Below are 68,816 nucleotides of genomic sequence, written 5' to 3' on the forward strand. Positions count from 1 at the left end.
CTGACTTATTTCCCTTAGCATTACACCTTCCAGTTCCAGCCACCTTGTCGCAGATGGCAAGATTCCATTCTTTCTCATTGCCAAGTAGTATCAGGAGACAGTCTTGACCTTCATTACTCCAGCTTGCAGGCAATGTATCCCGGCCCCTCTACCGTCTCACGCTGTTCCTTACAACTACCTACCCAGCGAGCTAGGGCTGTATCGCCATTTTACAGATTTTTAATCTCAGGCTGGCAAAGGGAGTCTCCGTAGGCCAAGGTGGCTCGGCCCCGTTCACACCCAGCGGGCGCGGGAGGGAGGCCCGCGAGGCCAGGAAATAAGCCCTCAGCCATTCCAGGCCCTGGAAATCCCCGCCTTCTTTCTTGCATCTCAGCCCCGCCGCTCTGCAGCCCAAGACGCTCCAGCCTTCGGCTGCTGCCATGGCAACCAGCGCGCCGTTTCCGCTGCTATACGTCATTTCCGGCGCGCCGTCCGAGGGCGCATCCGGGTTCCGGCTGCTGTAGTGGCGCGCAGCTCGCCCAGAGCCGGTATCTGGTTTTGGTCGGCGGGATCCGGGAGAGGTGAGTGGGGCCGGGGCGAGGGAAGGGACGGGGAGCGGAGGGGGGGTGGGGGGTCCCCCGCCAGTGGGAGTGTGCGCGAGGGACCCACTGAGCAGGTTAGGGACCGAGCCCCGCCGGAAGCCTGGCTTCAAGCCCACCTGCTTTGGAGCCTGCCAGCGTAGAACCTGGGGCAAGTTGTCCGACGTCCCCGCGTCTCCTTTCTCTTATCGGAAGGGTGGGGACGCCAACAGTACGTGGTGACTTGATTGCTTACGTTAGATTATCGGCTCGAAGCGTCCGGCAAGTACTTGGTACCTGCCAAAGGCTCTGTAACTCCTAACAGTCCTTTGCTTCTTGCCCCGGGAAGCAGCGATATTACTGACTCCCGTGTGTCTGGGACTCCCTGCCTCCCCTGACAACATTTCCCTTCTTTGCACTGCTGGCTGAGGTTGGGACCAGCTGCACCCAAGCAGTGTGCCAGTGAGTAGAGTAAGCAGGTAGAACTTTGTGGTTGTTTTTTTTTTTTTAATCTTTGAATGTTTATTTTTGAGAGAGAGAGCGGGGGAAGGGCAGAGAGAGATGGAGACACAAAACCCCAAGCAAGCTCTAGGCTCCCAGCTGTCAGCACAGAGCCCGACCCGGGGCTCGAACCCATGAACGGTGAGATCATGATCTGAGCCAAAGTCGGAGGCTTAACCGACTGAGCCACCCAGGCACCCCAAGCAGGGAGAACCTGTCACAGAAGCGACCGGAAGTAGTGAACTCCTTGTCCCTGAGGGCTGCTTGCAGCAAGCAACTGGTTGGTAAGAATCCCAGTTGCTGTCACAGATTGAATGTATACCATGCAGCGCACCACGCTTGGCACTTCGTGTGTGTTTGATACTCACACACTCACTGAGTACCTGGCAGAGCTGGGATTTGAACTCAGGCTGTGATTTTAGCAGTTTGTTAGGTTCCTTCCCTAATCCCGTAATAGTAATGATGACGAAGCTAATCATGGAGCTACTGTCACAGCTATTGTTCCTTGAGCGTTTTTTATTCTGAGCTAAGTGTTTTTTAAGCACCATCTTGTTTAATCTGCCTTACAAGGCATTGTAAAGCTTGGTGCAGCAGTAATTAATCCATTTAAAGAAGAGATGTGGGGCGCCTGGGTGGCTCAGTCGACTAAGGGTCCTGAGGGGTAAGGGTCCTAAGGGTCCGGCTCTTGAGTTCAGCTCAGATATTGACCTCACAGTTTCTGAGTTTGAACACCACTTCCGGAGTTGCGAGCCCCGCGACAGGTTCTGCAGGGAGAGCTCAGAGCCTGCTTGGGATTCTCACTCTCTCCCTGTCTCTGTGTGCCCCTCCCTCCCCTCTCAGAATAAATAAATAAACTCCAAAGAAAATAATTTTATGAGAAAGAGACAGCTGAATCTCATCATCCAGCTCTCAGGAGTTGAATTCTCTGTTGCAGTACACAGATGTCTGTTAAGGTAGTGTTTATAATTACTGCTGCCTTCAGAAGAGGTTCATGTTTTGGGAGGAAATCTAAGTTTTAGGGTCTCACCAAGTAATATAGTTCAGAAAGCATGTTCTAAAAACAATCACTCCTGGGACCGCCAAGGGTCCAGATACAACTTTCCTCAACAGCAGCAACAACAAAATAATCTGGGATCCCGGAAGATGTCCACCCAGGTTCTGAGGCAATAATAAATAGAGTAACATACGTAGGTATTTTTATGTGGTTTCTATATATATGAGTATATGTGTGATGTTTTATGACATTGACTAGGACAGAGAAATAGATGCTTAAGAATCACATACATCGTTGGGACTGGTCTTTGAGAAGCCTTTTGTCCCGCCTGTTTAAATACGGATCATTTCCTAAAATATGTTTTTAATGTCTGCTTTATTGAATTGTAGCGACGATTTTAACAAGCTTTGTGTTTGGAGGACGTTCAAAGGGAGCAAGGAGCGGGGACTCAGGGAAGCCTGCTGCCGCTTCCAGAACTCACCACAAACTCCGCGTGCCTTTCTTATCCCTTCCTTCAGTGACCGGCCATGTCGCTGTCCCACTTGTACCGGGACGGTGAAGGCCACATGGATGATGACGAGGACGAGCGGGAGAACTTTGAGATCACCGACTGGGATCTCCAGAATGAATTCAACCCCAACCGGCAGCGCCACTGGCAGACCAAGGAAGAGGCCACGTACGGAGTGTGGGCAGAGCGAGACTCAGATGAAGAGAGGCCCAGCTTTGGAGGCAAACGGTACTGGGCGCGTGGGGCTGCTTTCCGTTGCTTTAGGGAAGTGGGGGGTGATGGAGAGGGAGTTGGGGGGATAACCACTAAACATACTTCTCTCCTGGCCTTCCTGAGTCCTGGAGCTGCAGCATCAGCCGGGGAGGCCCAGCTTCCTCTTTGGGCTGGAGGGCGGCTCTCTGCTGACTGAACCATCGGCAGGTGTTCAGTGAGCAATTATATGTAGCGGGTCTTGGGCCGCAGGTCCATTCCTTGCCTTCTGAGAGCTCAGACACCAGAGCATGGAGACAGGCTGTGACTGACGACTCACACAGTGCAAGTTTGTGATTGACTTCGGACCTGAGAGAGAGTACGTTTGAGAGGACGTTTGACGTGTTCTGGGAGTCGAGGGAAGAGGTCCCTAGAGAGGCGATCCTTGAGCATATATGACCACAGAGGGTGACGGCATGAGGATACAGAGGTTGTTGAGGGGAAGCACCAGGTATCCACGAGGTATCCGGGTCTGAGAGAGCGAGTGGCTGACGTGGGCGCGCTTATGTTTGGAGGAGACCTTTTGGTGTGCAAAGTTGGCCCGGGGCCCCGGTGGAAGAGGGAGATGTGTGGGGCCGAGACTGGGTCCCTGCAGGCGTGGTGGCGGGGAGATGAGGACTCAGGCTGACAGTCTTCCGCCTCATCGTGAAGTCACGTGGGCACTGGCCACGAGTCGCCTGACCGGCGTGTGTAGCCAGTATGGGTTTGTCTCTTTGGCCTCGACTGTGGCCTGTAGGCTCCGGCCCTTTGAGACTGTGCCTGTTTCACACGGTCTGGGGAGCCTGGGGGGAAAGAGTATGGAGATCGGTACAGCCCCTTCTCACGTGGCAAGAAATCTAAAAGTGGATGACAGATGGCTCAGAGGTCAAGGATTACTTAACCATAAGATGATCGTAGCCAAATAGCCAACATCTGTTGGCGCTTTACTTGTTCTGTGCTTTTTACATGGTTGGTATCATTTACCTGTGAGAAGGGTCCCGTTGTTACCATCCCATTTTCCACATTAAGAAACTGAGGCCGTGATCGCACAGCCAGGCTTCGGGAATCTGGGCCTCCCTCCTGAGTTTGGGCTCTTACCTGACTGCATCTTCTAGAAAAGAATCCTCTCAGTTCTGTTACTGCCACGGGGTTGTGCAGTGACTAGACTGGTCATCTTATAAAGGGAGCTGACGTTTATGACACTGTAAGTACTGTCCTTGTGACCGTCGTGGTCGGCATCGATACTCGCCATCTCACGGAGTTCGTTTCTTCGTTATTACTTTAGTTTTCACATACAAATGAATGTAATGAACGCGAACTTCTTCTCAGAGTTTGATATAATTGTTAATATACTTTCCATTCATAGAATTTCTTTTACTGTGATGATTTTTTACTAGAATTTTTCTCGTTTGGTTTTTGTATTTGAAATAGCCTCCAAGACACATGGTTTTTAAAATAGCTTAATTTTTAAAAATGTAAAAGGAGGGGCGCCTGGGGGCACAGTCGGTTAAGCTTCCGACTCGCGACCTCGGCTCAGGTCACGATCTCACAGTTCATGAGTTCGGGCCCTGCATCAGGTTCTGTGCTGACAGAGAGGAGCCTGCTTGAGATTCTCTCTCTCACTCTCTCTCTCAAAAATAAGCATTTTAAAAAAATGTAGAAGAAAGTTGGGTTATATCATATTTTGCATTTTTTCCTTTCACTTTTACGAAGACGTAACTGATACACATACTGTATAAGATGACACTTTGCATTTTTAATCACCCTGACACTGACATCGATAACTGCAGCCGCAGAGTTGACTTGAACCCAGCAGGTAACAATGTTATTGTGATTACAGGATCTGGGGCCCTTTGGGTATAAGTGAATGTATTGCTCTTTTAAAACGATCCCTGGAGGTCCACCCTAAGGGGTTCCCTGGCCAGCACAGTTTCTACAAGGGATGGCTACGGAAGGTTCTTGACAGCCCCCTGGGGGCCTTGTGTTTGCTCGCAGGGCCCGAGACTACTCCGCACCAGTCAACTTCATCAGCGCCGGCCTCAAGAAAGGGGCAGCAGAGGAGGCGGAGCTGGAAGATTCCGACGACGAGGAGAAGCCTGTTAAGCAGGATGACTTTCCTAAGGATTTTGGACCCAAGAAGTTAAAGACGGTAGCATCTTTGCTTCAGGCTTGTGACCTTAGTAACGTCCTCGGAAGGTCATGCGGCCAGGCATCTGCGGGCGGGGGGCTTGTGTGGGTTTCTCCTCATGGCGGCAGGTTTCTGCGAGGTGTGACGTGGGCAGCGCGGGCTCTTTGCTCTCCTGACGCACGTCACAGAGCTGGTTTTGGTTTGTGTGACACTTTTTATAATGCTCTGACTGCCAGGCCATTTCCCCATCGTCCGAGTAAGCTTTCTTAGATTTTTCTTTTTTTTTCCCTGTCAACTAAGCTTTGGTTTTGTTTTTTTTTTTCCTCCTCAGGGTGGCAATTTTAAACCCAGCCAGAAAGGCTTTGCAGGAGGAACCAAGTCTTTCATGGATTTTGGCAGCTGGGAAAGACACACCAAGGGAATTGGACAGAAGCTTCTGCAGAAGATGGGCTACGTCCCTGGAAGGGGGCTCGGGAAGAATGCACAAGGTAGGGCGCGGGCACCCTGTAGTCTTGAGGGACGGAGGCAAGGCTTGCTTTTTCTCCTCTCCGAGTCCGTGGAGTCTGCGGCCTGGCCCGCTGGCACCTAACGGCTGTGCTCCTTGGCTGTCTGCTTTCTCAGACCCAAACGGAAGCTTGTCTGAGCAGGAGGAAGAGGCTCAGGCTGCAGACGAGAGGCTTCTTTAAGACTGAGCCTGTTGCCAGCATTTACAAATAAGATAATTTTACCTGACATTTTTGACTTTGTCTGGCAGGAATTGGTTTTAGCTGCCACAGACAGTGCTCGTGGCCTCGGGGAAGCAGTCTCTACCCCCTGTGGTCTTTGGTCCCGATACCCCTTACTTTATGTCAGCTTTCCTGGGCCCTGGAGGCATAGGAGTTTGTAGTTCAGGAATATCCATGAAACATTGTGTGTAGCTTTTTTTTTTTTTTTTTTTTTTTTTTTTTAAGATAAAGAGTTTAGAGCATTGGGTTGTAGGCCCCAACTTTTTTGCTATTTTAAAGTTTATTTATTTTGAGAGCACGTGAGTGAGGGAGGGGCGGAGAGAGAGGGAGAGAGAATCCCAAGCAGGCACTGCACTATCAGCGCAGAGCCTGATGCAGGGCTTGAGCTCACGAACCATGAGATCATGACCTGAACCAAAATCAAGAGTCAGACACTTAACCAGCTGAGCCACCCAGGTGCCCTTTCGTGTAGCTTTTTTATGTGCCCTTGTGTGGCCGTAAACTTGGCTGAGCAAATCCCACGTGGGGCCCTCTGTCTGCGCTCAGCAGCCCTGCCTCCTGTCCCCAGGCCCCAGCCCCGTCCAGACAGCTCCTCTCACATGTCCCTGTCTCCTTGACATCAAAGCCGCACAAGCCAAGCACTTGGGTTCTTCCTGCAGGAACCTGCTTTCTCTCTCCTTGTCCTGTTTCCCGTGAGCAGGCAGCAAGTGGATGGAAACAGTAATAGTCTGTAAGAGTCCAGGCTCCACTCCTACGTAGTTGTTCAGGTTACACCCAGCGTTAGCTGGAGGAAAAGTCATGAATCTCACGGAGCTGGCAGTGGTGACCCGGAAGGAGAACGAGGTCTGACTTGAGATTTCAGCAGTACTAGCTGAAGGGGAGGCTGGGCAGTTTTCACTGAAGTGTGGTAGTCCTGTCTGTTGACTCTTAGAGGAAAATACTTATTTCCAAGGCTTACGCGTGCTATAAAGCAAGCAAAGTCCAGGAGACAGGAGCTACCCAGGAAAACCGACGGGGTCTCCTACTGAACTGCTGCTTCACCTCGCCTCATTCAGTCAGTATATTCTGCGAATAATTCACTCTCCTTACCGGAACCTTCTTCCAAGGAAAGTGTAGAATTTAGTACTCCAGAGTTCCCAGTTACATGTGAATAGTTCTTTTTTCTCCCAGTATCTCAAAAAGACAAATCCAAAGCAGATACGAAAATCTGTATTTAGGACATCGATACGCTGATGTCTGCATCCTCTTGTACCATAAATGCTTAGAAATTTCACATCACAGGGGACTCAGACAGGGTTCCAGGGGCAGAGAAGAGCCCTCCCTCCTGGGCTGTGTTATTCTGTGTCAGGACTGAGGAAGGGTGGTTTCACTGAGTGCCTTGTTCGAATACAGGAATCGCTGTGACCATCTGAAATCTTTTTACCTTTTGCTGAAATCTGTCAGGTATCATTAACCCAATCGAAGCCAGACAGAGAAAGGGCAAAGGTGCCGTGGGTGCTTATGGCTCTGAGCGTACCACTCAGTCCCTGCAAGACTTCCCCGTGGTTGACTCAGAAGAAGAAGCGGAAGAGGTAAGCAGAAGTCAGGGGTCACGGGCGGGGGGTGTCTGTGCTGTTTCCCACCGTCGCTCGCTCGCTCATTCAGTCTGTCGGCCTTCAGAGGTCTGTTGCACACGTGACGTGTCACGCTGTGCTGGAGGCCGGAGGTTCCTCCACGAGGAACGGCTTAGAGCCTGGTGCCCAGACACAGTCAACAAGCAGCTGTGGTGTGGTTGCTGAGAGCGGTAGGTGCTGAGAAGGGTCAGAGTAGGTGGGGAGTGGGGGGCTGTGGAGGGGTGACATACTTAGGTAGGGCGGTCAGGGAAGGCCTGTCAGGGAGGAGACGCTTCAGTGGATTCCCGGCAGGAGAAGGCAGCGAGCGTGGGGCCAGTCGTGAGGCCAGAGGCCACCGAGCGCGCGTCTCCGAGCCTGGTGGCGGAGAGGCCGCGGAGGGGGCTGTGGTGGGAAGGCAGCACACGGAGCAGGGAGGGGACGAGGCGCATCGACCGGGCGGGTCACGGCACCGGCCTCGAAGGCCACTTGTAGGTGCCGGGCTTTCGTCTCCAGTGTCGCGGGGAGCCAGCTGTGAGCTGGGGGTCGCTCTGCTCTGGCCCCCGAGGGGCCGGCTGTCTCGACACCGTTTTTCCCCTTTGCGCTTATGAGGGACAGCGGGATGCTGCAGAGCCTCGTATTGTCACTGCTCGTCGCCGACCCTCTCCTTTTGCTGAGGCGGGAGACGTTGGATAGTGTGGGACGGCAGGTAGCAGGTGTGCAGCAGAAGCGAGTAGGCGAGCCGGGCGTGAGGCGGACGGGCCAGGGCCTCGCTGTCTAAAGAGGTAGATGCTACTCAGGTCCGGGCGGTTGTTGCCATCGACCTGGCCCAGTAGTGCCTGATCTTTGGTTTTCCTAGAGTAGAAGTCCAGACATTTTTGGAAAAAACGAGTACAAGTTTTAAACCAGTGTAAGAAACAAAGAAGGACATGCACAAAACCCACTTCGGTGGGCTGGACTCTACTCTCCCCGACCGCGCTTCCTTCTCTACCTACCGTAGGCCTTCCTGTGGAAGAGGCTTGCAGACCTTGCTTACAGAAGGTGTCTTGGCCTTAATACTTAGGGACCTGTTTATTTGCCTTCATCTTAGATTAGAACCAAGGTTTCATGTACTTAAATCCCGTATGTTGTTTAAGTTTTACGTGAGGTGAATTTAAAAGTAGCGTAGTGCCTGCCTGCAGTGGGGGTGGCCGTTTCCTGGGTGTCTGGAGTACCTGCTTCCTGAACCTTCTTGTTTCTACGAGGGGCTGAGTGTCAGGGGCGTGTCAGGAGATAGTTTTAGTGTCCCTCAGGCACGCCGCTTGGCGCAGAACCTTGCGTACGTCTGAGACCGTGCCTAGCGAGTGTCTGCGAACGGTCTCAGTCACCCCGCCTGCTGTGAAAAGCGGCCTGCCTTGTGTCACTGGCCGCCTCCCCCTGCTTCAGGAGTTTCAGAAGGAGCTGAGCCAGTGGAGGAAAGACCCCAGCGGAAGCAAGAAGAAGCCCAAATACTCTTACAAGACGGTGGAGGAGCTGAAAGCCAAGGGCAGGATCAGCAAGAAGCTCGCCGCCCCCCAGAAGGAGCTTTCTCAGGTCAAGGTACGGGGCGGGGAGGGGGGCGCTGGGAAACACTGCCACACCCGCGTCAAGTCAATCACCCAGCGTTCTCTCGGATCCCGTGGGGTCTTCTGGGCTTGCTCTGTTCTGTTCGTTATCGCTCGGCGGTAGCGTGTGCCCCGCGAGAGCTGTCCCGCCCCATGCTGGGCGCTCTTCGTTACGCGGCAGCAGTGCAAAACCACTTCTCTCCGAAGCGCCCGGTCCGTGAACTTAAAAACATCTCCGTTATGGAAAACCTGGCATGAACGTCACGTTTAGTGAGTGTGTGATTCCAGACAATGAAGTACTAGGCCACTTGGTCCTACCTCCGTCCTAGACCTTCAGCTTTTTCCTGGCTCGGTTCGGGCTGGCCGGTTTGTGTCAAGTCTTGTCTTTGTTTCGGACGTTTTGTAAGGATAGATCCTTAGAAGTACAGTCGCCAGGTTAAACATAGGAAGCTTTCTAAGGCTCCCGACTACTGGAAAGGGTGCACGAGCTCGCCCTGACTGGGAGCGCAGGACAGAGTCCTCAGGGCATACCAGCACTGGAGTATCTTCAGTTGTAAAAATGGATGGAATTTTCAGCCGCTGTTCCGTGCATCCAGTCCTGGGTTTTCTGTTACTCCCCTGAGTAGCCAGAGAACGAGGGTGGTGACAGTTGTCTGGTGCAGTTTGGCGTAGGACAGATTGTGTGTGTCACCGCGTGGGGTTCTCAAATGTCAGGGCGTCGTGCGCCAGCTGTGGGCGGGGAGGACTGGTAAGAAATGCCAATGTGTGGGTTCTCGTCGGAGATTTGGAGTCCGTGGATCGAGGCAGGGCATGAGAACTCTGTTCATTTTTCTCCAGCTGATTCTAATGCACGTGGTTCTTGGGTCGTACTGTTACTTCAAGTGCTGATGGGTCACTGTGTTTCAGTACGGTTTATATTCCAGTATAGACCAGTTTCCCCTATTTTCTCAAAATGCTCACCTAGGTTGCCTTGGTCCGGTAACTTTTTTTGACGTTTTGTTTTCAAATCAAAATACAACTTTTGTATTATTACGGAGCAGGGTGTGGTACCTTCTAGACAATTAGAAAATACAGAGGCAAAAGTATTCTTTTCCTTCCTTCCTATAGGCGACTAGTTTTAACATCTTGATGCACGTCCTTCTAGATCTGTCTGCCTAAATATGCATTTTTCTTACAGCAAGTGTGATATTTTGATCATACGTGTTTTATTACCCGCTTTGATCAGTACAGCCTCTACTATGCATGGCAATAGATTTTCACCTCAGCTGAGTTGTCTGCACTCCAGTTTCACGGCTTTTCCTAGAAAGCCTTGTCCATCTTGTCCAGAGGGACCGAGTCTGGAGCTGCTGGTTGCACGCGGTGCTTCCGTCCCTGACCGTCCTGTCTGTGCGGCAGGGGCTCCACTGTGGGAAACACCACCCTCCTGGCCTTGCCGTAGCGTGTGGTTCGTGAGCACCTGCCCCGGCGCCCTGCCCTCGCCCGGCCTGGCGCGCACTGTCCCAGGGCAGCGATGGTGAGCCTTGACCCGGGTCCCCCCTGCCGCATTCCCCCAGGTCATCGACATGACCGGCCGGGAGCAGAAGGTCTACTACAGCTACAGCCAGATCAGCCACAAGCACAGCGTCCCCGACGACGGGCTGCCGCCGCAGTCCCAGCCGCTGCCGCTGCCCGGCAAAGAGGCCAAGGCGCCGGGCTTTGCGCTGCCTGAGCTGGAGCACAACCTGCAGCTGCTCATCGACCTTACGGAGCAGGAGATCATCCAGAGTGACCGGCAGCTGCAGTACGAGCGCGACATGGTGGTCAACCTGTCACACGAGCTGGAGAAGATGTCGGAGGTCCTGGAGCACGAGGAGCGGGTCATCGCCAACCTCAGCAAGGTCCTGGAGATGGTGGAGGAGTGCGAGCGGCGCATGCAGCCCGCCTGCGGCGACCCCCTCACCCTGGACGAGTGCGCCCGCGTCTTCGAGACCCTGCAGGACAAGTACTACGAGGAGTACCGGATGTCCGACCGTGTGGACCTGGCTGTGGCCATCGTCTACCCGCTCGTGAAGGAGTACTTTAAGGAGTGGGACCCGCTCAAGGTGAGTGGCTGGCAGGATGGGCCCGGCCTGGAAGGGCCGCACGGGGCAGGGAGCTCGGCTGACGGCTGCGTCTCTCCCCAGGACTGCGCGTACGGCACGGAGGTCATCTCCAGGTGGAAGAGCCTCCTTGAGAATGACCAGCTCTTATCTCACGGTGGGCAGGACCTCTCGGCGGACGCCTTTCACAGGTACTGGGCACGGGCGGGGGGACGATCCCAGTGGGGAAGGCGGGGACTGGCCTCTACCGCCTCCTCCGCGCGTGCCGGCCCCGTTCCAGGAGTCCGCTCGCTCACACCGTGCTTGTCACGTGTCTGTCAGGGCCGTGCTGTGCCAGGTGGCGGCCAGCCTCAGTGTGCGGGGAATGGGAGAGGTAGGTGGGGGTAAGGAAGCGTACAAATAAAGCCGGGACACATGCCTCCTTGGGGGCCGGGAGTAGTTGGAGGTGGAGGTCTCTGAGAGGAGGGACGTTGAAGCTGTGACCCGAGAGGTGAGGCGTCAGAGCTCCAGGTGGGAAGGCCTGCAGTCCCTGGAGAGGGGACCTTTGTGCCCCCGCAGCATCGCAGGTGAGCTCTGCCGGGGAGACAGGCCTGGGGGGTGAGCAGGCGGCTGGCAGGGCAAGGGGGAGGCAGGCGCAGGTCCGGGCAGTCTGGGGGCTGGCCTGGTGGTTTGGTGTGCCTGGACGTCCGTGCCGCTTTCTTTCTTATTCTGGAGGGCTGCTGGCGGTGGACTTTGTCTGCTTTGAAACCCCATCGGTGCCGCCATCCCGCCCTCGCCTTTCCCCCGCAGGCTGATATGGGAAGTCTGGATGCCATTTGTTCGAAATATCGTCACTCAATGGCAGCCGAGGAACTGTGACCCGATGGTGGACTTCTTGGACAGCTGGGTGCACATTATTCCCGTGTGGATCTTAGATAACATACTGGACCAGCTCATCTTCCCCAAGCTGCAGAAGGAGGTAGGGCCCAGAGCCGCGGGGGGCAGCCGTCGGCAGGGACCAGGGGCACCTCTCCAGTCCCTCAGTGCTGTCGGAGGGCCTGGGATTGACAGAATCTGCTGACACAGCTGCTGTCCTGCGGGCAACTCCGGCCCTTTTGTCGGCACTTCTCCCCCAGAGTCCCCTAGCAGGGAATTCATCTCTTTGGTTTCTCTAATTAGAATTTGTGCCGTTTGTGAGACCTCCCGCAGTTGTGTGGGTGTGTCAGTTTGGTCGTGCAGAGGGGCCCGTGGGCCTTGGCCAGGGGAGCACTCGGCCTCCGTGCCACTGACCGCACGGCGCATCGTGAACTGCTCCCGCAGGTGGAAAACTGGAACCCGCTGACGGACACCGTGCCCATCCACTCGTGGGTCCACCCGTGGCTGCCCCTCATGCAGGCGCGCCTGGAGCCGCTCTACTCCCCCATCCGCAGCAAGCTGTCCAGCGCCCTGCAGAAGTGGCACCCCAGCGACTCCTCGGCCAAGCTCATCCTCCAGCCCTGGAAAGACGTCTTCACCCCTGGCTCCTGGGAGGCATTCATGGTCAAGAACATAGTGCCCAAGCTGGGTGAGCACACGGGGAAGGTGCGTTAGGTCCAGCGGCCGTGGCACCGCGGTGTCTGTGGCCAGCGGTGACGTGATCCGTGCCCTGTAAGACCCGCTCTTGGAGCTCCGTGAGAGAGCCCGGCACATGGTGCTGCTTACCACGAGTGCCGCTTCGTGCACAGAGCTGGGATATAAACGTGCCCGGGGTTCTTCTGGCATCAGGGACATCAGAGCCCCCGTGCCTCTTGGTTCCTAACTGGTCTCGTTTGGGCTTCTGGTAACATGAGAAACGTTGGCGTTCTGCCTTTTTTTGTGGTGTTTGATTTTAAATATACAGTATTTCTGGGTTATAGAGGAAAATGGTTTTTAAGAGTTGCCCTATCAAGAGCTTGGGATTGATGTATAGAAATGGATTAACGACCAGCGTTGTCCGCTGGAGAGTTTGCCCTTTGTGCTTCTATGGCTTTGCCTTAAAGACCGGGCTTCTTTTGCAGGGATGTGTCTTGGGGAATTAGTCATTAACCCTCACCAGCAGCACATGGATGCTTTTTACTGGGTCATCGACTGGGAAGGGATGATCTCCGTCTCCAGCCTGGTGGGGCTTCTCGAAAAGCACTTCTTCCCCAAGTGGCTTCAGGTACACCCTGCTTTTCTGTGTCTTCTGAGGGATGGGCTGGAGGCAGAGAGGCTTCACTCAGTTTTCTGCCAAGGTCTGACTAGGAGCTTGATCCTTGGACAACTGTCAGATGACAGAGCTGTGATATGTAACAGAAATAAGCAGGAATAGTAAAACCAGCATTTACTGGACGCTTGCCATGTGCCAGATGCAAAGTACTTGATGTGCGTCACCTCCACTCCTCACACAGAAACTCGGGGGTAGGGACTGGCGTCTTGTTTAGACGGGCGGATGCGGTTCAGGGAGTTTACGTTCAAAGCACTTAGCTGCCAAGCTGACTCCAAATTCCACCGTCTAAATGCCAGACTGTTCAGCCCCTATAAACCCCTACAGGTGTCACCAGCTTGCAGGACCACAATCAGAACAAAAGTAAAAGGTCCCTTTGAAGTTCTGCCTAAGGGATGCATGGTTCCTGTTGTCTTTTTGGCAGGTGCTGTGCTCTTGGCTTAGTAACAGCCCAAATTACGAGGAGATCACCAAGTGGTACCTGGGCTGGAAGTCCATGTTCTCAGATCAAGTGCTGGCACACCCATCCGTCAAGGACAAATTCAACGAAGCGCTCGATATCATGAACAGGGCAGTGTCCTCCAACGTTGGTGAGTGGAGAGTCCGCTTTGGACATCCTGGCCCTGAGCGCTGTGCTTCTGATCACGTAAATGACGCGGAATCAAGTCCCTGTGGGCGGCCCGCTCCAACGCGGACACTCGCCCAGCAGACCCTGTTACACGGTTAGCCAGCACACGCTGCCCAGCTCTCCCGGCACTGGGAGGGGCATCTGCCCCTGACCCGAGTCTGACTGTGGCTGGATTCACTGTAGGGGGGCCTACCTCTGGGGCCACCCTCGCGATCACTGCCGTGTGGCTTTTCACGTTCGCCGGCATGCCTCCGTGAACAGCTGTGTGTGCTGTTCAGGCATGATGGCCCCCCGACCAGGAGCCGGAGCACAGCATGACACGTAGCAGTTGCTAAGCCCGCCTGGCCCATTCTGTTTCCTTGTGAAACAGGCCGAATGCGCACTTCCAGGGATGGAGTGAGCTACAGTGTGCGTGTCGCACTTGGAGGGCGGGGTCTCTGCTGTCTCCGCAGCAGGCAGGTGCCTGTCCACTTAATATCCGTCCCCAGCTCCCGACCAGGTCCGTCAGTCCTGTGTCAGTGTGCTTGAGTCTCCACGTGAAGGCCACCGGAGGACCCAGGCCAGCGCTGCCTCCCAGATAAGCTCCTCAGGGCCGAGAGCTTGTTCAAGGTTACCCAGCCAGAGTGACAGCTAGGGTTGTAGTTTCTATTTCCTGAGCCTTTAATCCTTTGACTGAGTCTGTTCCACAAAAATTGAGTTCGTAGGTTATACGTTCTGTTTAATGAGGTGGGTGTACTTCTGTGCTCTTTACTTACCCAGGTCCTTCAGGGGGCTGTTCCCTTTTCCACCCTCTCTAGAAACTCTTCCTCAGCCACCCCAGGCCCAGGCCACCTCCCAGAGCCGTTCCCGTCCACACCCCTCTGCACCGGGCATTTGGGGCCCCGTGCTGTCCTTCAGCAGCTGTTTTGGCTCCCCAGTTGCATTCTGAATCCTTCCGGGGCTGGGCCTGTATGGAGACGTTGAAAATAGAACTAGGCTAGGCCGTGTGCTATCAAGGTTTCCGGCCCTGGGAGGATGAATCTCTTGTGGAATTTTATGTTCAGCATCTCTCTGGTTATTACACATCATTCCAGTTTTCTTGCGGCGGCGGACAGCTGCCTGAGCTTCCCGGAAGGTGCTTAGTGTCCGTCTCAGTTCTCTGTGCCCCCAAGGCCCCGCCACCCTTCACAGAGCCACAGGCAGGTTTTGCCAAAGCAGTCTCTGTTTCTCTGTGTGTCGCAACACCTGTCCTCACTCCCCCCCTCCCCTCCCGTCTCCCAGGTGCCTACATGCAGCCCGGGGCACGGGAGAACATTGCCTACCTCACCCACACGGAGAGGAGGAAGGACTTCCAGTACGAGGCCATGCAGGAGCGACGGGAGGCTGAGAACATGGCCCAGAGGGGCATCGGCGTGGCCGCCAGCTCTGTGCCCATGAACTTCAAGGACCTCATTGAGACCAAGGCCGAGGAGCACAACATTGTCTTCATGCCGGTCATCGGGAAGCGACATGAAGGGAAGCAGCTCTACACATTTGGCCGCATCGTCATCTACATCGACCGCGGGGTGGTGTTCGTCCAGGGCGAGAAGACCTGGGTGCCCACCTCCCTGCAGAGCCTGATTGACATGGCCAAGTAGAGGGCAGCAGGCTGGACACATGCACTGGAGACGGACGTGGTTATGAATAAACAGTGTTTGAAACCGGCCTTGAAAGAGTACTTACTCTCCATCCGGGAGTATTCCCTATTGGGTCAGGTTGCCAGCAAAGGACATAAGACACACGCTCAGGAGGTGCATCTTTATGCCGAGCCCTTCCACAGCACGTCCTCGTCTAAGGGGGAGAACCGAATGGAATATTCCCGGTGCTCTGCAATCTGGCCCACTGCAAAGAAGGGGGCTGTCGGCACTCCCTCTGTGGAGCCTCCCCCGTCCTCTCCAGGGGCAGCTGCTTCTGCCTCGGCTGGCACCATGTCATGGCGACTTCAGGTCAGCAGCCGAAGGACCTCTTGTCTTGTTCCTGATGATTTCAAGGTCCTCACAGTCCCCATAGTCTGGTTCTTCCCGAAATGCCCACGTGTCCGTGGGGAGCTGTTCCAGCTTCTGTACAGGGAACCAGTGGACGGAGGTGTCGTTGAATACGTCCGCGTACTGTGGCGTCTCCGGCAGCCCAAGCTCCTCCAGTCCCTGCATAACCTGAGCAGGAACATTCAGATGTAAAATGTACAAACCGGACGGTCACAGTAAACCCCACGCTCCTGTGCGTGATCTGTTAGTCACCCCATGTTACCTTAAAAAAAATAAAAGGACTAGGATATTTTAACTCAAGTGCTTTTGGTGATGAACCGGAAGGTCCAAGGGCAGTGAGTATGTAGGGCTCGATACTGAGAACGAAGGGCAGGTCATCGCTTTCTGTGACACAGAGCGATGGAGAAAGCTCAGCGGGCGCGGTACCGTCACCGCGCCCTCCGTGAGCCCGTCAGCGTCCTCCCACGCACGTCCAGGCAGAGTTCTTCACAGGAAGGGAGAAGCGGTCTGGTCCCACACCCTTTCCCACCCCTGCCCCTTTGTTTAGATACCTTTGCAACGTAGGGATAATTTTTCTGCAGAATCCTTGCCAGCAACCTAGAAATTAAAGAAAACAAAACCCGTCACGACTAGGAGGAATGAGAGCGTATTACAGGAAGGCAAGGCGGCTTAAAGGCAACAAACGTTTTAAAAAGGAGGGGGACTGTGGAACAGGTGCAGTAATCAGAGAAAGCGTGAGCCCCCCCCACCCCCCCTTTCACCAAGGGAGACGTGGCGGTGGACACCCGGGTGTGTGTAGGTGTGAGCAGCTGTGGGAGAGGTCGGTTTCCCCCACTTTCGGAAACTTGTCCGTCATAAGGGAAGGGAGGGAATCTTGGCAAAAGACTCCTTAACTCGTGCCGCAGCCCAACTTGGGGTTCACGCCCCCCCCCTGAGCCCGTCCGGGTTCCTACGGAAAAGTGTCTCTGGGCACGAGAGTCATGGCAACGTCTCCCGCTTGCGGGTCCGTCAGGAACGGGCACGTCCCCGTTCCCCGCTCACCTTTCCTCAAGGCCCCTGAAGCTGTTCCCGATGACGACCATCTTGGAAAGGGCGTCTACCGACCAGTTGCTCCACAGGACGTTGTTGTACAGGGCCGTCCCGCAGTGGGGCATGTAAAAGACGGTGGGCTCGCCCCACACGCTGCGTCTTCCCTCCTGGGGGCGCCACACACACAGTGTAAACCCCTCCGCTCTGAGCACGAGGGGAGGGGGAGGGGAGGACCGAGCTGAGCGTTCTCACCACAAAGTAAATAAAAGCGGACGAGTGTGAGGGGACACGTGTGTTAACGAACCTCGCTGGAGTCGCTTCACAATGGACACGTGTATCCGATCACCCCGGACGCCTTCAACCCGTATTCCAGGTTGGGTCAGCCTCGCTGGAAAGAACAGTGAGCTGCGGGGAAGGCAGGTTGACCTATCCCCTGGAAACAGATGCCCCCCTCTCTGGAACACTTCTGTCCTAATGTAGCACGAGTGAAATCTATACAGCGACATGGGGCTACAAGTCTGGAAATCACGATGTCCAGAAAGAACCTGTGTCGACTGAATAAATGTGTGTCCTGTGAACGCAGCTCTGGGTCCGCAGAGGGGCCTTTGGGTCCGTGACAGCAAGGGCAGGATGGAGGGCAACGGTTACTGTGCCCGTGGACTGTGCTTGGTGAACTCCAGGCCTCCTGTGTCCCTTTCTGCAGACCCCTATCACAGTCGGTCCTTTCCAGCTGTCCCCCGGGGGATACAACTGTCCCCTCTTTGAGAACCGTGGCTCCATAGCCAGACCCGCGGCAGGGACACAGGCCCTCCCCCTGCTGCCTGGGCCTGCCTCCCCTGGGCCTCTGCGCTCCGTCCTCTTCTCCCTTGTGTTCACGAACAGGCAGTGGCTCCCCAACAGCCGCTCTGCACAGGCGGCCTGTGCCCCTGCCTCAGTCCCTCCAGCAGACACCCCGTGGACCTCCGGTCCCGGCTCGGCCCTGACCCAGGACTCCCTCCAGCCGGCGCGGGGTGCTTTCCCCTCTCGGCTCCAGCATGTGGTGGCTCCCCCTCACTGTTCTGCTCGCCGTTTACTGGTTACAGGCCACACGCCTTGATGGGACCGTGGGCTCCCTGAAGACGGGGCCTGCATTTATCTTGGCCTCCCCCCAGATCTTGCCCAGCACGGGGCAGGCACTCAGAAAAGATGGGGTGAAGGGAGCGGCAGCGTTTCAGGGCCTCGCCAACACCGGCGAAGGATTCTTTTCTCTCAGCCGGGCCTAGCTTTCGAGTTTCGTAAAAAGCAAGGAGATGGCTGTTTTGGAACACAGGAATGAGAGGACTATTCTGTCTGCAATCCCCCAAACAAGGCAAAACTACTTGCAGAAGTCTGTGCCTGTATGCTGGCTTCTGCCCTCTGCCTAGGAAAGGACTGTCTGTCCTCCAGGGCTCAGAAATTTCACATGCCAACCATTTAGGGCATGCAGGGCACAGCATCTACCCGCCACCCAGCCCGACGCTACGGGTGTGATGGCTACAGGTTCAGAGAGAGCTATTCTGTCCCCTTCCATAACCTCCCCTAGGATAGTCAATTCCAACCAGGAGGCCCTCATTGGAGGCACCAAGACTGTAGCCCTTCATTTTTTCATCCCACAGTAAACACCAATTTAGTAAATTACCATAGTTCCTGGACACACAATTCTCACAAGAATTTTGCAAACGGGCGCCTGGGTGGCCTAGTCAGTTAAGCCTTGACTGTTGCTTTCGGCTCAGGTCACGATCCCACAATTCGTGGGTTCGAGCCCTGCATTGGGCTCCATGCTGCTGGTGCAGAGCCTGCTTCGTTCTTGTTCGTTCTCTCTCTCCGCCCCTCCCCTTCTTGCACTCTCTCAAAAGAAATAAAAGGAATTTTGCAAATATAACAGGTTTCAGTTCATGCCACTTGTACGATTTATTTTTCTATGATGGGTACCACGTAGGCCACAACGTGGGTACTGACGGGTCCCACATTCCAGGCACTGGGAAGGCAAGTGTGTGGTGGGAAGGGATGACTGCTGTCTCCGAGCGAGGGTGTCCACATGGCACAGCCCGGGGTCCCGTCAGTTACACAGCCCCCCCCCTTCCCCTCCCCCACTCACCTCGTTCTCACTGAGGACAATCACACCGAGGCTATTCAGAACTGCAATTTCTAGTTGGCTAAACACAGGGTCGTACACCCAGCAGTGCCTTCTGGGAATCTGCGGGAGGGAAGAATGAGTCCCGTCAACCCGAAGATCCGTGTGCAAGACCAGCGGAGGGGCGATAAAGAAGAATCCAAAACTTTACCTGGCACTCTTCCAGGAAGAGAAGCAAAAATGTTAGCTGGTTTCTAGCCATGACGCAGGTGGCAAAGTTCCCAAGGCCGTAGCATACACACTTCAGACGGCAGGTTCCTGGCACCACGGTCCCTCCTGGGAGGGAGCCGGGGGCCGCATCCGACTCATCTGGCGAGGAGTCGAGATGCAGGTTTCCAAAGACTTCCGAGAGAGTCCCCACTGGGGCCTTCAGTTGTTCCAGATGTTTCGTCAGACAGCCGTTGATGGTTTCTGAAAGAGCAGGCCCGGAACAGTGTCAGCGGGCATGCTCTGGCCCCGTGAACCCAACCATCCACGTGAGGCCACAGCCCCAGGGAGAAAAGGAGGTCAGCAAAGGCTTCAGCTCCTCAGAAAGAAGGCTGCAGGCCTCGCTCCCAAACACGCCTGGGGCCTGCGGCCACACCCGCCCACACAGACAGGCTGTCCTGGTCCCTGCATGCCCACGGCCTGCAACCCCACAGATGTTTCCAGCAAAAAACAGGTTTCGTTTATGGGCACAGTTTCCACCTAAAGCTCTAATGGGAGCTCATTCTAATTTGGTGGGAGGTGCCTGGTAAGTGCGGGCTATGCTCTGAAGTACGTACTTTTTTGATGATAACAAAGAACCGAGGAGCAGAGCTCTCAACATCGTGTAAAAAGTTCAAAGAATAAAAAAGGTAGACTGGGGCTTTTGAGTCTAACAAAAAATAATCTGTTTACATCTTCTCCTACAGCAGTGGGTTCTCTGGTCTCTCATTTCACTGGCACTGAACTTACTTGAACAAACCTGCACCCGAAAAACAAAAGGCCCTGTTTCCACAGCAAGACGGCAGTTTTCACTTCTTAGCAAAGAGATCTGTGAATGAGACCCCCGGCTGGGAAAGGGCACGTGAGGAACTGATTGGTAAAAGAAGTTCTGGAAAAACTTGACAACAGATATCAACTCAGTCACCGCCTTTTCACTGCATAATTCCTCTTCCGGGAAGATGTCCGAAGAGAATCACCCTACATTTGGTAAAAGCTTTATGCATAAAGGTGCTCCCTGCACCGTTATGTAGAATGACTGAAAAATGAAGGAATAAATAACTAAATGTCCCTCCATACAGACTGTGACTGCTGGTATGTTTGCCGCACATGTTAATATTCAGATGGCCACAGGTTCTGTTGAGGAGGAGGTTACACCAACCGCGTGGGGAAAAACAAGCCTCCACTGCAAAGTCGAGGAAAAGAGCTCGCTAAGTATACATTTCAACAATGACAGTGACAGCTGAACGTATGGTCTCCCATGCACAGGCAAACACTGTTCCAAGCACTTAACTGAATAGCCTCATTTAATCCTCAAAATTACACCACAGGGTGTGTACTTTGTTACCTCTCTTTCAAAGAAAAACTGAGGCTCAGAGTTAAGTGCCAAGGCACATGGTTATAAGTGGGAAGTCAGAATGAGAACCCAGCATGGACACCGCTCTGTGAAGAAAATATCATCCAATCAGGACTACGTTCCTTCCTTTGCCCACATTCAGGCTCTCCTCCCACACCTACCACCCCCAGCCTTCGCCAGGCGGTACCCACCTAGGGCCAGACTCCAGAAATCAGAGAGAAGCAGGTCCTCCCTGTTAAGAAAAAAAAGGCATGGTCATCTCCCAACCTTCTCCAGGCCGCCCCACCAGTGGCCCTCCTCCTGACCATGAGCTGGATGCGGGGATTCACAGTATGCATGTCCAGAGCCAGACCAGCACTGCCGGCACTCCGAGAGGGCAGAAGGGTGGCTGGAGGATGACCCAATTCCCAGGGACTGGTCTGAGTCAGTCCACACCACCGCCTGGCACAGATGCAGAGCTCCATAAATAGTTGCTAGCTGCCCAGGTTTAAGCTCTCTGAGTTTCAGTTTCCTCACCCCTACGATAGGGAAAAGAATCATACCTATCAAGCAGGATTATGAAAGGGATCAAATGAGTCAACACACAGCACTGTGCCTTGCATGCAGCAGGTACTCAATAAACAGTCTTTGCCTTATCACAACTAATTCCAAGGTCGAAGTAAAAGGAGAGACAAAAACAGTGTCTAGGCTTTCTTTATTCAGGTCTACCAGCTTATGCAAACCCAGAGCAAAACACTGTCAACAGTGATTTAAAACAAACTGATGAATTTGTCCAATCAAAAGATATACAATGACTGAAAACACCAACCCATCCATGCGATGCCCACAAAAGACGCACTTTGGACATAAGGACAACACAGACCGAAAGTGAGGAGACAGAAAAGATGTTCTGTGCGAGTGGAAACCAAAAGACAGCTGGGAGAGCTATACTTATATCAGACAAAATAGAATTTAACCTAGAGGCAGACCAACATTTTTGGGATGCTGCAAAAATGGTTCTAAGTGGTAAGTTTATAGCAATACAGGCCTACCTCAAGAAGCTAGAAAAGTCTGAAATAAATAGCCAAATGTTACACCTCACAAACTAGAAAAAGAACAAAGCCCAAAGTTAGTAGAAAGGAAATAACAAAGACCAGAACAAAAATAAATGAAATAGATTCCAAAAAAAGATAGGAAAAAAGATCAACAGAAGAGCAGATTTTTTGAACGAGGAACAAAATCGACAAACCTTTACCTAGACACACCAAGAACAAAAGAGAGAGAGGGGGGACTCAAAATCAGAAATGATAGAGGAGATATTACAACGGACACCACAAAAAACCAAAAGATCAAAGGGACTACTGTGAAAATACACAGCAACAATTTGGACAACCCAAAAGAATTGGCAATTTCAAACTTCCAAAAAGACAAAAGGCCAGAACTAGACGGCTTTAATGGTGAATTCTACCATTCAGAGAATGAATACTGATCCTTCCCAAGCTTCCCCCTAACCAAAATAAAAAACAAAAACAAAAAAAAAACCCAAAACACAGAAGAGGGAATGCTTCCAAATTCATTTCTGGGGCCAGCATTACCCTGATGCCAAAACCAGACAAGGACACTACAAAAAAATTACAGGCCACTGTCTTTGATAAATTTGGATGCAAAAATGCTCAACAAAATACTAGCAAGCCAAATTCACCCACATGCTAAAAGAATCATACACTATGATCAAGCGGGATTTACTCCAGGGATGCAGGGATAGTTCACACATGCAAATTAATGAACATGATACACCACATTAACAAAATGAAGAATAAAAATCATATGATCATGTTGAGAAATGCAGGGAAAGAATCTGACAAAATTTAATATCCATTTATGATGGATATTACCCAAAAAGTGGGTATAGAGGGAACATACCTCAACATAATAAAGGCCACATGTGACAAGCCCAAGGTAACATCACATTCAATGGTGAGAAGTTTCAGCTGTTATTATTTTCTCTAATATCAGGAATAAGATAAAGATACCCACTTTTGCTACTTCTATTCAATATACAATTAGAATCCCAGCCAGAGCAATTACCAAGAAAAACAAATAAAAGGCATCGAAACAAGAAAGGAGAGAAGTACAACTCGCTATTTGCAGATGACATATATGGAAAACCTTAAAGACTCCCCCCCAAAACCTGTTCAAACTAATAAATGAATTCAGTAAAGTTGCAGGATACAATATCAATACACAAAAGTCTGTTCCGTTTCTATACACTAATAATTAACTATCAGAAAAAGAAATTTAGAAGGTGATCCCATTTGAAATTGCATCAAAAAGAATAAAACACCGAGGAATAAACTTAACCAAGGAGGTGAAAGCCTATATACTGAAAACTATAAGACATTAAGGAAAGAAATCGAAAACACAGGTAAATGGAAAGGTGTTCCATGCTCATGCATTGGAAGAACAGTGTTAAAATGTCTATACTACCCAAAGCCACCTACAGACACAACACAATTCCTATCAAAATTCTAATCGCAGTTTTCACAGAAATAGAAAAAAGGATCCCCAAATTGGTATGGAGTCATGAAAGACTGAATAGCCAGAGCGATCTTGAGAAAGGAAAACAAAGCTAAAGGCATCACACTTCCTGATTTCAGATTTCGAGTACAAAGTTACAGTAATCAAAACAATATGGTATTGGCATTAAAACAGACACACAGATCAATGGAACAGAAGAGAAAGCCCAGAAATAAACCCAAATATATAGGGTCAAACACCTTATGACAAAGGAGCCAAGAATATACAAGAGGGAGAGGACAGCCTCTTTAACAAATGGTGTTGGGAAAACTGGACAGCCACATGCAAAGAATGAAACAACTATTTTACACCGTACACAAAAATTAACCCAAAATGGATTAAAGACTTGAATGTAAGACCAGGAACCATAAAACTCCTCATAGAAAACAGAGGGGAAAAGCTGCTTGACATAGGTCTTGGTAGTGATTTTCAAAATTTGATTACCAAAAGTAAAAACAAAAGCAAAAACAAACATGTGGGACTACATCAAACCAGAAAGCTTCTGCACAGCAAAGGAAACCATCAACAAAATAAAAAGGCAACCCATGGTATGGGAAAACGTTTGCAAATCATGTATCTGATAAGGGATTAATACCCAAAATATGAAGAACTCCTACAACTCAGTAACAAGAAAACCCAAGCAATCTAATTAAGAAATGGGCAGATCTAAATAGACATTTTTCCACAGAAGACATATAGATGGTCAACGAGTACGTGAAAAGATGCTCAACATCATGAATCACAAGGGAAGTGCAAATCGAAACCACAATGAGATACCACACCACATCTGTTAGGATGGCTATTTTCAAAAAAACAAGAAAGAACAAGTGTTGGCAAAGACGTAGAGAAAAGGAAAACCCTTATTCGCTGTTGGTGGGAATGTAAATTGGTGCAGCCAACTATGGAAAAGTGTAAGGAAGTTCCTCATAAAAATTAAAAATAGGGGCACCTGCGTGGCTCAGTCAGTTTAGTGTCCAACTTTGGCTCTGGTCATGATCTCACAGTTCACGAGTTCGAGCCCCGCATCGGGCTCTGCGCTGATAGCTCAGAGCCTGGAGCCTGCTTCGGATTCTGTGTCTCCCTCTCTCTCTGCCCCTCCCCTGCTCATGCTCTGTCTCTCTCTCTCAAAAAGAAATAAACATTAAAAAATAAAATAAAAATAGAACTACCATATGATCCAGCAATTCCCCTTCTGAGTATTTATCTGAAGAAAATGAAAACGCTAACTGGAAAAGGTACATGCACCCCTATGTTCACTGAAGCCTTATTTATGAATGAAAATATAGAAACAACCTAAGTGTCCATCAATGGATGAATGGACAAAGAAACTATGGTGTATATACACAATGGAATACTACTCAGCCATAAGAAAGAATGAAATCTTTCCATCTGCAATATTGATGGACCTTACGGTCACTGTGCTTAGTAAAACAGACCAAACAGAAAAAGAGAAATATTCTAAATAACTTACATGTGGAATCTTAAAAAACAAAAACAAAACACCGAAACAAAACAAAAAAAACAGAACCAAAAAACCGAGCTCACGGATACAGAGGACAGATGAGTGGTTGCCAGAGGTAGGGGGTTGGAGGTGGGAGAAATGCCTAAAGGGGTCAAAAGGAAAACAAGTCCAATTATGGCATCTTCTTCCTTTTTTTTTTTTTTTTTTTTAATTAAGTAAACTCTACCCTGCAACCTGGGGCTCGAACTCAGGACCCCGAGATCAGGAGCTGCATGCTCCACTGACTGGGCCCACTGGGTGCCCCCAATTATAGCATCTTTTGATGCTCAATTTTTTGTGAAAGGTTCAAATAATTTAATCTATGGGGGCACCTGGGTGGCTCAGCTGGTTAAGCGTCTGGTTTGCTTTCCGCTCAGGTCATGATCTCATGGTTCCTGGGACTGAGCCCCCCGTGTTGGGCTCTGTGCTGAACGTGGAGCCTGCTCGGGATTCTCTCTCCCCCTCTCTCTCTGCCCTCCCCCCCACTTGTGCATGCTTGCTCTCTCTCTCTCTCTCTCTCAAAAGAAATAAACATTAGAAAAATTAAAAAAAAAAATCTTTTCCTGAACATCTGGTTGTTGCATAATCATCACGAGCATTGTCACTTTTCGTATCTGGACAGCACCTCATAGTTCACAAAGCTCTTTTATACACACTCTCTTATTTGAGCCTGGGAGAAGAATTTGTTGTTTCTATTTTACAGAGAGAAAAACAGACTGAGAGAAGGGGTGTGCTTTGTTCCAGGTTGCACAGCTAACAAATCATCTTCTGATTCTCAGTCCAATGAAGGAGGGAAAAGAAAAACCCAAACATTGTAATTCGAGCCAAAGAAGAACATTATGTGATAAAGGAATCGATCTAACAAGAGGATGCAACATTTGTAAATATTTACGCACCCAATTTTAGGAGTAACTAGATACGTAAAGCAAATATGAGCAGACCTAAAAGGAGAAATCGACAGCAGTACAAGAATAGTAGGGGATTTTAACACCTCACTTACATCATTGGATAGACCATCCAGACAGAAGATCAGTAAGGAAACATCAGCCTCAGACAACAAGTTAGACCAGATGGACTTAACAGGTACATTTAGAGCTCTCCATCCAAAAGCAGTACGTGGAACACATTCCTCTCAAGTGCACATGGAACATTCTCCAAGACAGATCACATGCCAGGCCACAAGACAAGCCTTAATAAACTTGAGACTGGAACTTTCTAAAATGATCACTGAAATCATATCCAGCATCTTTTCTGACCCCAGTGGTATGGAACTAGAAATCAATTCTAAGAAGAAAACTGGAAATTCACAAACATGGAGCTTGCTGAGCAACCAATGGGTCAATGAACAGATCAAAAGAGAAACCAAAAAATACCTCACGACAAATGAAAGTGGAATACAACTTAGCAAAATTTATAGAATGCAGCAAAAGTGGTTCTCAGAATGGCACACCTGGCTGGCTCACAGCGGAGCGCGTGACTCTTGATCTCATGTGGTAGTGAGTTCGAGCCCCACACTGGGTGTAGAGCTTACTTAAAAAAAAAAAAAAAGTAGTTCCAAGGAAGTTTATAGTGAAACAGGCCTACCTCAAGAAACAAATAAAGTCCCGATAAGCAATCTACCTTTACACATCAAGGAACTAGAAAAAGAACAAAGGAAGCCTAAAGTTAGCAGAAGGGAGGAAATAAGTGAAAATACAGACTAAAAAGACAATGGAAAGATCAACAAAAGAGCTGACAAACTTGTAGCTAGACTCGCCGAGGTTAAAAAAAAAAAAAAAAAAAAACAACGGAGGCCTCAAACAAATACAATCAGAAAAGAAACAGATATTACTGCCAATACTATATACACAGGATCATAAGAAACTACTATGATCAGTTTCACCCCAAATAGTTGGGCAATCAAGAAGGGTAAATTCCCAGAAACATACAACCTTCCAAGACTGAATCACAAGGACAGAAATTCTGAACAGACCAATCACCAGTATGCAGACTAAATGAGTCATCAAAATCCTCCCAACAAACAAAAGTCCAGGACCAGATGGCTTCGCTGGTGAATTCTACCAAATCTTCCAAGAAGAATGAATACCAATCCTTCTCCAGGAAGGAAAGTCCTTTTCCAGGACTTTTCCAGGAAAAACAAGAGGAAGGAATGCTTCCCAACTCATTTTATGAGGCCAGCATTGCCCTTGTCCAAACCAGCCAAGATGCCATAAGAAGAGAGGCCTCCAGGCCAATATCTGTCATGAACATAGATGGAAAAGTCCTCAACAAAATATCAGCAAACTTAACCCAATACAGTAAGAGGACCATATGCTATGATCAAGTGGGATTTATTCCAGGAATTAATCAAAATAATATACCACATTAACAAAATTAAGGATAAAAAGCATATGACCTCTCAACAGACACAGAAAAAGTATGTGACAAAATTCAACATCCATTCTGATAAAAGCTCTCAACAAAGCAGGTACGGAGAGAACGTAACTCAACATAAGAAAAGCCACATGTGACAAGCCACATCGTACTAGATGGTGAACGCCGAAAGCTTTTCCTCTATGACCAGCAACAAGACAAGGATACCTACTCTTGCCACTTTTATTTGACATACAATTGGCCCTTGAACAACACAGGGGTTAGGGGTGCCAAACCCCTGTGCAGTCGAAAATCTGAGTATAACTTCTGACTCCCCCAAGATGTAACTACTAATAGGCTACTGTTGCCTGGAAGCCTTACCAATAACATAAAAAAGTCAATGAACACTACTTTGTATGTTAGATGTATTAAATACTGAATTCATACAGCAAAGTAAGCTAGAAAAAAAACGTTATTAGGAAAATGCTAAAGGAAAACACATTTACAGCACTGTATTTATTAGAAAAAAATTCACGTATTAAGTGGACCACACAGTTCAAACCCATGTGGCCAAGGGTCAACTGTAGTATTGGAAGTCCTTGCCAGAGCAATTACACAAGAAAAATAAATAAATAAAAGGCATCCAGATTGGAAAGGAAGAACTAAAACGGCCACTATTTTCAGATGACATGGTATTTTATAAAGAAAACCCTAAAGACGACACCAAAAACTACTAGAATAACAAATTCAGTATAAGGTGCAGGATAAAAAATACACAAAAATCTGTTGCATTTTGATACACTAATAATGAACTATCAGAAAAATAAATTTAAAAAACAGTCACATTTTGGGGTGCCTGGGTGGCTCAGTCAGGCATCCAACTCGACTTTGGCTCTGGTCATGATTCACAGTTCGTGGGACTGAGCCCTGTGTTGGGCTCTGCACTGACGGCGTGGGAGCTGTGCTTGGGACTCTCTCCCTCTCTCTCTGTCCCTCCCCCGCTTGTGCATGTGTGTGCACACACACACACACACTCTCAAAATAAATAAACTTAAAAAACAAAACAACAATTACATTTACAATTGCATAAAAAAAATACTTAGAGATAAATTTAACCAAGGAGGTGAAAGACCTGTATACAGAAAACTATAAGCCGTTAAGGAAAAAAAATTGAAGACAACACAAATAAATGGAAAGACATTCGTGCTCAGGGGTTAGAAGAACAGTGTTAAAATGTCTACACTACCCAAACCATCTACACATTCAATACAATTCCTATCAAAATTCCTATCACATTTTTCACGTAAGACAATCTTTAAAATTTGGAGTCACAAAAGGCTCTGAACAGCAAAGCAATCTTGATAAAGAACCAAGCTGGAGGCATCATGCTCCCTGGTTTCAAACTCTATTACAAAGTTATAATGATTATTGGCATCCTGGCATAAAAACAAACACACAGATCAACCGAACAGAAGAGAGAGCCCAGAAATAAACCCACACATATATGGTCCGGTACCTTATGACAAAGGAGCCAAGAATATCCTAGGGGGAAAGGACAATTTCTTTAATAAATGGTGTTGGGAAAACTGGACAGCCACATGCAAAAGAATGAAAGTGCACCACTATCTTATAACATACACAAAAATGAACTCAAAATGGATTAAAGACGTGAATGGAAGACCTGGAACCATAAAACTCTTACCAGAAAACATAAGCGGCAAGCTGCTTGACCTAGGTCCTGGCTTTGGATCTGACTCCAACAAAGGCAAAGGCCTGGCTTTGGATCTGACTCCAGCAAAGGCAACAAAAGCAACAATAAAATAAGCAAAACTACACCGAACTAAACAGCCTCTGCCCAGCAAAGAAAACCACCACCAACAAAAAAAAAACGGGCAACCTACTGCATGGGAACAAAGATTTGCACATCACATACCTGATAAAAGGTTAATACCTAAAATATATAAAGAACACATACAACTGAATAACAAAACAACCAAACAATGTGATTAAACAATGGAATTATCCAAATAGATATTTATCCAGAGAAGACATACCAAGAGCCAACAGGTACGTGAAAAGATGCTCAACATCAGTAACCATCAGGAAAGTACAAATCAAAACAGTGAGATCTCACCTCACACCAGTTTAGAAGGGCTCGTATCAAAAAGATGAGAAATAACAAACTTTGGCAAGAGTGTGGAGAAAATGGAACCCTGACGCACTGTTGGTAGGAACATAAGTTGGCAGAGCCACTATGGGAAACAGTATGGAGGTTATTCAAAAAATTAAAAATAGAACTACTCTACGACCCAGCAGCTTCTCTTCTGGCTATTTATCAACAAAACAAAACAAAACAAAACCAAAAACACCTATTTGAAAAGATATGTGAACCCCCATATTCATTGCAGCATTATTTACAATAGCTAAGTATGAAAACAGCCTATGTGTCCAGGGAGGGATGATTCGAGAGAAAAGATGAAATACTATTCACCCATAATAATGAAATCTTTCCATTTGCAAAAACAGGGATGGACCCTGAGGGCCTTATGTTTAGCGAAATAAGTCAGACAAATACTAGATGACATCACTTAAAAAAAAAATTTTTTTTTTTAACATTTATTTATTTTTGAGAGACAGAGAGAGAAGGAGACACAGGATCCGAAGCAGGCTCCAGGCTCGGAGCTGGCAGCACGGAGCCCAAATGCGGGACTCGAATGCACAAACCGCGAGATCATGATCTGAGCCAAAGTCGGATGCTCAACTGAATGAGCCACCCAGGCGCCCCTATATGACATCACTTTTACACGGAATCTAAAAAACAAAAATACTGAGCTCCTAGATAGAGAACAGATTGATGGTTGTGGAGGGGAGGATGGGTGTGAAATGGATAAAGGGGGTCAAAAGGTTAAAAACTTATAGGTATAAAATAAATAAGTTATGGGAATGTAATATACAGCATGGCCCCTATAGGTAATAACACTTGGAAGCTGCTAAGAGAGTAGATCTTAAAAGTTCTCATAAGAAAGAAAAAATTTGGGGGGAGGCGCCTGGGTGGCTCAGTCGGTTAAGTGTTCTCAGTCGGTTAAGTGTTCGACTTCGGCTCAGGTCATGATCTCGCGGTTCGTGAGTTTGAGCCCCGCTTTGGGCTCTGTGCCGACAGCTCAGAGACTGGAGCCTGCTTTGGATTCTGTATCTTGCTCTCTCTCTGCCCCTCCCCTACTCGCGCTCTGTCTCTCTCTGTCTCAAAAATACATACTAAAAAAAAAGAAAAAGGAAAAAAAATTTTAAACAAAATTGGATTTGAACAGACAAGCCACACACCAGCGTTTACCACACAGAATTGAAAACATCTGCCTGAGGCTGCCCTCATGTTCATCACAGAGGGTACAGGAGAGCTCTAATGTACTGGGAGTGCTTTGGAAACTGGTGAGCTTGCGCACAGAACAGCGTGTAAAGTGCTGGGCTCCTCTCTACTCAGAGCAGTGGGGTCTGCACCACATTTATGGGTACAAGAAGAAGCAGGGAGCTCCCAGGAAGGGGGGGGGATACCGGAGAAGTTGAGGAAGAATAACAATGCAAGGTGTAGGGAAAGTGCCTTAAGGGTTTTCCAAATCCCTGGGCACACTCCTTCTCAGAGACGTCTTCCAAGATCCTAGAAAAAGTCGCTGCTGTTTGTTTATTCAGGCTCAATCAACTGGTCAGCCAACTCCTTTCTATTCAGTGGTAACCTGGGAGTCAGCAACTGTCTCTTGACCTTAATCCTGGGGGAGAGGAGCATATAAAATTAGTCTAATTTCCCCCAGTTGTTGATCTGAAGCACTAACAAAAGCTGTTATTTACTGGGCCCTTAAAGGACTGCAAATAAATAATGGCAACAAAAATAAGTAACAAAAATAGGTAACATTTATTAAAGTGCTTCCTCTGTTAGGTACTGTTCTAAACTGCAAGGTGCAGAGCAAAGCATGGAGGGATGAGGGTCTGGGCTAAGCCCGAATAATGGAGAACTTTGAAGCACAGGTGTTGCAGCTGCAAAGCTATGGGTTTCAAATCTGGTTCCATACATTACCGGTGTCTCTAAGACTCTGAGCCCTGACAGGATCCTAGCTGTCTGAGATGTTCAAATTGATAAAGATGTATTAAGTAGAATGCATAAGCCAGTGGCAGGCACACAGCAGCTCCTCAATTAACTAATGATGATCACCATGAAGATGTCAATCACGTTGGTGTTGCTTCCCTGGCGTCAGCAATAACAATAACCAACACTCGTGTGATATTAATACCAAACACTGTTTCTGCACTTACCCCGCTCCAGGCACCGTGGTTTACACTTACATACATTTACTAATTCACTGAATCCTCAAAACAAGCCTATACGGGTACTATTTTCAGGGCCATCTCTCAGATGAGAAAACTGAGGCACAGAGATTATGGAACTTGCCGAACGTCGCGCAGCTGGAAGTGCAACAAGAGGAATGACGACCTTGACTCCGATTCAGTCTGTAATAAGCTCCTCACCTGCGTAAAACCCTCACAATAACCCTAAGGGTTTGCAGATATGCCCACTTTACAGGTGGCGAGACGGAGGCTCGGAGCGGTCCTCCCAAGGATGAAGACTCGGTCCCAGGGCCAACTCCGCACTCACCGGGCCTCCCGGATGCGACGAAGCACGACTCGGCCGTCCGTCTCTGGTTCGGCGTCCAGGCCCCCCGCCGCCGCCTCCCTCCCTCGCGGACGCCGCGCCGCCGAGCGCCTTTTCCTGCGCGGGGCAGCAGCCTGCCAGGGATCCAACGCCGCCGCCGCCATGGCCTTCTGACGTCAGCGGCGCGCGCCGCCTGACGTCATCACCGCGCGCCTGCTCTCCGGGAATCGTAGGGGGTGGCAGGCGCTGGCGGCGCGTGATCCTCGGGCCTGTTCGCCGCGCGAGTAGGTACCGGGCGGGAGTCGCTGGCGCCCCGCTGCTGCCCACCCTGCGGGGCCCGAGCCCTGAAACCCCGGGCTGCCCGGCTATGCCGGCGGGTGGGCGGTGCAGGGACACCGAGGGGCGGGACCCCGGCCGAGAGCGCCTCTTGGCGGCCTCTCCGCGCGGCAATCGGCCCCGCTTGACCTCCCCCCTCGCCTTTGCCCACCAATTCCCGGCCCCCTGGAGCTGAGGTCAGACACTGCTCAGCGCCCTTAACCCGTTCCTGATCGCAGTCGTTAGCGCCCCTTTTCCTGGCCCGCTGACTCACTGAGGCCACTTCCTACACCTCACCTTCCTGCCTCCACTTCTTGGCTCCTCCGGGTCGTTACTGCAACTTCCCAGACTGCTGGAGCCTTCTCTGGTCGCATCCCAACACCTGCCCTACCCCGGGGACATTACCGGCCTCTCCTGGACCTTTTAGAGTTAGGAGGGTGGACCTTGGCAGCCTGGGGCTCGGTCCTAGGGGAACGAGGGATGGGGGTCTCAGGCTGCTGTCCTGGATTCCAAGAGCTGACATGCCCCAGATAATGCTTCAGAGAACACCATGAGTATGGCCTCAAGATGCCTAAAGCTGAGGAAAGATAAGAGGTTTCACAGGCCTCAGAGAGTCAGTGGGGTCCTCTCTAGGTACTTCTAAGAAAAGAGCCTTAGGAAAACTACAGTATTCTCAGGAGGACGACAGATGGTGAGCAAGCAGTTGAAACCCTGTGGCTGAGACATCCAGCTTGGACAAAGTGACAATAGAAATAGAGTTCTGAAGGGACCACTCTAATTCTTGAGGAAGGATTAGAGACCCTGTTTTGTTTTCCTGGTGTGTTATCCAGACCGGCGTTGGGAGGTTCCTGGGAGGCCAGTTTTGGTTTGGTGGCAGGATAAAGTTAACACTACGAGCTGCCTGTGTCTCTGGAGGGAGTAGGCCAGGGACCAGCTAATTTTTGACAGTACGAGAGAGAAGCCTCAGGGTAAGATGCCGGGGTCCCTTCTGATTCTGAAATTCCGTGGTGCTCTGTTGCCTGTTCTCTTGGAGTTTGAGAGCCACTTGTTAAACTCTTTTTTTTGTTTTGAAAAACTTGCCCAGCTCTGGATTTAACGTTCAGATGACTTTTGAGCTGTCAAGGTGACAGTTCCTTAATTTGAGTTCCGTGATTACTGCAACAACCACCTTATTTGTATAGCTGTCCTTGTATAGTGTATACAAATAGGGACCTTATTTGTATAGTGTCCCTATTTCACACTACTTGTGTAGTTTTGTCTTCTGTGTGGCAGAACTGTTCAAAAAAAAACTGAAGAACTTACTCTAAAGTCCTGCCCCACTCTCTTTTTTTTGTTCTGAAACACAATTTTCAACTTTCTAGAAGACTCTTTGAAGTATACCGTTTGCCTAACCCTGCTGGGTCACATGCTGTCTCATGGGTTTCTGAAATAATCTATTCCTTGTGTTTATTTTAGGACCAAGGCACTGATGTTTGAACAGGCAGCTTCACAATGTTTAAAAGAATCTTCCAAATGGCTTTGAATCAGACAAACTAGAAAATCGCTTCGGAACACCGCCTTCAGCATGCTTCTCCCCCCTTGGGCTTTCCTGGCCAGGAGCTTTTTGAAGAGTCCATTCTGCAGGGAGCCAGAATGCTGATCCTCATGGAACCAGCTTAGTGGATTTGACTTTTCTGGTAGATTTCTCTCGCTTTATTAGATTCTCTCCCAGAGTTCTAAGAGGCATGGAGGAATTCATGGCACCGAAGAGCCTGCGAGGAAGGAAGTAGCACTTTCATGCTGCGTGAAAACCAAGCAGGTGACAGTTGTGGCTGAAAACACTTAAATCTCTCACGTCTGGCTTTACTGCTGGGGCGCAAGAGGCGATACTGGACAAGAAAACCCAAAAAAGTAGAATGAGGGCCACTGGCAAGTAAATGGCCACTTCTACCTTGACGGAGCCGACGTCAGCCTCCTGGTGAGTAGCAAGGCCTGTGTGGCTTGCCTCCTGCCCAGCTGCTGGACCGATGCCTTGGATGAACTGAAAATCCCCAGCCAGACTGTTTTGCTTTCTCTAAGGGTGGGGGGGGAAAAAGAAGGCATTTTTCTCAGAGCAGCCCAGTCAGGCATGTGAGCCGATGGTCTCTCTCCAGAGCTCAAACCTTGCAGTGTTCGAGCGAGTCGAGCATTACTGGTTGACTGCAGAAAAGCCGGCCGCGGCCGGGTCACGCAGTCAGCTTCGATGAGACCGTGGGCGTTGTAATCTTCGTTTGTAAGAGACAAGAAACGGTTACAGTGCAGAATTACACCACGAGAAGAGGTCTGGCCCGTCTGCCTCTTGAAGGCTATTACACAACGTCTGCTTGAAACTCCGTTCCCTTCTCAGCCCCACATGGGTTAAGCCTCTCTCCCAATTTGGCTCAGCAAACGTTTCATTGAACAATGCAAACAAAAGGGCTGGTTTAACTAGGAGCAGGATTCAGTGACCAGTTATGTGTGTGGAAGGCACAAAGAGGGAGCCGTCCATTATGACGCCCAGGGTGTCTTTTGCATTGCCAGAAAGCGTGAGGGTGCTTTTGCCCCGACGACGTAAGGAGAGGGTCAGTGGGGCCCGGCAGTGGGATTTCTGAATTGGGTTTGACACGTTTTTGAGGCTTTTTGATCTGGGCTTGCCCTGCAGGTGGTTCCACATCTGGTTCTACAACTCAGGAAAGCAGACTGTGGCTGGAAACAAGAGTTAGCCTTGTCATCAGGAAGAGAAGCTGGGAGCCAGGGAGGGTGGTAGGGGGAGGGTGTAGCTTCAGGGAGAAGAGCGCAGGTGGCAAAAGAGTGGTCACAGTTCCTCCTTATGCTCTAGCTTGATGGGTGTGCTTTTGGAGAGGTAAAACCCAGGTTCAGCCTTTGGGGGGGTCTGCTTTGTGGTCTTAAAAAGGTAATTATACTGCAGAGTAGACTAGAAGAGTCCTTAGCAAAGAACAGAGGGTTCTGGAAGGAAATCAGAAGTTTGATGACGGGTCGTGTTGGAGTTAACACACCGTGAGGGCAGAGAGGGGTTTGGGGCGCCTCTGTGAGCTCTCATAAGACCCATTTTCCTGTTATAGACTCACTGTCCTGTGTTGAAATGAAATGTTTACAGTCTCTCTTTTAGCGCCATGGCCCCAGGGTTGGCAAAGGGGAGAGCACACTGTCGCCCTCATTGTTTGTTAAATGAACGCGTGGATTTCTGGTCAAAGGGATATTTCCAGAGACTGTGGTGCCCAGCAGTTGCAGGGCATGTGGCTAAGACGTCCCCAGCTAATTTGGTTATCAGAGCCTTAAATGACAGTGTTCCAAACCACGTGGTGGTATGGTTAAGGGTCAGTGTCTCAAACAAGAGATATCCCTGGGCGCTCTGTCTCTCCCCCAGATACACTTTGGTCCTTTGGGCCAGACGGTCTGACGACGGGATAGAGGCATATTTTTAGTTGGACTCAACAGCACTTTCGAAGTGGTTTGTTATCTATTTGTAGCCACTGGATTTTTTTCTTCTCTGGGGCCACCAGAAGGCTCTTCAAATCCTGAGTAATGAGCCCTTCTCGCGCTGGGGCATAGGAAGCTGTGTTTTAAAATGCCTCGATCGCCGGATGAAAGGAAACATGGCTCCATTCTGTTCTCTTGCCAGGTGGAATTATTTTTTCCTTTATGATGGTTCAAAGGTGAAGGAAGAAGGCGATCCGACGAGGGCTGGCATTTGTTATTTCTATCCTCCTCAGGTGAGCGCCACAGCACGTTATTGTTCGGTGGGGATGCGGCTGCCTCAGCGTGGTGGCTTTTCAGAAGCAGAGCATTTACATCGGGACAGTTTGTAAGCCAGGCATTCTTGACGTTCCCTTGACAGCTCCGTACTTCCGTCCTCTCTGGCTTTCTGCCACCGTCCTGATTTTCTTTTTGGTTTGTTTTTTTTTTAAAGTGTGTTTATTTATTTTGGGGGAGAGAGAAAGCGCGAGTGGCAGGAGGGCAGAGAGAGGAGACATTGAGAATCCCAAGCAGGACAGGCACAGAGCCGGACATGGGGCTCGAACTCAGGAACTACAAGATCGTGACCTGAGCCAAAGTTGGTGCGCTGATTTTCTGTCTGCCTCTCCTTGCTCCCAAGTTTTGATCGGCTCTTTTTTTTTTTTTAAGTTTATTTATTTTGAGAGAGAGAGAAAGAGCGCACAAATGGGGGAGGGACAGAGAGGGGGAGAGAGAGAATCCCAAGCAGGCTCTGTACCCGCAGTACACAGCCCAATGTGGGGCTGGAACTCAGGAATACTGAGAATCGTGAGATCATGACCTGAGCCAAAATCAAGAGTCAGACGCTTAACCAACTGAGTCACCCAGGCACCCCTTGATCGGCTCATCGAAAACACTTCCATGGGGTGCCAGGGTGGCTCAGTCGGTTAACTGCCTGACTCTTGGTTTTGGCTCATCACGATCTCACGGTTCGTGAGTTCGAGCCCTGCATCGGGCTCTGTGCTGACAGCGTGGAGCCTGCTTGGAATTCTGGCTCTCTCTCTTTCTCTCTCTCTCTCTCTGCCCCTCCCCCGCTCACTCACTCTCAAAAAAATGAATAAGCTTAAAAAAATTAAAAACAACGCCAACAACCACAAAACAGTCTCATTCAAACATATACAAAAGCAGAGAGGAGAGTGTCATGGACCCTCCTGTGCCCATCACCGGTTAATTGGTCACAATAATCCCTTAATATCATGTGATACTATATTCAAATTTTGCCTTCCTGTTTTGATCTCTGCCCGATCACTTCCTCGTGGTGGATGTCACTTCAGGTCTTATTTCCCCTGTGTCTCCTTTACGCTCTTAGTAAGACGTAGAGCCTCGAGTAGATTCAAGCTCTTTTAGGCAGGACTTCTTCCTAGGTGGTGTGTACATTTTCTCTTGCGTCACACAGCGTCTGGCTGTCCTGCAGTTTAGTTAACGCTCAGACGGCCTCTGCATTCGCTCATGTGATCGCGTTCCCGCTGGGGTAGTTGGGATTAGTCTAGGCTGCTCTGGCCACTCTGCAGGGGATCTGAATGGGGATGAACGGCTCCTGCTCCTACGTGTGCAAGTGCCCCGAGTCCTCGGAACGAAAATGAAGTTCTGCCCAGTCACCTTATGCATGCGGCCGGGGACGTTCTGAGACAGCTCTGTTATCCCAGGCAGGGGTCAGCACACTTTGCCTGCAGAGGGCCAGAGAGTGAGTATTGAGGCTTTGCAGGCCATGTGAGCTCTACATCACACGTTCTTTGTTGTTGTCCTGACGGCCTTCAAATATCAAAACCATGCTTAGCTCCTGGGCCTTCTGAAACCAGGCAGCCCCCCCAGATCTGGCCTGCAGGCTGCAGTCTGCTGTTGCCCCAGCCTCTGCTCTAAGAAATGACACACGAGTGGGGCCGCCTGGGTGGCTCAGTCGGTTAAGCATCCGACTTCAGCTCAGGTCTTGATCTCGCGGTTCGCGAGTTCGAGTCCGGCATCGGGCTGTGTGCTGACAGCTCAGAACCTGGAGCCTGCTTCAGATTCTGTGTGTGTATGTGTGTGTGTGTGTGTGTGTGTGTGTGTGTGTGTGTGTCTCTCTCTCTGCCCCTCCCCCGCTTGTACTCTCTTTCTCTCTCTCTCAAAAATAAGTAAAATGTTAAAAAAAATTTTTTTAAATGAATGATACACGAGTTCAGCGGTTTCACCTTCCCCTCTGGAATTTGCTGCTTTCCCACAGACTCTGCTTGACCAGCAGGAGTTGCTCTGTGGACAGATTGCGGGCGTGGTGCGCTGTATTTCTGACCTCTCCGCCTCAGCTCCCACCCTCGTTCGTCTGCGGAAACTGAAGTTCGCCGTAAAGGTTGACGGAGAGTACCTTTGGGTAAGTTTGCCAGACAGAACCCGTGCCGACAGGGTGGCCATCTGCCTTGGTGATGAGTGTTGTGCTGGTAAGGTGTAGAAGGTAGTGCTTTCCGTGGCTCTGGAGCCTGGGACCCCCTCCACACCCCCAGGTGCCGCATGCAGTACGTCCACGCTTCCTGTGTCCCTCTCTGCAGGTGCCATCATAACTGAGCACTCTCCAGAACGTCTCTTTTTTATTTCTTTATTAGAGAGAGAGCGAGCACGGGCAGGGGAGAGGGGCAGAGGGAAAGAGAGAGAGAGAATCTTAAGCAGGCTCCACGCTAAGGGTGAAGCCCGACGTTGGGCTCGATCCCACGACCCTGGGATCATGACCTGCGCCAAAATCAAGAGTCGGATACTCAACTGACTGAGCCACCCAGGCGCATACTAAACCGTTGAAGGAATCTTACAGTGAACAGTCCTGTGTATTTCCAAGGTTCTGCAGTTACCATTTCATTACATGTATTATTTATAATTTGTTATAGTCGCTTTATCACATCTCTCCATCCATGCCTTCATCTTCTGGCAATCCAGTTTTTATTTTAATGCTTGCCAAAGTTGCACACTCTAGTATACTCCTCCCCACCCCTAGGACCTCATTATGCATGACGTTAATTAGAGCTCAGTAGTGATTTGTGTTGGTTTTTTGTTTTGTTTTGGGGTAAGATTTACATACCCTGAAACTCACAAATATTGAGCGTGCCACTTAATACATTTGGACGGGTGACACCCTGCATGTCACGAATCCCCATCAAGGTGCGGAATGTTAGCATCGCTCCGGGCAGCTCCCTTATGTCCAGCTAATCCTTACTCGCGCGTCCCAGGCAACCATCGTTCTGATTTTTTCCCACCGCAGGTGAGCTGTGCCCGTTCTAGACTGTCAATAGGAGTGAAAGAGTACGTACAGTATCCCTCTCCGCAGGCTTCTGTCGTTCCTGTGACCTCGCTGGGCATCATCCACAGTTTGTTCTCTGTATTGTGGAACAGCATTGTCTGAATGTCCATTGTCTGAATATATCCCTCAACTCCCGCCCTTGCTTTTTTCTGGATACGTGAACCACCTCTAGTTAGGGGCAGTCAAGAATAAGGTTGCTAGGAGCGCTTCTATACGAGTCTTTTTGTGGACATCACTTTTCATTTCTCGTGGGTAAATATTTAGGCGGAGATTCGCTAGGTCACGGGCTATGTGTAGGTTGATTTTATAAGAAACTTCCAGGCCTTTTCCCGAAGCGGTTGTTCCATTTTCCAGTCCTGCCAACCGTGTGTGAGAATACCCGTTCGTGTACGTCCTTGTCAACCGTGCTGTCAGCCTGTTCGGTTTGAGCCACTCTGCTGGGGGTGTACTGATATCTCATTTTGGTTTGGGTTTCCGTTTCCCTAATGACCAATGCTGTGAAGTCTTTTTCGTGTGCTTAATGGCCACTGGTATGTCTCCCTTCAAGAAGTATCTGCCCAAAGTTTGTTTGCCCATTTTTTATTTTTACTTTTTTAAATTGTTTTTCCTTGATGTTTATTTTCTGAAGAGAGAGAGAGAGAGAGAGAGAGCACATGTGCACACAAGCAGGGTGGGGCAGAGAACGAGGGAGACAGAGGATCCCAAGCAGGTTCTGTGCTGACAGCAGAGAGCCTGACGCAGGGCTCGAACTCACAAACCGTGAGATCATGACCTGAGCCGAAGACAGAGGCTTAACTGACTGAGCCACCCAGCCACCCGTTTGTCCATTTTTTCAATTGGGTTTTCTCTCTTTACAGAGTCCTAAGTCCTGTGAGACTTTTATATATCGTGGATATCAGCTCTTTGTCAGATATATATTTTAAAGATATTTTCTCCCCCTTTGTGATGTGCCTGTCAATTTTTTTAATGATGTCTTTTGATGCGCAGAACATTGTAATTATTTTTCAAAGTTCACTTACTTATTTAATGTCTACACCCAACGTGGGGCTCGGTCTCATAACCCAGAGATCAAGAGTCACACATGCTACAGACTGAGTCAGCCAGGCACCCCCAGAATGTCTCAGTTTTAATTTAATTTTAATTCGTAACATACCAGTTTTATCTTTTGTGGTTAGTGCCTTCTGTATCCTGTGTAAAACCACTACCTATCCTACTGGAGAAGCTGCCTTCCAGTTTTTTTCTTCTGAGCTTTATAGTTTTAGCTTTGATTGTTTTTAAGTTTATTTTGAGAGAGAGAGCGTGCACATGTGCATTCACGAAAGCAGGGGAGGGAGAGAGAGAAGCCCAAGTAAGCTCCACACTGTCAAGGCGGAGCCAAACACGGGGCTCGATTTCATGACATGACCTGAACCAAAATCAAGCACTGGACCCTTAACCAGCTGAGCCAGCCAGGTGCCCCCGCAGTTGTAGCTTTTAAACTTAGGTCTGTAATCCCTCTTGGGTTATTACTGGTGCGTGGTGTGAAATAGAGTCAAAGGTCCTCTTTTTCCATGTGGATATCCAGTGGTTCCAGCACCACTCTTGACAAAACTCTCCCGCTTGGCTTCTTTTGGCTCCTTTGTTGACGATCAGGTGACCACGTCAGTGGGGTCTGTTTCTGGGCTCTGTTCTTTTCCATTGATCGATTGGAAGATCCCGTACGAGTACTGCACCGTCCGGAAATCAGATAGTCCACGTCCTCCAGCCTTATTCTTTTCCAGGGCAGCTTTAGCTATTTTATATTCTGGGTTTCAGTATGTCAGTTTCTGCCGGTGGGATTGTTAGAGTTGCATTCGATAGGTTAGTGATCAATGACGGAAGAAATAAGCACCGTGTGCCAGACCGTGGTAAACCCTTGGGTTGCATCAGTGAACAAAGCAAAGATCCTGGCCTCAGTGGAGCTTACAGTCGGGAATTTGTTTGTCTTATGTCAGGGTTTGTTTGTTTCTTGGTTTCTGGTGATTCCCTTTGGAAAGATCCCTAGAGGTTGAATGACCAGGTCAAAGAATACAGACTCTTCTCAGGCTCTTTCAATATGCAGCCGGATTGCTTTTTGACGGAGCACACGTTTCTCTTCTGCGGAACCGAGCACCGCGGCACTCTGGAAGTCTAGAACTGTGTGATGATTGGTTTGCTTCCTCTCCCGAAGCAGTTGGTCCAGCTCGGGAGACGAGAACGCCATTCACGAAACAGTCGAAGTCTCGTCCAGCGTTTGTAACAGAACCCGCATTAAACACCCAGTGTGCGACTAACAGTCCTGATAATATAAGGGGTCAGCAAAGAGGTCTGCATTGGTCAGAGTGACCTGAACGGGCACCGTGAAGGTGCTGGAATCTGCGGTGGGCACAGAGGGGATGGGTGAGCCTTGGACAGACAGACAGAGGAAAGGAGGACATTCCAGGTTGGACAACTTGAGTAGATACAAACAGCACTTCTTCTCTTGGAGACCAGCGGGGCTGGAGTGGACACGGTAGGCCTGGTGTAGACCCGTCCATTTTCAGCGGGTCAGTACCTTCTAGCCCTGTGGAGCCCTGGATGCCGGGATTCCAGGTTTGGACTCAGAGCAAAGGAAGATACCTGTCTCCTGGTTTCCCTCTTTCTAGGTGCTGGGCTGTGCTGTGGAGCTCCCCGACGTTAGCTGCAAGCAGTTTCTGGATCAGCTCATTGGTGTCTTTAATTTCTACAATGGGCCCGTCTCTCTGGCTTACCAGGTATGAGGATGGTGGTGAGGAGTCACATGCGGACTTCTGCAGCAGGTCCGGGATCGCCAGTGCACAGCATTGCTCTAGGGTCTCTCGTACTTTTCATAAACACGTCACATCCAGCGGCAACGTCAAGGGCCCTGGGAGTCCCTCCTAGGTGCCTTTGCTCCCCAGTGGTGTAGGTCACATCCACTGCGAACGTCCGTCCCCATGTCCTCCTCCCTGGGACGGCTGGAAGACCAGGTTGCCCCCCACCCCCAGCACGAGCGCTGGGTCTGTGGTGGGTGAGTTATCGGGGGGGGGGGGGTCCCGTGTGCCTGGGAAGTTTAAAACAGGCCCTACCTTCTGGCCAGTTTCCTGTGTCAGGAACGATTTTTTTTTTTTAAGTATTTATTTATTTATTTTGAGACAGAGCACGTGGGAGAGGGGCAGACAGAGAGGGAGAGAGAATCCCAAGCAGTCTGCGTGCCACGAGCACAGGGCCTGGCGTTGGGCTCGAACCCATGAACCGTGGGATTGTGACCTGAGCCTAAATCAAGAGTCGGACCCTCAACTGGCTGAGGCTTCCAGGCACCCCATGATTTTCGTAGTAGTAGGGATCCTTGCCAAAGGGGGTGTCTCTCCATATCTCGGATGCTGACCTCCAGTGGTTTCTGTTGTAGAACCGTTCTCCGGAAGACCTGCACGCTGCTTGGGACACCTTCATTGCTCAGGTCCTAAAGAACACCAGTGACCTGCACAAGATATTCAACTCCCTCTGGAACCTGGACCGAACTAAAGTAACACCCTCCTCCCCCTTACCCATTCCGCCTAAAGGAACAGAGCTTCTGGACATTTTCTTCTTCCCTTTCTGTGACCTCTCTATCCAGAGAAGAGACTAGAACGTGTCATTTCTCGGTGGGGAGGGGGAGGGTTATTAAGACCTGTGCTCTGCTTCCACGCTGCCACTCGCCAGCCATGTAAACTTGGACAGCCCGGGTCTCCTCTCAGAGCCCCGGTTTCCCAACCTGCAAACTGCTGTCAGGATGCCCGCTCCCAGGACTGTTTTGAAAGTACAGTGAGACCATAGCTAAATTGGCACAAAGTAAATACTCAGTAAAGGGTGGTGTTATTTTGCTAGTGCCCCAGAAGTGTTGGACTCTGGCATCTGAAGGTCCCCACATGTTTTTTGATGTGAGTATGATACAGTTGACTTGTATTCTCACCATCAGAAATGCCCAGTGTGACTTTTAGTTTAGTTTAGTTTGAGAGAGGGAGTGCGTGAGCACACAGGGAAGGGGCAGAGAGAGAGAGGGGGAGAGAGAATCCCAAGCAGGCTCCGCACGGTCAGCACACAGGCGGATGTGGGGCTTGAACCCACAACCCATGGGATCTTGACCTGAGCCGAAGTTGGATGCTCAACCAACTGTGCCTCCCAGGCGTACCGCACCCCCCCCCCCCCGCCCCCAGTGGTACCATTTTACAAACAAGGTGTCTCTGTCTGGGAGGGAGTCCTTGGGAGCGTTTTGTCCCAGAGCCGCTCCATTGGCCACCAGTGTTCAGTGACACATAGGCAGCTTGCGTGGTTGGCCTGACCACCGATGCTGCCTGTTGCTCAGTGGCCTTGATCTTGGTGAACATCATGTCCTCATTGTCAAGGCCAAAGGGAGATGCGAGGCTGTGCCCCCTGAAGAATGGTCCTCTTGCGCCCCAATACCTGAGGAGGCGTGTGGGCCGTGTCTCACCACAGGAGTTAAGAGGGTCCTGTCAATGGGCAGGTTGGGTCGTGGCTGTGCCTTCACAGAGCGTGACTCTGGTTGGAATCGGAGACGGGCTTTCCTGGCTCCGGTTGGAGGGGTTTTCAGAGTTGGCCACAGAGCTTTGCGGAATGGCTGGCTGGGACCAGGCACTGTCTTGAGGCTTAAAAGCAAACTCAGCTCCAGAGCTTGCTCCCTTGGCACTGAACTCTGACCAGTATGGTGCTTGCAGGTTCTAGCTGTCGGCAGGTAATGGGAAGAAGCTTTTAGCTACTGCTGGCGACTCTTGACCAGGTTCAGATCCTCTTCCGGTATTCTTAGGGACTTCTAGGCAACGGACTCCTTGCAAGGAACGTCGAGTTGAGGATTATTACCCTGAGTGAGAGACCTTGATGCTTTCATTTTATGTGACGGGACAGAGTTATGGGACTTGGTGGGACACGAAGCCAGCTCTGTGGCTTGTGCTTGAGAGGGAGGGGAGAGGAGGGGGTGTGTGGCTTTACCTGGTGCCATGCCATGTGTTTGAGGGGTGGGCTCCCCTCTCCCACTGCTTCCTGGTCTCAGCATCTGTAGTCCTTCTCCTGAGGGAGACCTACCTTGTCCCCATGAGTGGCCGTGTGCTGTATTCGCCGCACCTCCTCACTTCTGCAGAAGCCTCCTCGTTCCAAGAATTGGGCATTTCGTGTTGGCCGGGATTCCGGATGTAGAGAGGTGGAACATAGACCCAAGGCGTGACACGGATTTTACCACGTGGCACATTGTCCTTTTCCCCAGTTTTGGGTTAGGACCTGTCCACGTGTTCTATGAAGCCCCCTGCTCTCTCCACCTTTGCCGATGGTGAGCACGCTGATTTGTGGGTGTGCCTCTTGCCCTGCATAGGTGGAGCCCCTGTTGTTGCTGAAGGCAGCCCTCATTCTGCAGACGTGCCAGCGCTCGCCTCACATTCTGGCCGGCTGTATCCTCTACAAGGGACTGTGAGTAACGCCAGCATCTCCCCCACACCCCAGCCCCCTGCCGCCGAACCAGACCGGCCTGGCCTCCTCCAGATCACGGGCCGGGAGCCCCATCCCTGGCCCGTTCCAAGAGGGCTGCTTTGGCAAATGTCAGATAGTCGAGATTTGACTTAGGGCACATACCTGCCTTTCGGCCACACTGGGAAATTGGCAATCATGTCCAGAAAAGGGCTAGGAATGTAAAAGGCACGTTTTAGAGAGATCCGCGTGAGTCTCATGGTGGGGCGTGCCTTTATAGTCATCAGTCTACAAAGTGCTGACTCGGGCGCCCCAGCTTGCCAACAGCACTGGAGGTGAAGGGGTGTGGGAGCCTGCTGCAGCCCCCTCCCGCTGCCTGGGGCCCTGCTGCCCTTCTGTGGCCGGTTCTGCACAGCACAGAGCGCCCTCACCTGCTTCTGCTTGGGCTCCTGCCTGCCGCCTGGCTGGGTCCATCTCTTGGCTGGCCTCTGAGATCTCCCCACACTTCTTCATGTGGTTGAGGGCATCAGAGCGAGCCCGAGTGCCTGAGGGTGTGGCCTGAGGCCACTCTCCTCATGGACGGCCGCTGCTTGTGTCCAGAGCTTTCTGATGCCTGGATGAATGTGTGACTGGAGAAGGTCTGGCGGCCTGACAGCCTGGTGGGTTTCCAGTCCTGGCCTCGGACAGGTTGCTTTTCGAATTTTCTCTACTGGGAAAGCACCTTTGTGGAGAATGAAAAGAGAGGGCAGATGTGGACAGACAGAGCACAGGCCCTGCTTTCCGGTGGCCCTTGGCACGGCAGACCCTCATGCTTTCCCCGTTTTCTCATTATGATGGCTCTTTAAAAAAAATTTTTTTTTAATGTTTATTTTTGAGAGAGAGCCAGAGTGTGAGTGGGGGAGAGGCAGAGAGAGAGAGGGAGACACAAATTAGAAGCAGGTTCCAGCATATGACCTGTCAGCACAGAGCCTGATGCGGGGCTTGAACCCACAAACTGCAAGATCATGACTTGAGCTGAAGTCAGATGCTTAACCAACTGAGCCACCCAGGCGCCCCTCTCATTATGATGGTTCCGAACCTGCTTGTGGTGCCCCCAGGCTCACCAGTGGCCTTGCATCAAGAATGGTATTTTCCCCTCATGTTGCATTTCTGGTGTATTTTTAAATCAGACACCTAATGCACGAACGCATTTTTGCTGCTGCTAGCAGTTTGATCTGTATCCTTTGCTTTTCCATGTGGTTCCAGTACAACGTCACATATGTCGCTTCTGTTTATTTTTGCTGCCTCTGTCAACGGACCCATACGGTTCCTCAACGTGTACAGTAGAGATTTATCAGTCCGTGCTGATCCACTTCATTCTTGTAATTGCCGCACGGTTTTTGGTATTACAGCTGTGCCGTGATTCACTTCACTGCGTCTTCTTTTTGATGGACATTTAGGTGTTCATCCATTTTGTGACTATTTTACCATTTTTTCTGTAGCACGTAACTCTTTTTTTTAAAGTTTATTTTTATTTATTTTGAGAGAGATTTAAATTTTTTAATGTTTATTTTTGTGTGTGTGTGTGTGTGTGTGAGAGAGAGAGAGAGAGAGAGAGAGAGCGTGAGCATGGGAGGGGCAGAGAGAGAGAGGGAGACACAGAATCCGAAGCAGGCTCCAGGCTCTGAGCTGCCATCACAGAGCCCAATGCGGGGCTCGAACCCATGAACCGTGAGATCTTGACCTTAGCCGAAGTCAGATACTTAACTGACTGAGCCACCTAGGCACTCCTATTTTGAGAGAGATTTAGAGAGCGAACAGGGGAGGGGCAGAAAGAGAGAGGGAGACAGAATATCAAGTAGTCTGTAGAGTCTGATGTGGGGCTCGAACTCACGAACTGTGAGATCATGATGTGAACGGAAATCAAGAGTCAGATGCTTAACCGACCGAGCCACACAGGTGCCCCTGTAATGAATACTCTTAAGTATGCATCTTGGTACAAGGCAGGTCAAAGCGTTTGGACATTCTGAAGTTAAGTAGGAATGGCCAGAGTGCTCTCCATAAGGGCTTTGTCAGCTGAAACTCCCACTGGCTGCGTCCCCAAGACCCTCGCCAACATGGGGTGTTAAGAATCCTGCAGTGTATTTTGTCTCACGGTGTCCTTGTTTTTGTTCTTGCTCCTGTGACCTAGGATTGTTAGCACCCAGCTCCCACCGTCCCTCACGGCTAAGGTCCTGATCCATCCAGCTGCACCTCGGGACCAGGTATTGTAAAGTCCACCCACCTGGCTGGGATGGTTCGTCCACAGCGTTAGTCTCTTAAGCAGAAAAATAGAATTTTATGTGCTGTGATTTCAAGGCATTTAAAAAAATGCATAACCTTGAAGGAAAATATACCCAAGATTAACAGTATTAGCTTGTGGGTGAGGGAATTCTATGTGATTGGGGAGCTGATTTTTGTCTCAAGTACAATTATATAACTTGAAACATAAGTTTTTTAAAAAGCCACTAAAAAAGAAAGAAAGCCACCATTTCTTAGGAGCAAAAGTCATACTGGCTGGAAGAGTTTTCGTTTGTTTTTTTGTTTTTTTGGGTTTTTTTGTGGGTTGTTTGGGAACCTTTGGATGAATTGTCTGGAAAGCTCTTTTGAGAAAATTCCCAGTTTCAGAGAAAATTAGGCTTGTCACCTTGACTGTGAATCAGAATAAACAAGAGAGATCTAGCACAGCATTTGGTTCAGGTCACATCCTTTATCATGAGGGTCCCGGACGTTCCTGTATTTGTTACGGTGGAATGTGTGTGCGTTCCACGCCGGGGCTGCGGCAGGCGTGGGAATACCACGGCAGGTGAGTTCTCCCGAGGTGGAAAAGACACCGGGAATCCTCGCCCTCATTCCCAGAGGAGGGAAATAGATCAGACCGTGAAGCCTGATGTGTGTTTGCGGGGAGCCGCGGCCTGGGGAGGCGCAGGTTCTCGCCTGACCCCGGCCGTGGTGGAGAGCAAGCAGCTTGGGGGAGCTTCTGTGCCGTCTGCTTCGCTGCTGGCATGTGGCCGGGGCAAGCGTTCTGGGCCTGGCTACATTTTACGAGCAGATGGCACCACACAGTGCCGATGATTCGGTCCGGAGGAGAAGGCGGAACCCGGAGCCAACTTCTGTGTGTGTTTATTTTCAGAGAATACCTGCAGGAGGGGGTGCCCTGCAGGAACATGGTAAGTAGCAAGGTGCATCGCTGCCTCTTGAGAACATAGCCTTTTATGCCGCCTGTCCCTACATAAGTCACGGGAGGGGCCCAGTGGTCCCGTGCGTTACTTCCTGTGTTCAGAGATTAGGGAAACAGACTAGAGCTTTAAGAACAAAGTTACTCTGGGCGCCTGGGTGGCTCAGTCGGTCAAACATCCAACATCGGCTCAGGTCATGACCTCACGGTTCGTGGCTTCGAGCCCCACGTCAGGCTCTGTGCTGACAGCTCGGAGCCTGGAGCCTGTTTTGGATTCTGTGTTTCCCTCTCTCTCTGCCCCTCCCCTGCTTGCACTCTGTTTCTCTGTCTCCCAAAAATAAGTAAATATTAAAAAAGTTTTTTTTGAAACTTAAAAAAAAGAACAAAGTTACCCATCAGAATCCTAGTTGTAAAGCTCCTGAGTCTACGTGTACCTTTCCAATCCCTGTTTTCAGATGCTCACCACCTCATTGTTAGGACTGCCCAAACGAGGTCCAGGGGATCATGCTTACAGGAGACCAAGAGAAACAGCAGTTGCCAGAAAGACCTTCTGCAGGATGTAGGGGCATCCCTGAGCGGGTGATTTTGTTTTAGTTTGAAGCATAAGTTAGGGCAGATCCCTTTTGTCAGTTGGAGGAGATTTTTCCAGTTTTTATTCTGTTTTTGTTCGTTTTTTAAGTGCCAGTAGCTTTTCTTCCCCCAAAAGTCACCTTTATCCACAGCAAGGAAGAAAGCTGCCCACGAGAGCTCCTTCCCCACTGGGCACAGAACTCTAGCTGCGGTTTTGCGTCTTTTGTTCTGGGCTGAGGAGTGTGTCAGGGGCGGCTCTCCCAAGTCGGTGTGTCGTTTGGATGGGTCACCCCAAGCGTAGTTACTGTCCCTCCATCTTCCCGGCCCATGGCAGAGCCCTGTCTGTGTTGCTTTGTGATTCTAGGAGCGGCACTCCCCGCAAATGTCCAGATCCTGCCTGTGTTCCTGACCGAAGAGGAAGCCATCAGTCTCCACGAGTTCCCAATGGAGCAGGAAACTAGGTACAAACAGGCCAGCCTTCCATCTTCCCCACGTTCTGCTATGGAAGGGGCACCTGGGGCGGCTGGCCTCGCGAGATGGGTGTGGGTTTCAGGTCCCGGCTCTGCCGCTTACCAGCTGTGTGACCTTGGGCAAGTCCATTCCCTGGCTGTAAATCGGACCCAGTAATAACCTACTTCATGGGCTCGGAGTCAAAATTGGAAATAGCGTACGTACAACATCTAGCGTAAGGCTCGACTCAGAGTAGACTTCCAGGCGGGGTGGCTCTCATTCAGCAGGGGTCCTGCCGTTGCCGGTACACGGTCTCGTAGCACCGCGTGAAGCCCCGAGGGCCAGACATCGCCTTACTTTTACTCCTGTGGATTGACCACGATGGCCTCTTGGGCTCTGTGGCCTTGGGCACCCACTTGGCACTGAGAGCCCTGCTCTTTAGAGAAGCGATGCTTCAGTCTCCCCCGGGGAAGGGCACCTGTCCTGCCCTCAGTCGGGTGCCCCTCCCTCCCGTCTGTCTGGTTTGCTAGCTCGGCTGCCCCGCCGGCCGGACTCCAGGAGCACTCAGCCCAGCGTTGGAGCACATCTGCCCCCACCGAAAACGCCACTGGCCACGTAGGATCTGCGGCCTGGACGTTGGCAACCACTCCCGAGCCTCCGGGTCCTGACGTAGCATGGCCAGATGGCAAGGGGGAGAATAGGCGCTTGCCTGGCCATGATCTGGAGAATGTCAAGCCTGCAAGACAGCACAGCCCGGCCAGGGACAAGGGTCCTGGTCTCCGCGGCTCCCTGGCGAGGGAACCTCGTCTGCCCTGGGTGGAGGAGGAACCGGACTTGTCGGAGATCCACATTCCAGAAGCTCGGGAAACAGGAATGTGCCCGGGTTATTTTGCCCTCCCGAGTACGTGCACCCCAGATCGTGGCAGTCCTTGCTTTGAGGAATGTGCCAGTGACTCTGGCAGCCAGGAACCCAAGCCGCCTGATGCCCTCAGCAGCTTCCTGTCTCTGTCCACTCCTGAGATCCCCCCCCAGAACGGAGCCCTGGAGCGGCACAACGACCCTCCAGGGGACAGCAGCCCAGCCCCCTCTCCCAGGGAAGACTGCCTCCCTGGAAGGACGAGCAGACCGTGGTCATGGCCTTGCTCAGACTCGAGGCAGGAAGGAACCACGCTTCCCGTGGGCGAACGAGGCACAGAGCAGCCTGTTGGGGTTCGTGACAGCCGCTCAACACCCAGTGGCTCTGACTTGGCAGAGTCTCAGGACGATGGTCCCTCTGCAGACAGAAATGACCCGAGGTCAACCCCCACATCCCGTGAGGGGCTTGTGCCGATGAACCTCTACACCCACGATGTCAACGGGCTGGTGCTGTCCCTGCTGGCCGAGGAGCCGCTGCTGGGTGACGATGCAGCCATCGAGGAAGTGGTGAGTGTGCACAGACCTGTCTGCTGGGAGGGGACGGGCAGGAAGGTGCTCCCCTTAGGGCGGCGCACAGGTGCCGCGTGACCTTGCGCCGAAGTCCCGCTCTACGAGGAGGGGATGAGGGTGGTACCTATGCCCTGGGTTCGGTGGGGACGAGTGCGCCCAGCGCAGAGCACAGTGCCGGGGGCTGGGGTGTCCAACAGGAGTCCGTTCTCTGGCCCTTCCCTGCTTCCTCCAGTTTCCCAGAGCGCAGGGCTGCGATGCTCTGGTTCCCCCTCGGCAGTGTGGGGGGTACTGGCAGGTGGAGACCAGGAGCACAGCCGTTGTCGTGCGTCCCCCCCCGTCCCCCGGGGCCTCACTTCCCAGCCCGGGCACCTGGGGGTTCTGTGTCGGCTGGAGTCCTCTGCACGTGCCACAGCCCGGGTGCGGAGTGTTCTGGAGGCCGTAGTCTCCCTGCACCGAACCGCGGTGATCTGTAGCTCCTTCCTAAAGGACCTTGGGCATCTGAAATGCTGACTGGCTCCGGAAGGCTCCCCTTTGAGCATTCCAGCCCCTTCCCTGCTTGTAGCAATGAACTGACCTGCTCCGAGCTTGGAGCTTAGGCCCACGCTGGAGATCCAGTTGCTATAGTAACAGTCTTGCCTTAGTTGGCAGAAGTTGCTGCAGGGCAGATGGTGTCCTGGGGCTTGCCTTGTTTTTGTTCTTAAATCTATATTATTCTAAGCTGATCTCATTAGCATGCAGGGCTGGTGACCCTCCATAAGTGAGCGGGTCACCTTGGAGCACAGAGCAAGGAGGGAAGGCAGCTTCCTCTGCACAGAGCCCCGAGGCAAGCCGCTGCCCCTCTCCAGCCCTGGCTGGCTTATCTCCCCGCTTCACAGACCCTGCAGTACCCAGGGGCGGCCTGTTCGCTTCCCGCACCCTCCTTCCCCACAGCTCTGAGTGACTTATCCATCTCCTTCTGACACTGCACGGGGACGCATGGTGGTGGTTCTGTGGGCGTCCTCTCCCCGATGCCGTGGTTTTCATGGCCTCTTCTGCTCTGTGCCAAGCCGTAGACAGGTTGTTTTGAAGGCCCAGCATTCGGGTGCAGTGAAGTGGATATGATACCTTTACTTTTCCCCCACCAAAAAAAAAAAGAAAAAAAGAAAAAGAAAAAATAGCACAGGCTGCTCCTGAGGAAGGAAGTAGATTAAAATGTATTCTGCATTCACTATATGCTGAAGCCTTTACATCTGTTACTTCAGCCAAGCCTGAGAACAGCACTGGGGGTAGGCACTGTAATCCCCGTTCTACCAGGAAGAAAACAGCCTCGCCAGGAGACCCGATGGGAGTGGAGGGTCTGGAATTTTTGTTCGTTCCTCGTCTCGCCGCCCCTGCCTGTCTGTTCCCCCACTGATCTGACCCTGGAGGGGTCTGACTTGGTTTATCACGTGCAGGTCCTCCATATCAGGACAGCGGCCTCTGTGGGCTTTCATGCAAAGGAGAAACAGATGGGTGGGCCCCAGGAAAGAGAGGCAGCTTAATGAAGAAGAAAAACTCGTCTTTTCTAAAAAGGGTCAGGAATAACTAACTTTGATCGGCTTGCCGTTTTGAGAGCAGGTTTTGTTAACCAAGCCCAGAGGTTGCCTGTTTTATAATTGGGAGAGATGTTTTATTGCCTTTTTGTCCTGGGCCTGCATCCAAAATACTTGACCTGATTTCCCTCCAGACCCTCTGTTGCTGTCTAGAAAAGCCAGTCCCCTGAAGAATGGTAAACTACAGTTCAGATGTGGCAGTGAGGACACCCCCTCCCCCGCCCTCTTTGAAAGGGCTCCTTGGTCACGTTACACACCACCAGGTCATCCTCGTGTCATTTGCGCACTCGTCTTTCAGCAGATGATCTGCCACCTCTTCGTGTTTGCCTCGGCCAGGGGTGGGGAGCAGGTGGAAAGGGGTGTGGGGGGAGCCGCTAAGAGAGGTGGGGAATGGTTCAGAGAAAACGGAGTACGCTCACACCAGGGGGCAGCATAGAGCCACCAATAGTTTCCTTCTCAAAACCCAAGATAATCTCACCGACCTTCAAGTACAGTGATCAGATCAGTTATTCATCGCGACAGTAGGACTTTGAGCTGTCTGTGCACAGTAGATGAGGCTTGAGGTTAGTGCCACGGTGTTAGCACAAAATACCTCATGAAAATGCACCCGTCCCCCGTGAAACTAGTGCTTTGGGTGAGTGCATGTTAGTGCATCATTTCTTCGGCACATTTTGGCACACGCTGACATTCAGGCCCCTTGCTTTACTGTGGATTGGAAGCTGGAGGGTCCAGGAATCAGCCCAGCTTTGTATATCCTGGGGCCGTCGTGGGGATCACGTGTGTGTCAGCATATATCAGGGCTTGGCGAACTTGGAACGTAAAGCAAGACCTAGCACATATTTTCAGCTTTGTACAATTATTCGGCTTTGCTCCTGTAAGACAATGACAATCACAGACAATATGTAAATAAACGTAGTGGCTGTGTTCCAATAATACGTTGCTCATGGATACGGAAATTGGAACTTCGTATGATTTTCATATGTCACAATATTATTCTTTTGATTTTTTTTTTTCCTAGCCATCTAAATTTGTAAAAACCATGCTTAGCTCTCAGGCTCTATGAAAACAGGCAATTGGCAGGATTTGGCACCTGGGCCAGGGTTTGCTGACCCCTCATATAGATGACAGCATTGGTTCCCAGTAAAAACTCGTCTGCATATCATTTGACACAACATCGTGTGAATGTGTGTTTTTGCTTAAGTGATTTTACCTTGACTACAAGTTGGGCAGAAAATTCCAGAAGCAGAGTTCAGTACCCACAGGAAAAACTCGGGTTTTAGCACACCTCACTTTCTGTCCCCGTTATCCCCTCCTTTGGGCACCAGCTCAGGATGGAAGGGATGACGGTTACGAGGTTCCTGAGGTCCAGAAACTTCCAGCGAGGCTGTGGTCTGATTTCCTGGTGATGGGTTGTGCGGGCGTGTGCGCCCATCTATTCAGATAGGCTCGTTAGCATCGGTGAAGGGCTGTGTCTGTTATGCTATAGCGATGATCGGACCAGGAGATCCCTGAGTCTGGGTCCTTTGACTTTTTTACCACGCACCTCAGTTTACACGCAATAGCCCATAAGTGGGATGTGCTTGCATTGGATCTGCCCCTTTATCTGCTCACTGTGTTGATGTTTATCGCGTACCTACTAGGGGCCTGGCACTGTGCTAGGCGCTGGGGATATAAAGGTTGAACCCTTGTGTGCAGATGTATTGCCTTTGAAAATCACTTCTTTTTTTTTTTTTTTAATTTTTTTTTTTTACATTCATTTTTGAGAGACCGAGCACAAGCGGGGGAGGGGCAGAGAGAGACGGAGACACGGAATCTGAAGCAGGTTCCAGGCTCCCAGCTATCAGCACAGAGCCCGATGCGGGGCTCGAACTCACAAACCACGAGATCGTGACCTGAGCTGAAGTCAGACGCTCAACCAACTGAGCCACCCAGGCGCCCCGCAAATCACTTCTAAGACACCCAGAGAGAAGAACTAACATGAGCCCAGTACACTTCCAACTCTGTACTTTTCACATGTGCTTATTTTTCTACACGGCTGTTGAGTAACAGTCCACAGACGAGTGGTGGTTAAAAGTGCCCGTTAAAAAGATCCCTCTTCTTTGACGATAACTTTCGCTTTCTTGACTCTGTAAAAATGCCTTTCCCCCAGGGTAGCACTTTCAGAGCTTACAGTGGACTTTTATGTGTGTTATTTTCACTTACTGCACTCAACAGCCCTGTCGTCGTCCCATTTTGCAGATGGAAAAAAAAAGTGAGAGAAAATTCAGTTAACTTGCCCCTGATCATCTGGCCAGGATGAGCCACCTGCTTCCCTGGGGCGGCAGCGGCCTTCTCGTGGCCAAAGCAGCCTCAGGACAGGAGCGGGAGGGGGCCCTGCTTCAGACCGAGTCCCTCAGGCTGTGACCGATGTATTTGGTCAAGTCCAAAGCGGAACTCAAAGACTACCAGACAGCCGTTGGAGAATGACATTTGACGTTGCAAGAGAATAGTTTTAAGGACGGAGAGCATAGTTCATGCTGTATCATTAAGCTATAAAACTCATATCAATCGTTATTTATGGTTTGATCCCATTTTTATTCTATAAAGAATCCTACGGGGCGCCTGGGTGGCTCAGTTGGTTAAGCATCCGACTTCGGCTCAGGGCATGATCTCACGGTCCGTGAGTTCGAGCCCCACGTCGGGCTCTGTGCTGACAGCTCAGAGCCTGGAGCCTGTTTCAGATTCTGTGTCTCCTTCTGTGTCTGCCCCTCCCCTGTTCATGCTCTGCCTCTCTCTGTCTCAAAAATAAATAAATGTTAAAAAAAAAAAACCAAGAAAGAATCCTACAAAATGGTGTAGTTCTGTGTTCTCAGCTGTACCTGCACGTGACTCGTCCTGGGAGGTTGTTTTAAAATACAGGTGGTTGGGCCTCCCCTCCCAGACAGCTTTCCTCAGCCAGATTCCTCCTCTGAACCACAGAGCACAGAAATCCATCTGACCCCTGTTTGGGGGTGTGGTTGGTAAACTATTCTAGACGCCCCAGAGAGAGGCAAACTCACTGCAGACGGTCGGGGGGTGGGGGGGGGGAGGGGCTTCTCAGCCCAGGCTCCTGGCGAGAAGCACTGGGGGTGGGACCGGCCACCCGTGCCGTGAAAATGTGTGCCCGGGCGGGAAAGTCACGGTCAGAAGATGTACCAAGATGCCAGCAGCAGCGACGACTGTGTGGTCGGGTTATGGACCATTTTTCTCTGCTTCCTTTTCAGCTTTTCCGTTCACCGCTGTCTTCTGATTTTTCTGCCATTTTAGGAAAACATCAAAACATAAGGGCAAGAGTTAGTACTTCCCTAAAAACCGGTAAAAACGCCGGTCAGAGTCCTTTCTTTTTAAGTTTATTTATTTATTTTGAGAGACAGTGTGTGTGCACACACGTGTACAAGCGGGGGAGGATCAGAGAGAGAGGGAGAGAGGGAATCCCAAGCAGGTTCCGCACTCTCCACGTGGCGCCTGACTCAGGGCTTGAACTCCCGAACCATGAGATCACGACCTGAGCCGAAACCGAGCGTCGCGTGCTTAGCCGACTGAGCCGCCCAGGCGCCGCCCCAAGGGTCGTTTTTGCTCAATCGGATGGCCGCGGGGATATCCCTAAGTCTCCGCTGCCCGTCCGCAGTACCACAGCAGCCTGGCGTCCCTGAACGGGCTGGAGGTCCACCTGAAGGAGACGCTGCCCAAAGACGCCGCTGCCTTCCCCAGCAGGACGTACAACTTCACGCATTATGACCGCATCCAGAACGTGCTGACCAGTAAGGAGAGGCGTGCGGGGCCAGGGTGTCTCCTCGCGGTGGGGGGTGGGGGTGGGGTGGGGGGGGTTCATGCTCGGGGCTGGCGCCCCGTTGTTGGTGCTCTGCCCGGAGCTGTGGCCCGCGGTTAAGAGGCTGCTTTCTCGCTTGGAGCCAGCTCCCACTGAGTTTAGAATCCGCTTGGCAAACACTCCCTTACTCATTTGTCTTTTTTTGGTTGTTTCTCCAACATTTGGAGAGAAGCACACACATGTTCAAATATCTGTGATAAGGTCTGCCTCAAAGCGGTGGGATCCATGGGCGGAAACCCGGCGTCGCTCATTCACAGGGACAGCGCGTGCTGCGTCGCATGGTGGCAGCCGTAGGTGGCCGGCACCCTGGGCCCCTGCGCCCATGGCCGCGAGCCACATGCTCTCCCAGCCTACGGTGCCGGGGGTGGGCCGGTCGGCCGGGGGAGTCCCCTGCCACAACCTCTGTCCTCTTCCGCAAGCGAACCTGCCACAGGTGGCCACCGCTCAGGACCGCCGCTTTCTCCGGGCCGTCGGCCTCATGCACTCGGACTTTGCCCGGCTGCCTGCGCTGTATGAGATGACCATCAGGTGAGCGTCCCCCAGGGTCCCTCTTGAAGTCCTGCACCCAGAGTGGCCTTCCCAGGGGTCCGGGCCACAGCCTTACGCATCACGAGATGAAGAACATTCCAGTGCTTCTCCTTGGGTCCGCTCCCCTGTCCGCCGTCACCTCCTGTCACGCTTTCCTACATCCTGTATTTTCTGGGGACTTGCCTGGGGCTCGGACCTGTTTAGACGATAAGCTGCAACAGTGAGGAAAGCTGAGGTCCCCACCGCCTTGCGGGGACAGGGGGCCTCTGTCCCTTGCCTGGAGCGATGCCTGAGTGCTATTGCTGCCATCTGACCTGAGTCACGTGCTTACAGCAAAACAGACTGACCCGAATCTGTGAAGTAAAACGTTCGTCTCCCCTCACCCGCCACACACCCAAAAGATCCCCACAGATAATTGTTTGGTGTCTCGTACTCCAGGTTTTGTTGTTTGGGGTTTGCTTTTTTGCTTATAAAACATAGACGGTCAGTATTTTCATTATGCTAATAGCTTTTCTTCTAGAAAACAGGATCACACTAACGTGCTGTTTTTATAAGTTTCTTTTTTCATTTTATGACGTATCCTACCCATTGCCACATCGGTAGGTATAGCTCCATAAATTAGCATTGTAATTTATAGTATTTAACCAACTGAGTTCTCCTTTCTCTCCCTACATGCTTCTCTTATGAAACCGGTAGGAGAACATAAGGCAAGTTAGAGGGCAGAAGGGGAGGGCCCACTGTGTGTCTGTGATTCCACCAAATCCTGGCAACGATTTGGGAAAGTGCGTTTTTTCCTCTTCATTGTATAGATGCGGATACCGAAGCACAAAAAGGATCAGCAACTTGTCCCAGGGTCACATTCTGATTAAGGGGCAGAGCCAGGATTTGAACCCACGTCTCTCTGACTCTGAAGTGCCCATTGTGTCCCCATATTTCCAGTTCAGGGGCGGGCAGGGTGGTCGAGAGGGAGGGGCGCGGGCTCTGGACTCCCACAGATGCACACGGGGGCCTCGGCCGTCATGGTGATGTGGTGCTAATGCCCTGTACCTGGGGGTCAGTATTTCAGGATATTTTCCCATAATAAATGTGCCTCCTCTGGCTTTAAGTCAGAGCTGCCCCAAGCTGGCAACCTAGAAGGACATTTACAGTCACTGGTTTGGGAACCGATTGTGTCGGGGTGTGTTTTGCGGGGGGGGTTGTTTAGAGAGGGATGGAAATGAGTCAAATGTCAGCTTGGGATGTATTAACAACCTTGTGGCCCTGCGGTATTTTGGAGCCAAGTGGGGTTTTGTGTTGGCATCCGTGGCTTATTTTAATAGTAACAGAAACAGCTGCCACCATTTCTTAACCACTCACCATGTACTAAGCAGTTTCTGTGTGTTTTCCTCATTTAGTCTCAAGAAAAATCTCAGCAATGGGATTCACTGTTGTCATATCCACTTTGCAGATCTGGGACTTAGAGCTGGGACTCAGGAGGAGTAACTTAGCCAGGGGCACCCAGCTAGGAAGCCACGGGGCTGCGATCATGCGTGTGTGAGCCCAGCTCCAGGCCTGTAGCCACCAGGCCGCGGTGCTCCCTCCGGGTGCCTGTGAGGACTCGCCCGTGACTCATCCCGCTGTCCAGCGAGTGCCACAAAACACGTAGGCCAGGTGGACCCTTCTGGCCCCTTGAGGTCCCAGAGGGGGGAGCTGGAGGAAGACAGGATTCTCCTCCTACCTCCCCTGGAAGCAGCGATCCCAGTGAGCTGGGCCTGGGGGTCCCTGACTCCACTCCCTTTTACTAGACTTGGAGAAACTAAGGCCCAGCGGGGAAACAGTCCGAGACAGGCAGGATCAGGGAACCAGGTGGTTGCCTGGCCCTGGAGTCACTTCCTCCCTAGTGGGTCCTCCTTTGCCCGGGCCCCTCACCCCTCCCTCCGCTTCTGTGACGTTTCCTGTCACTTGATTTCGCAGCCCTCTCCTCTGCCCTCACTGCCCCCACTCATCCAGCCGCCTTCCGTGGACATTGTCCGTGCTCGTCATCCTGGCGGCATCGCCCAGCCCTGCGCCTCCGGGTGCCCTCACCGCTGCTGCGTAAGGCTGGGCGGGGACTGAGCCAGGCTGCCCAAGCGCACTTGGCGGAGCTGCTCTGCCGTCAGCCAAACGTGCACCCGCCAGCGCAGTCCTGCACTTACCCTAACCTCGGGCTCTGTGGCCGGGGCCGCCACGGACGGCGCCAGCCTCCAGTGAGTCAAAAGGAAAGAAGACGGCTCTTGGCACCGAAGCCTGGAACTCGAGTGTGCAAGTCGAACCCAGAACCGCAGCAGCTGCCCTCCCCCTCCCTCCCCCCCCCCCAGCATTTGGCGTCGCTGGGCCCCTGCCGAGCACCTCCTGAGGTCTCTGTGTGGTCAGAGGCCTGCCCAGGCAGCCTGGGACCGTTGTCTTCTTTCTTCCCCCTCAGAAACGCCTCCACGGCCGTGTACGCCTGTTGCAGCCCTGTCCAGGAGACCTATTTCCAGCAGCTGGCGGTGGCGGCGCGGAGCTCCGGCTTCCCGAGCCCACAGGATGGTGCCTTCAGCCTCCCCGGCAAAGCCAAGCAGAAGCTGCTGAAGCACGGGGTGAACTTGCTCTGAACCGGGCCGTGGCAGGAAGTTCATCGCCCCAGGAGAGGATGAGCAAGTTGAACAGCACAGAAGTTGCGCCTTCTTGAAAGTCCCTGTGTTCTAGTTTCCTCGGCATATTCCCCTTGTAGGAACATGATGATACGTGCGTGCGTGTCACTCCTTTTGTAGGCTGGGGCTTGAGCGGGTAGTTCTTCGGGGCAGCGGACCTAGAGCACGCGATAAAGGGCTTTGTTACGCTGGCCAGGTTGCGGCCGGGCCGGGTGCTTTTGGCTCCCAACCAAAGAGGGGCAGGGCCAGGTAGTTGACCCGTCACACACGGTCTTGGGCACCTGCCACTTTTCGCTGCTGTTGCATCTGGACCCTAACTAGTACCACGAGCATTTTCTCTGCAACCCTGTTGTCCTGAGTCCAGGGGGCGGTGTGAGGCAGGGCTGCAGGGGGTGGGATTTGTCAGCCAGCAGACTGAACCCCCACACCTCAGGTAGGTGTTCTTTGGAGTGGCCCCCCCGGGAGGTCTGGACGCGCAACGCAGGGAGGCAGGCAGGGATGCCAGAACCACCTCGTTTGCATGCTTCTAGAACTATATTCAAAACCAGGAGTTCTGTTCTTTGGAACACCCACAGTGGGGGCAAGTCTTGACAAAATGGGTGGGAGCCTGGGGTTCTAAGGCAGCCGTGAGCCCCGGGAACTGGGTGATGGCACACTGGGCCGTGCGCCTTTGGTGCGACGTGGGCCATGCAGCTGGCCCCTCTCCAGTGAAGGTCCTCAAACAGGAGTTCTCAAAACGGGGCAAAAGCCAAGCTGTGCTTTCCAGCGGTGGCTGCATGAAAGGGAGCAGCGTTCATCCGTGTTCCCGGGCCCATGCTCCAGGCAGAAAGTTTACAATAATGTGATACAGAACACAGGATGAGATCTTTACCAGGGTCTGAACTGTTTACTGGGAGTACCTGAGACTTCCGTTTGGAAACTGCAATGTTAATAGTTTCATGTCGGTGAACAAGTGCCTAATGTTTGTGACCGTGTCTTGTCTTGAAAGGAGTTGCCCAGGGCTAAAAATAAAACAGCCCCAGATGCTATTGAGTTGTGAGTCATGGTGACCTCTCTAGTGAGAAAGTTAAGGTAAAGATATTTTGTGTGTGTGTGTGTGTGTGTGTGTGTGTGCACGCACATGCACCCATTTGGCACGGACGCGGTTTGCCATGCCTGAACCGACGCAGGCAGGTGAGTGCAGGCGCACTTCAGAATGGTCTGTCCGTGAGGGTGACCGGCCGCAGCTGCTGTGTCAGCGTCAGCGTGGCTGGCCCCGCACACCAGGCCCAGCCACCCTTCCTTCCGCCTCTCCCTGGAGTCCCTGCTGCCACTGGCCGGCCTACAAGGGTCCTGTTCCCAGATGGAGGAGGACCATTCCCCAAGCTAGGGCAGACATGTACTGTCCTACTGCTCCGCTAAATTTTCCAAGAAGACATTCACTATGAGCCTCTGTGCCAGCCTGCCAAGGAACCTTCCCATGACTGACAGACACACCACACAGTCCTTTCCTGCTGTGGGGTGTTTTCAAGTAGCCGTGCTTTGCCTCCTGCTCGCTGGGACACCAGAATTCCGAGGGCCCCAGCTCTGAGCTCAGGGGCATCACAACCTGTCACGTATTGAAACGGGGACAGAATTTGGAGCCCGGAACCCACGGTCATCTGCCTCCTCACAGCTTAGCTAACTGCCCGAGTTCAAGGACTCTTCCAGACCGGATCTGTTTCACGAGCAAGTTGCTTGGCTTTCCTAGATGTCATGCCATCTGCAGACCTGAATCTTGCTGGGTTTGCTTTCAGGAACCTCTCTCTCCTTCTACATTCTCAGGGCAGCCATTGAGCCTCAAAAAAAAAACACTCTTAATACAAAATGTCTCTGTTTCTGAGAATCCACGCTCGAGGCAGCAGCCAGATGCTCCCCCTTTAGACCTTCCCCCCCAAATTAAGTCTTAACAGTTACATGGATAGCCACACGCAATGGTCATTTCAAAACACATCCACAGATGCTTTGCTACAAATGAGGGATCTGCTCCTCCTCCCCTGAGCGTGGGCTGTACTTAGTGATTCGTTTCTAATGAACATGGTAACAACGACAGTATGACTTCTGGGAGCAGGTTACACAACGCACGGCAGCTTCCGTCTCACGGGTCACCTCATTTGGGGCAAGCTGACGTTCAAGCAGCCCATGGAGGAGCCCTCGTGGTGAGGGTCTCCTGCCCACGGCCGTGTGAGGGAGCCGTCTTGCTTCAGCCCCGGTCAAGCCTTCAGATGAGTGCAGCCTCTGGAGAAATTGAACCAGAACCAGCAAGCTAAGCTGCTTCCGGATTCCCAGCCTTCCGAAAGCATGTGACCTAATAAACGTATGTGGTCCCGAGCCACCGTTTGGGGGTCATTTGTTACACGGTGGTAGATGATTAAGACAACTTTTATGCCAATATCCCATCCACCAAAGTAGCTTCCGTACTGCTTCGGCACTGCTTTTTAGCCTGATGCTAGACAAAGCTGCAGTTTCTCAGACGCCGGGTACCCCCTTTCCCACCTTGGAGAGCCGGGCTGGAAAACTGAGGAACATACTGTGATCACTCCCTCAGCTTTCTCCGTACGGCTCCCAGAGCCTGACACTGATAGCCAGGTCCCCACTTCCTCTCGTCTGGGCCCTGCCCTGGCCCCTCTTCTTACTCCAGCCACCCAGGTGCCCCCATGCAGGCTACCCTCTTCTGAAAGTGAATGTCCACCCAAATGGCCCCAGGCCCCCAGCCTTCCTGGCCCCACCTGTCCCACTTTTCTGGGAGGCCTGTGATGGAGGTGTGTGGGCACCAGTGAGGCTTTCCCCTGCAGTTTGAGGAAACCCATCAGCTGCAGCTGGAGCATGGGTAGCACGATGGAGGAAGCTGGGAAGGTCCCTGGATGATCATTTCTTGGTCCTAGAATGCGTGCCTTGGAGCTGAGAAGGGGGAGTTGGCAGGAGGCAGCAAGAAGAGGGGGTGAGGGCCAGCCCCCTCACCTTTTTTCTTGTCCAGGAGGTGGGGTCAGTCTGGAGGGTGGCCTCCCACTGCCGACGCCTTGAACGGCTCACCATCACCCTGGCCCAGCCCTCTGGGCTCCCAGCTGCAGCTGCTTTGGCACACGGTCCTCTGGCTCCAACTTGCCCTCAGCCAGTGCCCCCCGGCACCCCCACCCCCAGCACCAGACCGAAGAAGACAGCTTTATAAAGTAATTTGTGCTGAGAACCTTCTTCCACTCTCCACCAAGATGGGACTGTCCAATACGTACCCATTGTGTATGGAAAAGGACCACCCCCCCCCCCCCCCGCCACCGAGTCTCATCCACCCGGGATTAATCCAGAAAAGGTGAAGTCCATACACGTTGTACACCCCTTCCCTTTGCTTCTGTGGTCCCGTTTACTTTCTGCAGTGGAGCCTGGCTCAGGGACCTCAGCAGCAGCCTTGATTGTGACTGTGGCCCCAAGGCTGCTAGAAGAGGAACGCTTAACCCCTCGTCTTCCTGTGTGATACTGCAGAGCTTCCGGTGGCTATGAGGACATCACTTAATGACAGCCCGGAGGGCCCCTACCCTCAAAATTAGCCTCTAGACTCGAGGCTCCCCAGAGTAGGGGCCCTTCTGTTGGAGCGGGCCCCATGCCCCCAGGGAGGTGCTCCCTGGTGGCATCTGCAGGACAGATCCTGTCCTGCCTTGGTTTACAGGTGACACCTGAATGCCCCGGTCATCCTGGATGACAGCTTTATGTGAGCGGGGAACACAGGATGAGCAGGGAGTGAAAGGGTCTGTTTGGGGTCAGTCTGCACCTGCTGCCCAGCATTTACAGCTCGTGAACCTTAAGGATCAAGTTCCCCTGGAGTGATTAATAGGGACAACCAGATTCCTGCTGGGAAAGGACCTCCAGTCCCTAGGGGGGCCCCCTGAGCCTCATCAAACTGGCTCCTTGCTGGAGGGAAGCATCTAGGATCACTGGCTCTCGTCACCTTGACAGTGGTAGCACGGGAGGCCTGGCTGCAGTGACTGGCTCCGGGGTCTCTCGAGTGCCAACCCCATGGCGGTCTTTTCGGCGGCTAACAAGCCCTTCGCACCCCCTCTGACACTGCACACCCCGCAGCAAGGGGGTGTGACGTGCTCTGTGCTGTGCTGTGCGAATGGTGGCCCCCAAAGGTACCGTGTGCTCATCCCTGGCACCTGTGTTACCTCGTACGATAACTGCTCTGCTGGCGTGATTAAGAATCTGGAAATCCAGAGAACGTTCTGGATTATCTCAGTGCTACCACAAGTGTCCTCATCTGACAGGCAGAGGAGGACGATCCACACCGAGAGGGGGAGATGTGGAGGCAGAGACTGGAGCGCCACGGTCACAAGTCAAGGAACGCCGGGCGCCGCTGGATGCCCGGAGAGGTGAGGGACGGCTTGTGCCCTAGAGCCTCCGGAAGGGGGGGCCACTCTGGTGACGCGCTGATTCGGGCACAGTGAAACGGATTGCGGACGTGGGCCCCCAGAAGTGCGTGAGAATGCAGTTCTGTTGTTTTGGTGGCAGCTGGTCACAGCGGCCACGGGAGACTAACGCGCCCCGCCGCCCTGCCAGCATTGCCCCCATGCAAACATCCTGGGGCAAAGGGGAGTGGGTCCATCGGCTCCTGAATGGATGAGAAGCAGGACAACGGGAAGGGCAAGTCCCCTGGGGCCCCTGAGAGGACACTGGGGAGCCGACACTTGTCCACGAGGCCGAGGAGGAAAAAAAGAGACTCTGGATCTTTTTTCAGTGCGTTTGTTGAATCTGGGAAGCTGAAGGGGAAGGTTCCGAGGGCTTCAAGGCTAACGAAAAAAAAAAAGAACATTTCCCCTCTGTTTACTTTAAGTGTCAGAACCTGAAATCAGCTGTCTTTCTCCTGGGAATGAAATGCACGGAGCTTCTGGATCCTGTTAGAGCCAAAAAGCTGGCTGCCTGTGTGCCCTCGGGTCCGAGCAGAGAGCCGGTGGTGTTCTCGGCCCTGCTTTCCCGCTCAGCTGGGCCCCGCACTCCCAGGGGAGGGCCGGGGGACCTGAACGCTAGACCCCACAAGGCCCCGTGGCCAGAGGGAGGAGGAGACAAGCCAGCCCCCACCTCCCACGCGCTGGTGACAAGGCACTGCGTATGTCCTTTGCTCCAACCAGCCCAAAGGGGTTCCTGCCGCAGTGGAGGGACGCGGGCTTTGGTGACAGGGCCGGAGCTCAGATCACACCCCTTTAACTTTACTGCTGTGGAAACGGGGCCAAGTTACTTTATTTCCCGGAACCTCAGTGTCTTCTTGGGAACGGAGAGGAAAGGGTAATTATGTAAAGGGGTGGCATATTGCGGGGACCCTCAGAAAGTGGGGGGTTCGGTGAGTGTCCCAAGAGGGCAAATGGCATCTCCAGGGAGGACCCCGTGCCAGCGATGAAGATGAGACCTGAGGGTATGGGTGGGGTTCCAAATGCTGCCAGACCGTGCGTTTGGTACCTTTCTTCTAATTCCAGCTCCTTGTTCCCGGCAACTGCTGCTCTGAGCCCACATCTTCTGTGTTAAATGCACACAACTGTCTCCGCTTTACCCCAGTGTTGGCCCCCAGTACTCATGGGACGATAACACCTGCAAAGGAATCTCTTAAGAGGGCACGGTGCTCTCTGTGCCCAAGGAAGAAACGGACTCTCCCCTCGGATCCAGGGTGGCTAACGCGTCAGAAGCGGGGGGACAGGGGGACGGGGAGGCGATCAGAAGTCAGGACCAAGGCGGGTGCCTGGGAAGGAGGCAGAAAGTAAATCAGCTTCTGTGTGTGTCGCCTCCTGCCACGTAATGCTCCAATCTGCTTGAGTATTTTCACTGCCATCTGTCAGCAGCTCGAAAATATATGGCCTTATTCTGTCCCGTTCCCTGTGTTTACATCTGGTTTGCAAGATTTAGCTGGGAGGTAAATCGTAGGGGGAGGTTGCGAGCAGCAGCGCCCGATGGTCCTCACAAACAGCATTTTGTGCTCAGCTTTCGCTTCTCATATTTCCATTTAAAAAATGCGAACGGAGCCCTTCCCATCCACCCAGAACTTGACAGTATTATCTTATTCGAACCTCACTTTATGCCTATGAAAGTAGGCATCAGGCCCGTTTTATAGGTGAACCTCACAGAGTGGATCAGGACTTCCTGGTGGCAAAGGACAGCAACCGCAACTCACCCAGCGCCTGAGTGCCAGGGGTTTGGAAGGCTCTGACTGGTTGGGTGTGGATGGTGAGCCCGGTCCTACAGCTGGGGCTGGTCAGATCCTAGAAACCCAAGAGCTGAGAATGGGGGTGTTACATCTTACAAGAGGCTCAACAAGGTACTGCTGGAAGAGAGTCTTAAAAATAGCGGCCATCTGGGGCGCCTGGGTGGCTCAGTTGGTTAAGTGTCTGACTCTTGATTTCCACTCAGGTCATGATCTCGCGGTCCGGGAGTTCAGGTCAGGCTCTGTGCTGACAGCTCAGAGCCTGGAACCTGCTTTGGATTCTGTGTCTCCCTCTCTCTCTGCCCCTTTCCTGCTCACACTCTCTCTCTCAAAAATAAACAAACATTAAAAAAAAACAAACAGCGGCCATCTGGGGCGCCTGGGTGGCTCAGTTGGTTAAGCATCTGACTCTTCGATTTCGGTTCAGGTCATGATCTCACAGTTCATGAGTTCAAATCCTGCATCGGGCTCTGCGGTGACAGGAACCTGATTGGGATTCTCTCTCTGCCCCTGCCCTGCCTGCTCTCTCAAAAAAAAAAAAAAAAAATTTAAATAAAAAATAAAAATAAATAGGGGCCATCTGTTAGAGACCCAGGTTAAGTAGCCTGCCCAGCGTTGCACAGGGGCACAGTCCAGACTGTCACCTAGAGCTGGCTGGTTTCAAAGGCCTTGCCATTCTTGAGTGGGACCCTCGGCCCCAGCTACATGTTAGAATCAGGGCAGGAAGTGAGTTGAAACAAACACTGAGACCTGGGCCCCACCCCTTGAACAAAGAAATGAGTGGCTTTGGGGTGGGGGCAGGGCATCAGTGTTTCTCAAAAGCCGGTGACTGTATCACGCATCACGCAAAGTCAAGGACCGGCAGATTAGGATCCCCCTTCCCCTCCCAGACCATATGCTGTAGGGCATTCGATGTTACAAGTGTGGTCACTGTACCCAGAACCCAGACAAGCCGGGTGACTTTGGGGGATAATGAGCAGGTGCCTGGGAGACCCGGTACGTGACCTAGTGCAGTCTGGCCTTGAAGCCGATGCAGGCTTCTCATCTGAAGCCGGGCGGGCACACGGGCTCCCTCTTCTCACCTTGAGCATCCTTAGCTGTAGCGTGTAAATTACTTTAGCAATTGCCTAGTTGGCAATGCACACTTCAGGAGAGTGAGAGAGGTCTCGGCCCCGGGGCGAGTGGTGCTCCTCCCTCCCGCCTGCTGAGGGAGCCCAGCCAGGACTGACACCAGGCAGCTGGGCTGTTCTTGGGGCTCCAGGCCACCCGCGTCACCCACCCCTCTTTAAAAGGAAAAAAAAAAAAATCAAGATGTAGCTACTGAGGGGCCTGCTTCCTCCCGTGTATCTGCCTCTTCCTTACAAACCCTTCTTCCTCACCTGCCCCCCCTCCCCCCAGCCCCACCACAACAGACTTGACCACTTCACTCTGGTTTTCGGCAAGATCCTTTATTTATCTCCTGTTCCCCAACCATGTGACATGAGTTCAGGTAGCCGGGTACCTGCGTGGGCTGTTGGCTTTGTAAACGTACAGCAGTCAGTATGTATAGAAATCATGCACCTCGGTGATTCCGGAACAAGATACTTAATGAGTAAAAAGACTTCAGGTGTGTTCGAAATGTCTGCCCTGTCCCGCGTTCTGATCGCTGAAAAATGTCTGGATAGAAAGTTTACCCAAATAGAGACAGGTTTTCTTCGCTCGCGTGCCAGTAACGGCCTACTGCGTTTCGGATCACGGTTCCTCCTGACGGCTGTTCCTCGCAGGCGCTGCCGGTTTCCGTTCAGACACGGCCCCGGCCCTGTCCGCGGGACAAACTGCATGTTCCACACGGCCCCACGGCTTTATAAATCGGACACTGCTCGTAACGCACTATTCAAAAAAGGCGTCTCGAGTATGGCCGCAGGCTACTCTTGCACACGTCGGCTAACAGGAGGACGTTTCTAGAATCAGTGCCTCAAACTGGCCATGTCCTTCACAGGCGACCAAGAGGCCAGCACCGTGACTGTGGGTCTTTCGGGTTCGTGGGTCTTCCCGGTGGCCTCTCTCTCTCACACACACTGGCCTGGGTCGCTGTCGCTCGGCATGCACCCGTGCGGTGACAGGGACACGGGGCCGATGCCTCCACCGTCTCGGAGTCCGGCGCTTGAACATTTATGTACAGACGGATAAATGGAAACACTCATAGGCAACAGAACTCCAAAGCAGAACGGACACTTTTTGGTCGGATCTACGATTCCAGTTTTGCCAGAGGAAGGTGGTTCCTGGAATGTCACTTGGACGAGCGAGGTCTCACTGCACACCCCCCGGCTCCTACCAGCCAACCTGGCGGTCTTGACGTTCGTCACCGTGGACTCGAAACAGCTGCACGGGGAATTTTCCAGGCCCGGTTTGGCAGTAGGGCTTCGGTAGGCAGTGAGGTAAGTGGATCGCATGATCCGCAGCTGATCCGTGGGAGCCCCGACTTGGCTGCCGGGGACACTAGCCCCAGCTCTGCGGGGAAGCCGTGTTTACGGAAAAGCCGCCAGTCCCACCAGCCGGACGCTCCCTGCCGTCAGGGGCCTGACAGGGTTCGGAGTGAGGTGAGCGACAGCGACAGGGTCCCGCTGGGGCCCGGCCGCCACGCACCGCCCCTGACCGGGTCCACCCTGCCCGGGAAGCCGGCCAGGCGTGGGGGCTGCACGCTCTCCTGGCCGCCGGCCCGGCGTGGCCGAAGGATCCCCTGTGTGGCCGTGACAGCAACAGAGGCCAAGGTCTCTAGCGCTCTGGTGTGCAGTTTTTTGGTCGAGTTTTGTTTTTGTTTTTCTCTTAAGATGACCACAAGAAGTTTCACGTTATTACATTCAGACACATAACCGTTTGCTTACGTTGTTTCAGAGCACTGGGAAAACCGAGCAGCGATACGGCAAGGACAGGGGCACTGAGCCTCCGGCCCCGGAGCAAAGTAATGCGCTATTAGGCAGGAAGGAGTCGCGGGAGCAAATGACTGGAAGGGAAAAAAAAAAAAACAAAAAAAAACAAATCTAAGGAAATACAAGCCAAAAATTTCCCATTTACAATAATCAAAGGAAAGAGGGACCCAACGTGATCTCAAAATCCCAAGTAAGGACTTTCCATCGAGGCAGGCTTCTGAGCATGGAATCCCAGCACGGGTTGGGGGCTGGACCGGACCCCAGCCTGCCCAGGCTGACCCGCGGCCGCTCTCGCCGACTCCAGCACGGGGACTGTTCTCATCGTCCTGGAGCAAAGATGAAATCCAGAGCCTGCCGTTCGGCCGCTGCCACGTTGGGGTGCCACAAATCCACCATGAAAACCACCCGCGGGCCATCCTCTGCCGAACCTGGGGAGGGGAGGGCGCGAGAGAGGAGAGGTCTGAACCGTCCCGGAGCCAGGAGCCGCGCAGCGCGGGACTGCACACAGTGAGCTTGCGGGCAGGGACCCATCCTGTCCTTTGGCATAGGCGGGAAGATCACCTCCTTTCTCAACAAGGACTCTAGCACGGCTCCATAAGGCTCTGGGCAGAGCGTATAAAGGGAAGCGGGCACAGGGAGGTAGGGGTGAGTACGAGGTAGGTGGAGCACAGAGGACTTTTAGGGCAGCGAGGCTATTCTGTGGGATCCTGTCACGGTGGATACATGTCACCATACATCCGGCAGAACCCACAGGACGTGTGACAGGAAGAGCGAACCCTAACGGAGACTGGAGAGTCTGTTTAATAACAATGTGTTGGGGCGCCTGGGTGGCTCAGTTGGCTGAGCATCCGACTTCGGCTCAGGTCATGATCTCGCGGTCTGTGAGTTCAAACCCCGCATCAGGCTCTGTGCCGACAGCTCAGAGCCTGGAGCCTGCTTTGGATTCTGTGTCTCCCTCTCTCTCTGCCCCTCCCCCACTCATGCTTTGTCTCTCTCTCTCTCTCTGTCAAAAATAAATATCCATTAAAAAAGATAATAACGGTCAATATTGGCTCATCAGTTAGGACACACGTGCCACACTAATGCAAGAGGGTAACAAGAGGGGACACTGTGCGTGGGGATGGTGTGTGCTTTCTGCTCAGTTCTTCTGGAAACCTAAAACTGTGCTAAAAACACGCGCCTCTAACTAAAACCACCCCCACCACCACCGCGGGCACTCACCCTCGTGGAATGCAGTGTGCAGGAAAGAATCATCAAAGAGGAGGCAGCGTCCTTCCGCCCAACACTGGGGCTCTCCCCCCACCACCAGCTCGCAGCCACTGGGAGTTTTGAGACCTTTGGGGCAAAAGGAGAGAAGAGACAATGAAGGCGGGTGGGTTCGGGGATGGCCTGTTCTGGGGTAAGCTCTCCATTCCAAAGCACCGGGCCTTCTGCCTCACCCCTC

The 68,816-nt window shown here is 51.8% G+C and overlaps 4 protein-coding genes across 9 annotated transcripts in view; 2 read left to right on the forward strand and 2 right to left on the reverse strand.

The window, feature by feature from the left end:
• The first annotated feature begins 457 nt into the window (after positions 1–457).
• TFIP11 (tuftelin interacting protein 11) lies at positions 458–15,406 on the forward strand. 2 transcript variants are annotated; one of them, XM_042961759.1, is made up of 13 exons: positions 458–560; positions 2,571–2,788; positions 4,784–4,937; positions 5,248–5,404; positions 7,085–7,212; positions 8,656–8,808; positions 10,367–10,894; positions 10,976–11,082; positions 11,681–11,849; positions 12,191–12,434; positions 12,907–13,049; positions 13,519–13,684; positions 14,983–15,406. In XM_042961759.1, the coding sequence occupies exons 2-13, from the start codon at positions 2,580–2,582 to the stop codon at positions 15,336–15,338; spliced, it is 2,514 nt and encodes an 837-aa protein (XP_042817693.1). In that variant the 5' UTR covers positions 458–560; positions 2,571–2,579; the 3' UTR covers positions 15,339–15,406. The 2 variants fall into 2 exon arrangements, with proteins under 2 accessions (XP_042817693.1, XP_042817694.1); XM_042961760.1 differs by having other exon boundaries at positions 8,656–8,802.
• An 86-nt stretch (positions 15,407–15,492) lies between these two features.
• On the reverse strand, positions 15,493–31,658 carry SRRD (SRR1 domain containing). The gene is made up of 7 exons (XM_007082589.3): positions 31,498–31,658; positions 20,638–20,678; positions 19,058–19,317; positions 18,871–18,969; positions 16,767–16,921; positions 16,277–16,322; positions 15,493–15,893 (listed from the first exon to the last, which is right to left on the reverse strand). The coding sequence occupies exons 1-7, from the start codon at positions 31,656–31,658 to the stop codon at positions 15,672–15,674; spliced, it is 984 nt and encodes a 327-aa protein (XP_007082651.2). The 3' UTR covers positions 15,493–15,671.
• Positions 31,659–31,700: 42 nt separating this feature from the next.
• On the forward strand, positions 31,701–59,299 carry HPS4 (HPS4 biogenesis of lysosomal organelles complex 3 subunit 2). Of its 5 annotated transcripts, none has more exons than XM_042962152.1 (14): positions 31,701–31,778; positions 33,265–33,766; positions 35,450–35,540; positions 37,523–37,666; positions 41,224–41,331; positions 41,985–42,101; positions 43,938–44,032; positions 46,200–46,272; positions 47,181–47,217; positions 48,160–48,256; positions 48,776–49,667; positions 54,888–55,020; positions 55,508–55,616; positions 58,057–59,299. In XM_042962152.1, the coding sequence occupies exons 2-14, from the start codon at positions 33,726–33,728 to the stop codon at positions 58,226–58,228; spliced, it is 2,109 nt and encodes a 702-aa protein (XP_042818086.1). In that variant the 5' UTR covers positions 31,701–31,778; positions 33,265–33,725; the 3' UTR covers positions 58,229–59,299. The 5 variants fall into 5 exon arrangements, with proteins under 5 accessions (XP_042818086.1, XP_042818087.1, XP_042818089.1 ...); XM_042962153.1 differs by having other exon boundaries at positions 31,737–31,782; XM_042962155.1 differs by lacking the exon at positions 31,701–31,778 and adding an exon at positions 31,896–32,006.
• A 6,601-nt stretch (positions 59,300–65,900) lies between these two features.
• ASPHD2 (aspartate beta-hydroxylase domain containing 2) overlaps positions 65,901–68,816 on the reverse strand; it is a 12,664-nt gene continuing 9,748 nt past the window's right edge. Inside the window, 2 exon segments of the mRNA XM_042962735.1 lie at positions 65,901–67,800; positions 68,594–68,707. Of these exon segments, the coding sequence (XP_042818669.1) occupies positions 67,691–67,800; positions 68,594–68,707 (224 nt within the window). The 3' untranslated portion in view covers positions 65,901–67,690.

Source organism: Panthera tigris, chromosome D3, assembly GCF_018350195.1.
Source record: "Panthera tigris isolate Pti1 chromosome D3, P.tigris_Pti1_mat1.1, whole genome shotgun sequence".
In the NCBI taxonomy this organism is placed as follows: domain Eukaryota; kingdom Metazoa; phylum Chordata; class Mammalia; order Carnivora; family Felidae; genus Panthera; species Panthera tigris.

Bases quoted from the DNA above. Each gene is read 5' to 3' on its own strand.
- TFIP11 (XM_042961759.1), top strand. From the start codon at position 2,580: ATGTCGCTGTCCCACTTGTACCGGGACGGTGAAGGCCACATGGATGAT. The intron at 4,938-5,247 runs GTAGCATCTTTG...TTTCCTCCTCAG, and splicing joins GACCCAAGAAGTTAAAGACG to GGTGGCAATTTTAAACCCAG. The intron at 13,685-14,982 runs GTGAGTGGAGAG...CCCGTCTCCCAG, and splicing joins GGCAGTGTCCTCCAACGTTG to GTGCCTACATGCAGCCCGGG.
- SRRD (XM_007082589.3), bottom strand. From the start codon at position 31,658: ATGGCGGCGGCGGCGTTGGATCCCTGGCAGGCTGCTGCCCCGCGCAGG. The intron at 19,318-20,637 runs GTGGGTACCGCC...CTGCTCTTTCAG, and splicing joins TTTCTGGAGTCTGGCCCTAG to AAACCATCAACGGCTGTCTG. The intron at 16,323-16,766 runs GTGAGCGGGGAA...TTTAATTTCTAG, and splicing joins TTCAGGGGCCTTGAGGAAAG to GTTGCTGGCAAGGATTCTGC.
- HPS4 (XM_042962152.1), top strand. From the start codon at position 33,726: ATGGCCACTTCTACCTTGACGGAGCCGACGTCAGCCTCCTG. The intron at 35,541-37,522 runs GTGAGCGCCACA...GCTTTCCCACAG, and splicing joins GTTATTTCTATCCTCCTCAG to ACTCTGCTTGACCAGCAGGA. The intron at 44,033-46,199 runs GTGAGTAACGCC...CCTGTGACCTAG, and splicing joins TGTATCCTCTACAAGGGACT to GATTGTTAGCACCCAGCTCC.